The following is a 72,089-nucleotide window of genomic DNA, read 5'->3' as shown; positions in this document are numbered from 1 at the left end:
TCCCGGTAAGACATGGTCGTGGCAATGTACCTTGATATTTAAAGCCTTGATAGACCCCATTCCTCCTTCCGGGATCTCATCATCAGTAAAGGTGATGTAGTTGTCAGCAGCTATGTGTCCTACGATTCGGTCCAATTTATGCGTTGAGATATCATCGGGGACAAAAGTTTGGTTAAGTACTTTCAGCAAGGCGTTCCTGTGTATTTCTGAGTTGATCAAAAGTTCCAAGATCGAGATTTTTGCCTGGTATTTGTGAAGCTGGTCCACTACACTGTATTCACTGTGCTTTAGGAATCTTAGGAATTCACGACCCTAAGCTTCGGTCACGGGCTCGTTAATAACTGGTGGAGGTTCTTCATTGAAATTTTTTGGCATTACCACTGTCTTGGCTTTGGCCTTTGCTTTATCTGCTTCAGTGGATGTCTCAGGTGAGTAGCATCTTCCGCTTCTCGTGAAGTGGCCTACCTCACCTACTTCTTCTGGGATTAACTTGCTTTCTTCTCTCATCCTTTCAGTAATTTTTGGTACCTCTGGTATGGACACACTAGCTGCGTAATTCCAAGGAACCTGTCGGGTGTCCTTAAATGAGAAGGGGGGCGGAGTTGTGATCACCACTTTCAGAGTCATTGACGATGAACTCTCACATCTTGGTCTAATGGTGATGACCACTAGTTTTCTCACTCCAGGCATCCTGTCAGAGCCATTCGTCATGCAGACGTCCATTTCTCGGGGTCTTTCTTCAAAAAATTCCACTTCCCCACTGTCCATCATTCTCTGAAGTAATCCTTGAAATTCGTGGCAACTCTGTATGTTGTGATCCTCCTCTTAGTGATATTCGTAGTACGTTTTACGTCCCCCAGGCCTTGGCATGAGACTATCTTTAATCATCCTCGACATGCACAACTGTCCAAACACCCTGCTGAGAGGAGATCAGATTTCTGATACATTTCTTTTCGTCGTTCAGATATCTCTTTCATCTATCATATTGATTCCTTGCCTTCCGTGATTAGGAAGAGGGTGAGCATTTGTAGTTGGTGTTTTGAATTCCAAATCTCCAGCATTGATGAAACTTTGTACAACTCTCTTGAAAGCTGAGCAGTTCTCGATATCATGCCCAGTGATCCCTGCGTGATAATCACAGTAAGCGTTGGCATTATACCAATGCGGGTAAGGTGGCTGTAGCGGCGTTAACTTGTAAGGACGCACTAAATCTACCTTCAAAAGCGAGGCGTAAATTTCTGAGTATGGTACTGGTACTGGTGAGAAAGTTTACCTTGTATTCTCTCTCATTGGCCCCCTGTTCTCATAAGTGTTTGCCTTCTCTACCCTAGGCTGGGTGATTGTAACACTGGCAGCGTAGTTCTTATGGTGAGTGTTCGTATGGTTCACCTCACTTTCTCTTTTCTTAAAATAGGGCTTCTTAGACCCTTCATCTCCTTCAATCTTTCCATTTCTAATGGCATTCTCGATTAGCTCACCATAAATGACCAAGTCAGCAAAATTCTTGGTAGCATTTCCTAAGAGATGCCCTAAATACGGAGCTTTTAGAGTATTCACAAAAATGTCTGTAGCCTCTTTTTCCAACAATGGGGGCTGCACTTGGGATGCCACATCACGCCACCTTTGGGCGTATTGCCTAAAGGTTTCACGTATTGCCTAAAGGTTTCACTTTGTCGTTTCTCCATATTTTGCAGCGTCCACCGGTCAGGTACCAGGTCAGTGACGTGACGATACTGCTCTAAAAAGTCTCGGGACAAATCCCTCCATGATTTAATATGAGACTTGGTTAATTGGTTGTACCATTTGGTCGCCGATCCAGTCAAACTATCCTGAAAGCAATGTATCAGAAGCTTCTCGTTCTCAGTATAGCCAGTCAACCTCCTACAGAACATGGTAAGATGGACAGATGGGCAAGTGGTCCCGTCATACTTTTTGAAATCTGGTGTTTTGAACTTTGAGGGCCATATGAGATCAGGAACCAAGCTTAGCTCCCTCGTGTCCATTCCGTAGAATGGCTCCACCTCTACCGACCTTACCCTTTCCTCCAGACTTTTCAGTTGTTGGGTTATTCCGTTGTCAACCTTTCCTTTTGCTGATATTTCCTAAAAGTCATGAGCTAACTCTTCCATGCCTGACTCAACAGGTCTTACCCTGGCAACCGATGGGTAATTAGCTTAATATACGGGCTCAGTATGATTCTGGGCTGGCGATCTAACAGAAATATGTACTGGGGTAAAACTGGGAGGATGTGAAGGTCCTAGTGTAAACCCCGGTGGATGTTGGGGATCAGATGTAAACACAACAGGATGGGATACTTCTTGTTCAAACCCTGGAGGATGCATGGGATCTTCTTCGGATAACGCTCACTGGTCAACCTTCGTCTTTCCGTTCGTAGCATGTTTCTTAAACATTTCTTCAATCTTTTGCATGATACCGACTTGCGAGTTTTCTATCTCTGCTTCCATCTTACTTAGTCTCTCTCTAATTTCTTCTTGGGCTTGCCTTTGGTCTTGCTCAAGCTGTGTCATTCTTGCCTCCATTTTCTTGATCGTTCTTCGAGTACTGTACGGGTGTGAGGCGAGTGCCAGGATAACTACAATTGGTTGGAAATTATATTTTATTATTTGGTGAATTTTAATAAATGAATGAATTGTTATAATATAATCATTTAGTTTTTTAAATATGAGAAAAACATGTGAAAACGCAAATGCAAATGCAACCCGAAATTGATTCCGAAATAACTTAGTTTATAAAAAAAGGTACTCAACAACACACAATGTCTAAGCACTTAGGCAAAGAGAGTACGTCAATCATGGAAACTACACATAAAATATTATCGTATCCCCTAATCTTTCGAGCTCTATCATCAATCCGATGATGCGTCGTTCTTCTAATGACTCTGGGACCACAAAAATTCTCAGGGCTGCCGCTTCTTCAGATAATTCGAATACTTGGCGAGCAACACTACGGGCCTGACTCATGGCTCTCCCCATTGCTTCATGTTGACTCTGAATAGTATCTTGAGCCTGTCATAGTACGGTTCCAAGCTCTGAATTAGTCAATGGTTAACTTTCTTCTAATTGTTGGATTCGCTGATGTCCTTTCTGTACTGCAACTTCTAGCTCAGTAATCTTGAATTTTAAGGCCTCGTTCTCCTGCATGGCTATATCATGTGTGGATGAGTGGATCAACTTTGTTTCTTCTAACTCTGCTACCCTTTTCTTTAACCTCTCATTTTCTTTTTGAAGACGGGACTCATCGCTACTGTACGAGTTCTGAAAAATCTCAAGCAGCTGTGCTTCGAGCCGTTCAATCTGTGCCCGCCTCTGTGTCAATTCTTGGTTAGCCTCATCTCTTTGCTCTTTTAGTCTTTAGGCGTGCTGCAGGGCTCATTTGTTTCCTTCTTGATATCATCTTGCGCTTCTTTCTACCCCATTGAGTTTTATTTTTAGGGTATTGGCAGTATGATGTAGACTCTGGGCTCTCATATTCTTCTCTAAGTCCTGAAAATCTTGATTTAGCGCATCAAAACTTCCCTGAACCTTCTCTTTGTCTTTGGACATTTGTTTTATCACTCCATCTTTCTTAAACAACTCGAGCTCCCACATTGTCTTCTCATCTGAGAACTTTTTATTTTCTTTTCTCTCTCCATATTTATCAGTTGCATTTCCTCTCTTAACAATTCAGCCTCTATTGGGAGCCTCTTTAATCGCTCCTCCATAGTCAGCTCATCTTCTAAATTTGGCTTCGGCGTGTTGTTATTAATCATTTGCAACCTCCAAACCTCGTAGGCCGGCGTGAATACAAGCTCTATTATCTTGAAGCTCATGCAGTGAGGTTTCTGCCAAGCTGTATAAATCTTTGAAATCCGCTCTCGGTAACCTGGAGTGGAGAAAGAAAACTCTGCCTCCTTCAGGCTGTGGGTAGCGGGTACAAACTGTCGGGTACTGAACTGTCTGAGTGCAATTAGCGGAGTATACCCGATCGCTCCCCATAACCCGTGTAGCATTACAAAACTATCATTGTCGCATCTGAAAAGTATGTCTTCTTTGGGTAACCAGTAAGCCTTCCATACTATCTCAGTATCTTTTATGTTACGGAGAGCATCAACCCATTCCTTCCTCTTGCGATGCTCTGGTATTTGACACTTGCTTAGGAAGTCCACTAGAGGCGAAAAATTCGATTGATGTCTCCGAGCCCAACTTTTCTCGACTATCCAGGAGTGGCTCCACCACCAAACTAGTAACAATGAGGCACATCCGGTGAACTGACCTCCCCGCAATCGTCTACACTGGTTGAGTGACAAGAATGTTTCCGCAAGGATGGTTGGTGCGGGATTCTTTCTGGAAATAGCTTCGACAAAATCAATCAAAGCGATGTCGAAGTGATCCTCATTCCTAGGGAAAATAACCAAGCCATATAATGCAAAGTGATCTCTTCTTCTTTTTGATGGAGTCTGCTCATAAATCAAACTCTTCAGTTGAGGCCAAGAGATTCCCTCATCACGAATATACTCTTCGACCTATTACTTGGTCTTCCCGGTCAACGTGATCATCTTGGTAATGAATCCCTTAGGTCGGATCGCCTTGGTGTAAATAGAATGTCTTCTGATATTCGGGATATTCAGTAAAGCCGTATACTCCTCCAAGGTAGGGGTCATATCTACTTTACCGAATGTGAAACACCTGTAAGCTGGATTCCAACACTCGGCCAGGGCTCGAACAACCACTTCGTCTATTGGAACTCTGAGCAGCTCTACTAGGTCGCCGTATATTTCTCTGAACAATGTCTTCTCATTATCATCCCAAGTGGCCCAAATTCTTGATAACATAGCCCAATGCGTCTGTCTGACTTGGATAATTACCTTCTCTGGTAAAACTTATTCTTCATTAGTAACAAGGTTATCCCCGAATCGCGTTTTTCTGTATTCATACCAGGTTTGAACATTTATTGTATTCTCAGTCCCATTGGAAAACATTGCTACCTTAAGCTCTTTTTATAATAACTAGATAATCTGGGAATCAATATCGTTTATGAAATGATGCGATATGATAATGATACATGCAATCAAGAAACAAAGCAACAAGTTAGTACATTAGAATAATCGAAAAATAAAGGAATAATTAGCGAAAAATTAAATTATCGAAAGCGAAATAATCAAAGAAAACTGAAAATCCTAACATCATGCGATTTAGTTCTCTTAAGTTAACCACATGGCTTTAAATGGGTTGGTTTACTAAATTATCTATATGTGGGAGGGTTCTAGCAAGGGTTCCCGAGTAATTTCACAACCTGCTAAGGCTGACCCCAATTCTGGCCCATTATAGACTTGCGAATCGGGTTCCACTCAGGGGATCACACCACTAAAAGCGTACCTCAGAACTGATATCCGGATAGGCAACTTAGGGTGCTTTCCAGAGATACTTTGTCAGACCCACACAAGGAAGCCTGATGCTCCTCATGAGGTGTGACGTTTCTCCCTACTTAGATAAATCGGGATTGAGCTCAGGTTTAGAGCTATGCTATGCAACAATCCTAAATATTTCATAGAAGTGTAAACATTAACCAGAGAGAAATCTGTTTTTTTAAATAACATAATGAACAGTAAATTAAATAAGATCGAACTCGTAATTTCTAAAATAGTAAATATAGGGTAACCAAATCGTGGCTCGACTCTCAATTTGTTTTAAAAAAACAAAAGTCCCCAGCGGAGTCGCCAAGCTGTCGACACCATTTTTCGCCTGGGCGGGGAAAGACCGATACCGACTCGGGGGTTTTCAATTTTAAAATCGTTTCGAAATGTGAGGAGTCGCCACCAATCATTTAAGGTGAGATTGAAACACAGTAAAAATCGGGTGATTTTAATAAAACATTTTATTTTAATAAAATACCGAGTTTTAGGGTCTGCAAAAATCCAGAAATCAGGTTTGGGAGTTAGTTACGCGTGGGGAAGGATTAACACCCCCATAAGCGCCCAATAATTGGTACCTAGTTGATTACCCTATATTTAAAATTGAAAATTTTGAGTTTGATCTTTATTTAATTTGAAAATCATTACGGATGCAAAGTTTGAAAAGGATATTCGTTTATTGAGACCGATAGCATTCGCCCCCGAGCGTAAATGCGGGAGATCAACTATTGTGTCTAATAACCGAACATTGCCTCTTTTTTAGAAAAATATGATGTGGTTTTGAAAAGGATGTCGACTTATTTAAAGAATTACCAGTAGTCACCCCCTGAGCACGATCGCGTGGGATATATTATTAACTCCTTAATAAGTGAACAGTGCCTTAAGTTTTAAAAACAATGCAATCAAATTTTTTTTATTAATCCTAATTATACAAAAAATAAATTAGGGTATTTTCTAGCCTACGGTATCAAATTATGAAAATTAAAGAACATAGGGGCTCAAACCTAAAAATAAAGGCTCTAATATTAATCCTATTTGATTTTAATTAATTATTGAATCGAATAACCGAGATGGTCCCTCGAGCGCTTACGCGAGGGCCAACTCGAATTATCCCCTAGATTTAAAGACTAGTTTGAAATCTAAGCTAAAATGGAGGCTCTATTTAACCTATTTGATTATATCAATATAAAATTATGATCAAAGTTTGGGGACGAAAATGTCAAGATCTCAAAGTTTGGATTTCTAAAAGATCTAAACGGCTAATGTCCTAAATTAATAATTTCTAAAGTTAGGGGGCTAATTAAAATATAATTATTACCTAAATTGTTATACTGAAAATTTTTAGAACCTTTTAATTATTAATTAATTTTTAATTGAACAATCGATTCGAGCAATCGGGCGTATAATGCGAAAACTCAATTCGAATTGCTCACTAATTAAACTAGAGTGTCATCCTAATTTCTAATTTTGATTCGTATATTAATTCAAATTAAGAAATAAAATTACAAAAAAAAATAAATAAATACTAAAATTGAATAAAAATAAAATTACAAATAATAAAAGAAATTAACATATTCAAGTATCTAAATATAACAAACTTTAAATATAAGGACTAAATTACAAAAGAATCAAAAGAAAGTAATTAAATAAACCCAAGAAACATAGGCGTTAAGATCATAATAAACCCAAGAAACCTATATTAGACTAAAAGGAAATCCATCAAAATGTTATGCTAAATATGTAAAGTAACGAAAACATAAAATAACATAGTCCAGGATTAAAATGTAACACGCTCAAAATTTAATGGCAAAAACTGAAACTTTTAAAAAGAAATCATAAAACATGGGCTAAAATGCATTAACAGAAAAAATAAAAGGATTTACTTCGCAGATAACCCTCCTAGGCGCTGAAACGAGCATTCCCCTCCTAATGAAACGACACCGTTTTAATAATCTTATATGTTTAATTTTAGGCTAAAAATTTTAACCCTAAGTCATTTGTAACTTCCCTTGCTGCGTCGTTTCTCCCTGTTCTATCCAACCCTCATCTCCCTGCTGCCTCTCCCCTCTATATTCACAACCGAAACCCTTACCAGAACCCAAAAAGGACGAAGCTCGAAGGATCTCCACTCCGATGGCTTCAACTCCGGCGGTCGACTCCTCGGCTAGGTAATTTCTAGACTCTTTTCTATTTATTTCTTCGTTATTTGCTGGTTAGTTGGACTGAGTAGATTCGAAATAGATACTTATTTATTTTCATTCATTGTTTCGAATGCATATTAGCGTTACCATACTTGAAAAAAGAAGAAGACAAAAACAAGTTATTTTTACCCTATTCAACCATGCAAAGCTTCATTTTTTAGAGATTGTTCCAGTATTTCTTCGGAAGAAACAACAGTGTATAATATGCCTTATATTCGAACAACAAAATATAATTTGCATCCGGGTTAGAAATGGACAAATCAAAGAAAAAACATTCAAATAAATGATAAAAATAAATAAAAAAAGTAAGTGATTGATACCCTTTGAAGTCTGTTATTGCATGTAAATGGAATCTACAGTATTTTGTTTGCAAGGATTTGCCGACCCCTTCATTGTACACTGATTTGGGTTTTATAACCCCTTACATATGTAAAAATTAATTAAAAAAAATGCTATTGGTGTTGTGCTGGAGCAGGGCATGGGCGAATGTTATGGGGTTGCTTAGTGGTCTGCATAAGCATGGGCACCTGATAGATTGAACATGGCAGCATGTATGGTGCTTTAATTAAAATATGGAAGTACTTGGCAACCTCACGGAATTTGGTTGTCTTTGAAGACTAGGAGCTGGATATAATACTAATAAACACGTCATCATGAATTAGATTTCTAATACTGCAATCCAGCTCATGGCCCCAATTATAATATTGTTCCCATAATGTTGTTGCCACCAATGATGGCGCCACTTGGTGCTCCTTTGTCTGGTCAAGTAAATGGCCTTTCATAACTTCTTACACTGGCCCCACCAACCATAAATCCTGGAACTGCATCAAATAATAGAGATGGGTTTTAATTTAAAATATGGTGCTCATAGATTTGTAAAGCAACCCAAATCCAGTTAATGAATTTCTCAGGCAGCCCCAAAGCATGAAAAATGGAACCCACAAACTCCCAATTAAGAGAATCAAAATCTTTCTACATATCAATTTTTAAGGCAATCCTCAGGGAAATATTCTTCGAGTATAACCCCTTACAATCTCTTGAGCAAGTAAAGTGTTATCTGCTATACTCCGCCCCTTCACAAAAACAGTTTGATTCATTGAGATCATACCAGGAAATACAACAGACAATCGACTCACTAAAATTCTTGTAACAATCTTATAAATCACAAAGCAACAAGATATAAGCCGAAAATCCTTAGCCATACCCGGGTTAGGAACCTTAGGCATAAGAACTACAACCATTGCATTAAAAGTATGGAGAATGGAACAATCAACAAAACAAAACATGATGGCAACCCTAAAATCATCACCCACTATAGGCCAAGTTCGTTTGAAAAAATAGGAGTTATAATCATCCGGTCTAGGAGACTTGTCATTCCCCTGCCCCCAAATGGCCTCATTAATCTCAACATCAGAAATATCCCCGCATAAAGCATCAGCAACACCCACAGGCAAGGAATAATGAAGAAGGTCTTCAATCATCCTAGCATCTCAGCCCTGCACGTCCTGATTAACCACACCCAACTAATTTCTAAAGAAATCAACTACCTCATTAGACATGCCATCAAAAGAATCAAGTCTAGTACCATAATTATCATAGAAAACCCGAATAGTGTTATATTTCCTTTTACTAGCCACTATAGAGTAAAAAAACGAGTCCCTTGATCTCCATCTCTAATCCAATTCATCTTTGTTTTTTGCTTATAGAAAAGTAACTCTACATCTTCAAGAATTTTGAAGTTACGCTGTAGTTGTAACTCAGCATCAATACTACTACCAACAAAATCTGAATCCAAATTAGCCAACTGAATCCTAGCTAGCTCCTCCCTCTTTTGCTTAACCTGACTTGAAATATACTAAATCGAGCCCTATTAAGCTCCTTAAGACATCTCTTCAATCTTTTAACTTTTAAAACATCACTTGAGCTAGATTACTTACAGTCGGGGCCTGCCAAGACTCCTTAACAACATAAATAAACTCAGGATGCATCACCTATAAATTAAAGAATTTAAACGGCTTAGATCTGGCCACATGAGATTCTTTGTGCAACCAGACTAAAGCAAGGTAATGATCCGAGTCTCATGGGGCTTGAAACTCTACAACTAAATCAAGAACTGCTCTAATACAATTCGAATTCACAAGAACACAATCCAATTTACGAGCCAAATAAGTCTCTTGTTGCTAGTTTGACCAAGTAAAAAGAGGACCAGTAAATGGATGATCAAAAAGACATAGATCCTTCATACAAATTTGAAAATCTTGTTGCTATCCTCCACCTTTTTAACTTTATCAATATGTTCATTCTTCTTCATCTTTATTTGTTGGACCAATTTTTCCACTCCAAGAGAATCACCTCTTTGCTTTCTACCATAACTATTAGTAGGCATCACCACCAAACTATCAGGATCAATTTGAATTAAGAACCTTAAACTTATTATTCGATCCACCTAAAGCAGCTTAACCGCCATCTTTAGCAGGCCTGCCTCTCCCTCTCCTATGAGGATGATTACTTCCCTGTTGAGGATTCGAAGTGACCACCTCAACAAAATAATGACCAACCACCCCACCAGAACAACTTACATCCCACTAGAGCATGCCACTACATCAGAAGCATCCACTACAATAGAACTTGGAACAGTAGAAATAAATTCAATACTTAGCACATCTTGCACAACCTCACAACCACTATCAGGAGCACCCGAATTGACCTCTTTCACAACATCCTTAACCCTCAAGACTTGTTCAACCTTTTTCCCTGAGGACAATAGTTCCCTATATAGCTAAGTTGTTAACTTCCTAAAAAGGCTACTTTTAAAGCCTTTTTCACTTAAGTTATTGTTTGTTTAAAAGCTCATTTTAGTCATTTTAGGATCATGTAGTTGCATATAGTTGCATTTGTGGTGGTTGTGCTATTTTATTTCTTAATGGTGTTGTTTGAGGGAAAGGTGCAGTTTGTCTATGGTGTGCAGGGAATAGCAAGAAAAAGGATTCTTTGGGAAGTACTGCCGCGACATCACACGTTGCTAAAGCAGATTGAAATGCCTTGGCATTTATGGCGCAGAAAAAGACAAAAAGAAGATATTTCTGCATAAGGACAGCTGGCACTGGACAGCTGTCTCTGCACGTGAAGGACTGCTGTAACCGTCTGCCAGAGCTGCCAAAGGACCACTGCCACTTGGAGGATAAGGTTCATGCACAACATGTGATTCTAGGGGTATGAGGGGTATTTTGCACCCAACAACCTCATCATTACCCCTAGATATTTTTATTATATATGACACCTCATGGGAGAGAAGAAAAAAAGGACAGAGAGCACACGCATAGAGCAGAAAAAATCACATTTTTATTTCTTCTTCCTTGGGATATTCCTCCATTGATAAAGCTCCAAGGAGTGGCAAGCTAGGCGCCGGAAGGAGCCAGCGAGCTAGGTGGTTCGTGGTGGCCGAGAGGAGACCTCTGGTGGCGCGTCGAAGGCTTCTTCTCACTTCCCTTTTGCTGCTATTTTTCTATTAATTTGTGGGTTGTTGGAACGAATATTTTCATGACTTTGTGTTTTGATATTTCGAACCCCACCATGAACTAACTTATTTGGTGGTGGTTGGTTGAACGATTGTTTAAACTTTATTTTTTAGGGTATATTTAAGTTTATTTTTGGGTTCTTTATTTGCTTTGCTTATGAATGCTTCACCATCTAGGCTTGTAAGAGGCATGGAAATGTCCATCTCTTAGATGAAGGTTAGGTATTTGGAAGAATCCTAAGCTAAAAATACTTGTAAGTATTCGGAAGAAACGCAAGATAAGATCCTCATAAGCAATGGGTTATGGTATTTTCAAGGGGCTTTGAACCGGCCTAGGAATATTATAACTTAATCCCTTAGATCTCGGAAGAGACTAGGATAGGATTTCAATGACTAAAAAGGGTGTCTTTATCAATAGGGTAGGCTGTCCAACATCGTTGAGTGAGAGCAGATGCCTTGGCATCCTATTCTGTTAGGTTCTTTTGAACACCTTAGGAAAGCCCTGTCGAGTAACTAAAGACAAGATAGCTTAAATATACTTGAGAAATAAGTTTAGAAACCTTAGACCAATCCTTACCATTCATTTCATTAGAAGCTTGTCACGTGAGGATTATTTTCTTCTTATTTTATTTATCTTTTTATTTACTGTCTTTACCATTTCTCATTGCCTCAACATTTCACCATACTCAACATTAAACATCCATCATTGCCACTGTATTTCCATTTGCTACACCATCACACCATCAATCCGCATCCACCAGCATACACATATCCATTGCCGTGACATTTGTATATATCAAGACTAACTATACTTAGATAGAATATTGCATTGCTTTGGTCAGACTTTTGTGATTTCACCCAATCCATGTGGAGATGATACTCACTCATCATTATATTACTTGAGCGATTGTGTATACTTGCACATTATTTGCTATTATTTTATAGTACTCACAACACGCGAACAAGTTTTTGGCGCCGTTGCCGGGGATTGGTAGCCTGAAGTTATTTAGTTTTGCCAGAACATTTTATTTTGTTTTGCATTTTTATTTTTGTATAGTTTACTTGATATTTTTGTTTTATTTTTCAGGTTTATTTAGTGTATGCCTAGAAGAAATTCTGAAGAGCCTTTGGAACCGATAGAACCTTAGATTGAAAGACTCTTTAGAAGAAGAAGACGTGCTCAAGGAAATATGTATCAGATTAGAAACCAAGGCATTGGTCAAGATGACGGAAATCAGAATGCCGCGGCATTAAACAATGCTGAACCTGCTATCAGGCCTCGTGTTATTTGAGATCATTTAAATCCGATGCTGGATGATCTGAATCCTGGGATTGTGGCACCTTAAATTCAAGCTGCATATTTCGAGCTGAAACCAGTCATATTCAACATGTTGAATTCCATTGGGCATTTTGGGGGTATGCCAACTGAAGATGACAGGCAGCACATTCGTAATTTTCTGTAAGTTTGTGATTCTTTCCGCCAAGAAGGAGTGCATGAGGATTTTCTGAAATTAAAGCTTTTTCCGTATTCATTGCGTGACCGAGAAAGGGCTTGGTTGAGTGGTGTACCAGCCGTTTCGATGGAATCATGGGCCGATCTTTGCAAGAGTTTCTTATTGAGGTACAACCCACCAAACATGAATACGCAGCCAAGGAATGAAATATCATCTTTTCGCCAGGGCGACAACGAATCCATGTATGAGTGTTGGGATCGTTACAAGAGTTTGCTTCGAAAGTGTTCAAATCATGGTTTTCATGATTGGACTCAAGTAGTCATGTTCTATAATGGAGTCAATGCACCCACGAGGATATTACTGGATGCCTCGGCAAATGGGACATTGCTGGACAAATCACCTACGGAGGCGTTTGCTATCTTGGACAGAATTGCTAACAATGATTATCAATTTCCTTCCTCAAGACATGGGAGTGGGAGGAGAGCACCTGGAGCATTCGAGTTAGAAGCCAAAGATTCGGTGTTCGCTCAACTCTCCGCTATTACTAATATGTTGAAGAACTTACAATGTTCCACTGATGTGAAGGAAGTGAAAACAACTAGTCTGGCATGTCTGTTATGCCAAGGCAATTATCACGAGAGCGAATGCCCAACCAACCATGAGTCCATCAACTTTGTAGGCAATTACAATCGAGGCAGCAACAATCCTTACTCAAACACTTATAATGCTGGATGGCGTCAGCATCCTAATTTTTCATGGGGAAATCAAGGAGCCCACAATGCTAATCAACCTACTAGGCAGCAGAATCACAATGAGCCTCAAGGTTACCAAAATGCTATGCCATGGCATAATGCTAACAAAAGAGCTTCATCTTCAGCGAGCATAAGTTCCTTAGAAGCTACAATTCAAAAATTCATATCTACTACGAAGACAATGCTGCAAGACCATTCTACTTCAATTAAGAATCAAGGAGCTTTACTTCATAGTCAAGGCGCCTTACTTCAAAGCCATAGCTCGTCTCTGAGATCTTTGGAAGGTCAAGTTGGTCAGATTGCTATGGCATTGCAAGAGCGTCAGCAAGGACGTTTGCCAAGTGATACTGAAGTCACTAAAGGGCCTGGAAAAGAACATTGCAATGTGTTAACTCTTAGGAGTGGAACACAAATCAATCGACAAGTCAAGGATAGTGGGCCACAACAAGATGATTCTAATCCCACTACTGAAGCTAGATTACAAGATGATAGAGTTTCTGAGAAGGACAAGGAGGAGGATTCTGCCAAGGTACTAGATTCTGATGCCAAGGCAAAAGAAAATTCTATTCCTACAGCTAAGGAAGCTAGACCTCCCCCACCCTTCCCGCAAAGATTAAAGAAGCAAAATGATGAAGTTCAGTTCAAGAAGTTCGTAGACATTATTGATCAGCTCCATATCAATATACCTCTCTTGGAAGCTGTTGAACAGATGCCGATGTATGCCAAATTTCTGAAGGACATCTGTACCAAGAAAAGGAAAGTAGAGACTGTTGCCACGGCAACAGAATTTTGTTCTTCATTGAGTAAGTTGCCGCCAAAGAGAAATGATCCGGGCAGCTTCATTATTCCTTGTTAAATTGGAGCTAATTTCGTTGGAAAGGCTTTATGTGATCTTGGTTCAAGTGTCAACTTAATGCTGAAATCGATATTCTTGAAGCTTGGCATAGGAGATGCAAGACCCACCTCAGTTATTTTACAACTTACCGACAAATCCCATGTTAAACCTGAAGGGAGAGTCGAGGATGTCATAGTAAGGGTGGACAAGTTTGTGTTTCCAGTCGACTTCTTAATTCTGGACTGCGAAGTTGATGCCAAGGCACCAATAATTCTGGGAAGACCTTTCCTAGCCACTGGACGTATCTTGATAGACTGTGAAAAAGGTGAACTCACCATGAGAGTGGCTGATCAGTGTGTGACTGTCAATGTTTTTAGAACGCTCAAATATGTTGATGACACTGAAGAATGCCAAGGCATTTCTTAATTGAACTCAGTGATTGAAGAAGAGACTGAACATCTTTGCCAGAACAACTTCATTCAGCTAGCAGAAAATGAATATTGGGTGGATGATGAAAGCTTAGTGGAGTCTGACGACTTTCCAATTTTGGAGGAGCAATCTAGCTTAGTACAAGTTAGATCAGGTATGAATTTTGAACCTCTGAATTTTGATGAATTCATTTCTCCTAAGCCTTCATTATTGCATGCACCCAATCTAGAGCTTAAGACTTCGCCAGGGCATCTTAAATATGTTTACTTAGGTAGCGATGAGACTTTACCGGTGATTATTTCCGCTAACCTTACTGCTAACCAAGAGCAAAGTTTGTTAAGTGTTTTGATGCAGCATAAGAAAGCAATTGGTTGGACTATGGCCGATTTGAAAGGCATTAGTCTCACGATCTGCATGCACAAGATTCTGCTAGAAGATTGCCACGGCAATTCAATTTAACCACAAAGAAGACTCAACCCTGTTATGAAGCAAGTGGTGATGAAAGAAATACTGAAATGGCTTGATGCTGGAGTGATCTACCCTATCTCCAATAGCTCATGGGTGAGCCCTATCCAATTTGTTCCGAAGAAAGGAGGCATGACGGTGGTTACGAATGAGGATAATGAGTTATTACCCACTCGTACTGTGACTGGATGGAGGATATGTATGGACTATAGAAAACTCAACAAAGCTACGAAGAAGGACCACTTTCCTCTACCTTTCATCGACCAAATGTTGGATCGATTGGCCGACAAAGCATTCTATTTCTTTTTGGATGGGTACTCGGGGTACAATCAAATTGCCATCGCACCAGATCCCTATGGCACTTTTGCCTTTAGGAGGATACCTTTTGGACTCTGTAATGCCCCGGCAACGTTTCAGTGCTGTATGCAAGCTATATTTTCAGATATGGTTGAGGATTTTCTGGAGATCTTCATGGACGATTTTTCTGTTTGTGGGGATGATTTTGAACGATGCCTCGGTAATTTAGCAAAAGTTCTCAAGAGATGCGAGCAGGCTGAGTTGGTCTTAAACTGGGGAAAATGTCACTTCATGGTGACTGAAGGTATTGTATTAGGCCACAAAATTTCACACAAGGGTATTGAGGTGGACAAGGCAAAGATTGAAGTGATTGAAAAATTGCCACCACCAACTTCGGTCAAGGAAATAAGAAGTTTTCTTGGATATGCTGGATTCTATAGAAGGTTTATCAAAGATTTCTCCAAGATTTCTAAACCCTTGTGCACATTGCTTCAACAAAACCAACCCTTTGTGTTTGACGAATTATGCCTCGGCGCGTTTACTGAGCTAAAGTGACAACTGATCTCGGCACCCATTGTAGTCCCTCCCGACTGGACATCACCATTTGAGCTGATGTGTGATACAAGCGATTATGCCGTAGGAGCTATTTTGAGGCAACACCGAGGTAAAATCTTTCATGTTATTTATTACTCTAGCCGCGCTTTAAATGAAGCACAATTGAACTACACCACCACTGAGAAAGAATTACTTGCCGTAGTATTTGCTTTTGATAAATTTAGACCTTACCTAATAGGCACTAAAGTTATTGTTCACACTCATCATTCGGCTATAAAATACTTAGTGAACAAAAAGAATGCCAAGCCTAGACTTATTAGGTGGATCTTACTTTTGCAAGAATTTGACTTAGAGGTGGTAGATAGAAAATGAACTAAAAATCAAGTTGTTGATCACTTATCTAGGCTAGAGAACAATTCTGAATGCCATGACACTGTAGATATCCAAGAGGAATTTCCTGATGAGAAAATTTTATATGCCGCGGCAATCCCGTGGTACGCTGACCTTGTTAATTTTCTTGTTAGTGGAATTGTGCCTTTTGATTTGAATAGTCAGGCTAAAAAGAAGTTCAAGCACGATGCAAGGCACTATTTTTGGGATGAGCCATATCTGTTCAAACATTGTGTCGATTAGCTCATTAGACGATGTGTACCTGAAGAGGAGCAAAGTGATATTTTGTACCATTGTCATTCGGCCCCAAGTGGAGGCCATTTTGGTGGAGCAAGGACTGCTGCTAAGGTCCTGCAATCAGGCTTTTACTGGCCAACTTTGTTTAGAGATGCCCAAGCATTTTACAAAGGATGTGATCGATGCCAACGGACTAGAAACATCTCCAGACGACATGAGATGCCGCTGTAAAATATTTTGGAGATAGAGCTGTTTGATGTGTGGGGCATTGATTTCATGGGACCATTCCCATCTTCTGAAGGAAAATTATATATATTGCTTGCTGTGGATTATGTGTCAAAGTGGGTGGAAGCAATAGTAACTTCAAAGAATGACTCCAAGACCGTACTCAAGTTTTTGCACAAGTATATTTTCACTTGGTTTGGAGTACCTCGTGCTATCATCAGTGATGAAGGAACCCATTTTGATAACAAGTTGATTGCCAAGGCATTGCTGAGATATGGAGTTCGATACAAGATTGCCACGGCATATCATCCGCGGACAAATGGCCAAGCTGAGATATCTAATCGAGAGATCAAGCAGATTTTAGAGAAAGTGGTGAACCCAAAGCGAAAGGATTGGTCGCCAAAGTTGGATGAAGCACTTTGGGCGTATAGAACAGTATTCAAAACTCCTTTGGGGATGTCACCCTTCAAGTTAGTGTATGGTAAAGCTTGTCATCACCCGGTTGAGCTTGAACATAAAGCTTATTGGGCTATCAAGCGATTGAATTTCGATGCTCAACTAGCTGGGGAGAAAAGATTATTAGAACTTAATGAAATGAAAGAGTTTAGAGAACAAGCATATGAGAATGCTCGGATATACAAGGAGAAAACCAAGAAATGGCATGACCAAAAACTGATGCCACGGTATTTTCATGTGGGGCAACAAGTCTTGCTTTACAACTCCAGACTTAAACTCTTTCCTGGGAAGCTAAAATCTCGATGGTCAGGGCCACTTGAACTCCAGACAATGGGAAGATCTTCAAGGTCAATGGCCAGCATCTGAAAGCCTACAATGGATTTCCACCACCGCACAACAAGGACGTGTTACGGCTACACGATACCGAAGCTTGCTCAGAGGAGAACCAAAATTCGATGCCTCGGCATTGAATTTGTGTCTGTGCATAAATAAAATTTAACATTCAAGTTTTTTTTCTTTAGTTTTATTTTATTTTATTTTGTAATTAATTTTTGATCTGATTTGTAGGGACCACATTGCTGCAAACCGTACAAGGAGCGGTTACCAAAGGGAGGAAAGGACAAAGCATTAATTGGAGATATGTTCTTTTGATTTGTTTCTTTTTATTTAATTTAATTTCTGACATTTCTTTTTCTCTTTCCACAGACTTGTCCTATCACCCCTTTTCCCTCCCAAATTTTTAACTTTTTCTTTTCTCTTTCTTTATTCATTTTTTCTTTTTCATGTTAACTTTTACTTTTTATCTCTCTTTTACTCATCTTCTTCCCTTATTCTCTCCATAGCCGAAATACATCCAAGTTTTTAAAGCTTTCAAAAGCTTCTTCCTTTTTCATTTTTCTTACTTCAAAAACACTGAAAAATGGTGCGCTCAAGACCAGCTCCAACCGACACGACCGCTTGGCAACAGTTTGAGAACGATGAGGCCAAGGCTCGGTTCCAAAACTTCAAGAACCGAAAACTCTTTTTTGAGTTGGGATTTATTTTTACCGAGGAAACCAATGGTGGTTTTGGACCTGATGTTATGGACATCGTGACGCCGTTCAAGTGGCAGAAGTTTGCCCGTCATCCTGGTTCGGTGAACGCCTCATTAGTTAAGGATTTCTATGCGAACATTTCCAAGCCCAATCAACACTCCATCTTCGTTCGAGGTAAGCAAATCCGTTTTACATCCACTGCTATTAATCGTTATTTTCATTTACAGGAGATAGTAAACGGCCATGCCATGTTCGAAGAGGAAGCCGATAGCAACACATACGATGAGGTCTTGGAGGACCTTTGTTTTGAAAACACTTAGTGGAATTGATGACAAACGAGTAGATACTCAGTCAACCGAGAACGTCTTCAGCCGCGCGCAAAGTTATGGAATCACTTTCTCAAGCATAAACTAATGCCCACTTCCCACAACACTACGGTATCACTTTCACGCTTATTGCTTTTACATTCTATGATAGTATCCCGTCCGATCGATGTGGGTCATATTATTGTTTAGCAAGTTCATGACTGTTTGGGTAAAAAGGCAAGTGCTTTGGTGTTTCCTAATTTAATTACCGCTTTATGTCGTAAGAAAAAGGTTGAGGAAAATGATTTTGATGAAATTTTACCTGGATTATCGGGCATCACTAGGGCTAGACTTCCACTATTGTTGGGACTTGAAAATCCCAAGTCTAAAGACCCTGTTCATGAGCAATCTGCAGGTACTACAGAATAGAATGCCGAGGCAAGGTTACTTGCTCTCGAGAAAGCTGTGACGCAGACTCAAGCTCAACTGCATGCTTTACACGGTGACATCCGTAATTTCTTTGGATACGTGAAGCATAGAGATGCTATGGTGGAATCGTTGTTTCAAGAAATTATTCCCCACGGTCAACGGAATTTCCCTGGTTTCCCAGACAAAATTCTGCCGGCATTCAATGCCGAGGCATCTCCAGAGCCTGAGCACGATGCACCCGATCCTCCTGCTGCTGACCCTACTCTTGATACACACTGGTCCGAGACTCCTGAATATCCGCCCACTGTCCCTGTCAAAGAAACACCCAGCCCCGTCCCAGCACCCAATCCTTCTCATGCACAACATAGTGGTCGCCGCACCAAGACCACGGCTGGACGCATTGCGCACTATTACTCCACTTCTTCCGAGTCCAGCCCAACACCTATCCGAAAGCACACCCGATGAGGAGCTGCTAGCACCTCCAAAGCACCACCACCACGTAAACATTGAGGTACCTCTCTTGCATCCATTTTCATTTAGTTGCATTTCATTGCATAACATATAGTTTATAGTTAGTTTAGTTCTCTTTAAAGCATTGAGGACAATACTTCCCTTAAGTTTGGGGGAGGTATTGTTCTTGGTAGGTCATATGCATGATAGCATTAGCATAGTATTATGCCATGGCATCAGTAAATGGTAGGACAGTTAGATGAAATGTTTTGAGGATACCCGATGATGATAATTTTGTTAGGTTAGAATCTGAATGTAAATGACTGTTGAGAATGATAGAACTCACTCTAGGGCTTGATGCTTTGTGAAAAATATTTACACGATTTGTATGTTTTCTATACTTAGAAAATTTAGGAAATTTTTATGAAGGAACTTTAGTTAGTCTTGGCATTGAAATATAGTATGGTGTTTAAAAGAAAAATAAAAAACAAACTCCCTTAGAAATGAAACTGTGAATAAATGCTTAAGCATAGCTGTAGAGGGACACTCCTCTTTGCCGTGGCATTTCCTGGAACTTTCTTTAATAAATGGAAGCCTTATGCATATGAGTGAATGAAAGAAGTCACGGGATGACTCTACTTAACTAGCTCGGGGATGGAAGGTATGCTCCCTTTCATCTAGAGTGTGGGAGAGTAGGTATGATGAGCTGACTCCCTTCGTAACAGTTTAAAAAAAATATTCAAAGAGAAGGGAGTAACAATGTGCTTAATGATAAGTAAATGCCTTGACAAAAACTAGGGGACTTGATTAGAAATTGTCTAAATTCGCTAAGTATAGATTGGATACAATCACGCACACACACTACCACAAAGGATTTTGACCTAGGGAAAAGTACTTGAATTCTTGATAAGTCTAGCATGTTGAAGCCTATCGTTCTGAGGGTTGAAATTCAATTTTGTCCTACTGTCTTACTATCGAACTTTGCCATGACATTATGCTTATGTAACTGCTATCCATTGCTTGAGGACAAGCAATAGCTTAAGTTTGGGGGTGTGTTAACTTCCTAAAAAGGCTACTTTTAAAGCCTTTTTCACTTAAGTTATTGTTTGTTTAAAAGCTCATTTTAGTCATTTTAGGATCATGTAGTTGCATATAGTTGCATTTGTGGTGGTTGTGCTATTTTATTTCTTAATGGTGCTATTTGAGGGAAAGGTGTAGTTTGTCTATGGTGTGCAGGGAATAGCAAGAAAAAGGATTCTTTGGGAAGTACTGCCGCGGCATCACACATTGCTAAAGCAGATTGAAATGCCTTGGCATTTATGGCGCAGAAAAAGACAAAAAGATATTTCTGCATAATAACAGCTGGCACTGGACAGCTGTCTCTGCACGTGAAGGACTGCTGTAACCGCCTGCCAGAGCTGCCAAAGGACCACTGCCACTTAGAGGATAAGGTTCATGCACAACATGTGATTCTAGGGGTATGAGGGGTATTTTGCACCCAACAACCTCATCATTACCCCTAGATATTTTTATTATATATGACACCTCATGGGAGAGAAGAAAAAAAGGACAGAGAGCACACGCATAGAGCAGAAAAAATCACATTTTTTATTTCTTCTTCCTTGGGATATTCCTCCATTGATAAAGCTCCAAGGAGTGGCAAGCTAGGCGCCGGAAGGAGCTAGCGAGCTAGGTGGCTCGTGGTGGCCGAGAGGAGACCTCCGGTGGCGCGTCGAAGGCTTCTTCTCACTTCCCTTTTGCTGCTATTTTTCTATTAATTTATGGGTTGTTGGAACGAATATTTTCATGACTTTGTGTTTGGATATTTCGAACCCCACCATGAACTAACTTATTTGGTGGTGGTTGGTTGAACGATTGTTTAAACTTTATTTTTTAGGGTATATTTAAGTTTATTTTGTGTTCTTTATTTTTTTTGTTTATGAATGCTTCACCATCTAGGCTTGTAAGAGGCATGGAAATGTCCATCTCTTAGATGAAGGTTAGGTATTTGGAAGAATCCTAAGCTAAAAATACTTGTAAGTATTCGAAAGAAACGCAAGATAAGATCCTCATAAGCAATGGGTTATGGTATTTTCAAGGGGCTTTGAACCGGCCTAGGAATATTATAACTTAATCCCTTAGAACTCGGAAGAGACTAGGATAGGATTTCAACGACTAAAAAGGGTGTCTTTATCAATAGGGTAGGCTGTCCAACATCGTTGAGTGAGAGCAGATGCCTTGGCATCCTATTCTGTTAGGTTCTTTTGAACACCTTAGGAAAGCCCTGTCGAGTAAGTAAAGACAAGATAGCTTAAATATACTTGAGAAATAAGTTTAGCAACCTTAGACCAATCCTTACCATTCATTTCATTGGAAGCTTGTCACGTGAGGATTATTTTCTTCTTATTTTATTTATCTTTTTATTTACTGTCTTTACCATTTCTCATTGCCTCAACATTTCACCATACTCAACATTAAACATCCATCATTGCCACTGCATTTCCATTTGCTACACCATCACACCATCAATCCGCATCCACCAGCATACACATATCCATTGCCGTGACATTTGTATATATCAAGACTAACTATACTTAGATAGAATATTGCATTGCTTTGGTTAGACTTTTGTGATTTCACCCAATCTCTGTGGAGACGATACTCACTCATCATTATATTACTTGAGCGATTGTGTATACTTGCACATTATTTGCATATATTTTATAGTACTCACAACACGCGAACATAAGTCAACCACATCAATACATGAAAGAGACATCCAAGGCACAATAACCTTAATTTGAACTATTGATCCATCACACAAAAGCACATCAACATGATCCAAGATCTTAAAACCTGCAGAAACCTCAATACAAACGCAAACATATTCAAGTCACTCTTTAGTAGCCGTGATCGAGTCCATATGAAGAGGCCTACCTAAGGCACTTGCAATGTAACTAAGTCATTTATTCGAAAATAACTCCAAAGGAACGTTATACAATTGAATCCATACTAGCATTCGAACCAAATCAAAATGTAACTCCTTCAAATTTGGCTCACACTTCCTAAGGAAAATTGGTTTATGTTGAACATGCCAAAGACCATTCTCTAATACCTAATCTCGAGCAGTTAAATTAACAAATGAAAAAAACAAACAAATTTGACCAAGCTAAACTGACCTTAACTGGAGAAGACTTACCCCTGAGGAGATCCAAAATTCAGAGCCAAGCCAATGAATTGCCCAACCAACGCATATCTCCACTCTGAAATCCCTTTCTCAAACACAGATCGCGATGGCTTCACCACAACAAAACCCTCAACCTCCGATGGAGGAAAAAAATCAAGCTCCTACTCATTCTCCACCGCAAACAGCTTCCTCCAATCATCAGCTACCTTACCAGACATAACCCAACAAAACCCCCCCCCCAATAAAATCACATCAGAAATCAACAGAAAAAATGCAAAGAAAGAAGAAGAAATGGCATCGCCTTCAATCGCAATTAACCCAACTAACATGCACTGAGAGAGAAGACTTAACATGCGCCATTAGCCATATGTGGGATTGTTTTTAGTTTATATTATTTTAATTAAAATTTATTTTTAATTTAAAATAAATATTTTGGTTATAATATTACATATGATGTGTCAACATGTTATTAATTAAAAATATATATTTTAAAATAATGAAAAAAAAATAATTTAGGTACCTCATGCGATAAAAAAATAGTTTAGACACTTAAAATAAAAAACAACATAATTTGAGGGCTAAATTTTCATTTAAGTCTTTTTTAGTTATTATCTTATTAGTTGACAATAGTTTCGTGCACTCACGAAAATGTACAAGGAAGTGGTAATACAAATTTCATGCATCTTCTTTTTAAAGAAATATTATTTTACTATTTAATTAAATATGTTTATTCAAAAGAAAAAATATAAAACAAATTTTTTTATTTAAATATAAAATTAAATATTATTTTTTATTTATTTAAATGAATATAAAATAATATTTTTTAATCATTTTACAATTATTTGATAATCAACATTACACTTAGGGTCCGTTTGGTTCACTGAAAACGTTTTCCGGAAAATAAAATATGGAAAATGTTTTACAGAAATGTAAATCATTTTCCAGAAAACATTTTCCAGTGTTTGGATGGTACATTGTAAAATGTTTTACACTGTTTGGTTAATTTTTCTGAAAACAGTTTTCAGAATATGTTTTTAATAAAGAAGCATACATATTCGATATGTAGTTTATGAGGCTTACATGATCCATTCTTTCTACTTGTTAGTTCTTTAGACTTGTACAAGTTTATTCTTTTATTTGAGAGAGAAAAGCTTAGACATGATTTATTCTAGAGATGATATCATTTGGATTAATACATCAGGCTCGAGCCGAACATACAATGAAGTTGATTGCAAGGTTCTAGTATAATTAAAATGATTACATCTTTGCTTCAGCTACCATGATTTTGAAGTTTTTGCCTTCAAAATCTATGGAAAATGATAAGCAACAGTGTGCAAATTCTCCAGAACAATGATCTAGGGAAACAATAAAAGACACATGCATTTAACACCAAAGAGATATCCTTTATTAGAGACAACAAATATTAAAGAATGACTATTTGTACACTATGTTTAAAGCAGCAAAACACACAGAAATCAATGGTATATCATCATTCCAGTTTTCATTGGCATACAAACCATTTAATCGATTACATCATACGCATGATGCGCTGTTAAGGAAATGTGCCAATGCCTTGCCTGTCATTGTCATACATGAGTAATGCTTCGGCCACATTATTAGCTGAGAATCCCATTTCTCGCAGTAGGATGTAGCCGGTGACAAATTCCCGAACCAAAGGAAGAAAATAAGCAACATAACGACATAAGAGAAAGAAGATTCTTTAATGAACATTTTGAAAATGCCAGATGAATATCCAGAAGAATTGTTGAAACTACTCAAGCTAAAGCAATTGGACTGTCGCTAGGTTCTAATAACAAGTAAACTCATTAGGCTTTGCTAATACATTGGTGCGACAATATATGTCCACATACCTTGGTTGGATTGTCGCCATAATTTGCAACCGCAACCATCACTGCATCACGGCTGAGTCCAGAGGTAATGTATTTGCTCACCACATGGTCTGAATTTGCACCCTGCACATTCAAATCATTATTCTTTTTCATACAAGATAAACCCTTAAAGCTCAACAAATATGAACTAATTCCATCAAAACAACATCATTAAAGACAACCCATCGCACATACAAGTTAAAATGTCAATGAAATACATAAAAGAAGGTCTAAAAACTGTAGTTGGAATGTGAATAACAGCGTACCATTGAAGAAGTGGTTTCGGTTGGCTTTGAAGCAAAGTTTTCCAAGCCAAGCTTGCTCCAATTCATACTTTCTTCATCGAATTAAAACTTATTCATCGAATTAAAACCCCAAAAGCAACCGACTGGAAGCTTACCGGAGGAGTAATACGATACTCTAGTTTCAAAGCAACTCTAATGCCCAATCCAGCTGCCACAAAACATAATTAGGAAAAATGAAAAAAATAATTAAAAAAAAATAACTTTTTAGGAGATATAGTTTATAGGATGTTGAAGGAGCAAAAGTCTAGTGGAAAGAAGAGGCTCGGGTTGCAGTAGGGAGAACGCCGTGATCGGCGGATTGACCACCGACCCTTGGGTATAATGGAGCTCCGTACATCTTGGGGAAAGGGGAACCAGATGCACTTCTTGATGAAAGGGGAGGAGCACTGCCAGCAAGAAACAAGGAAGGTAGAGCATTTCTTATCGATGTACTTCCAGATGAAAAAGGAGAAGATGAAAAGAGAGATACCTGAGAAGACGACCGCCCGCCTCGTCGGTGAGAATGAGGCCACTGAGTCGATCGATTTTCCGATGTGGAGCAAGGGACAAGAGAACAAAACTTCTTCTCGCTGTGGAGCAAAGGACTGGAGAAAGATAGAAAACAACTTATCCTTTTCCAAACGGTAAGTGATTTTACCGTGTTTTCCTCTCCCTTTTCCATTGACCGTAAAATAAAATCCGTTGAGTTTAGTGTTTTACGGGAACCAAACACAGAAAAACAAGGAAACCCCAACCAAACAGACCCTTATATTAATGTTATGTTTCAACGCAAAACTTCAAACATAACAATTTTTAATTATTGAAATTATTTAATTTGTATAAATACTAAAATTCAAATCTTAATAATGACATCTTTTATTATAATAATCCCGAGAAAATATTCTATTTGTCGGATTAAATTAAATTTAGAATCGAGTTTGAAGTTTTTCTTTTTTTTAAAGTTTTCATATAAATTAAAATTTTATCAAACCGACCGGAAAATTCAAAATCGACCCGTTAGATCATATTATAGGGCTTAGAGAGGGTTTATTTATGTTTTTTGACGCATATATTTCTCTCTTCCGTCCCACACTTTCCTTTTTTCAGTCCTCGACATCAATTTCCCGCCCACATCCTCTTCCATTAATTCCCAAGATCTGGTCTTCTCTCGCTTTGGGTTTCGTTTAACAAATATGGTGTCGCCGAAGCAACTCCTCGCCATTATCGAGTCCTCTCTGCTCAGTCCTTCTCCTCCGTTGCCGGCGCAGCGAATCGAGCTCCTTCACGCCATTCGCAGCTCCCTTTCATCTCTCAAATATCTCCTTTCCTATCCGGTATTTTCCTTCTCTTTCCTTTTTTTAATAATTTGTGCAAAAGCTTTTTCTTTTGGTTGCTACTATTTTTTATTTCTATATTAATACTTTAAAATTTTGCGGGTTTTGTAGCCTCCGAAACCCTCCGACCGGGCGCAGGTTCAGTCCAAAGAAGTTAGACTTACGGATTCTTCGTCAATCTCGCTTGACGATCAAGATGTTCAAATTGTCAGTTGAATTTCGCTTTAATGCTTTGTCATATATTTTCTATGTTTTTTCATTTTTTTCTTGAGAAAAAGAGGCGTCGATCTTATTTTTTGTTGATATTTTATTAGAAATTGCCTTAAAAGTTCGGTGTAATACTTTAAGTCATTGTAGTTTAATTTGGTTCCTGGATGGAAAGGGACTTACTATTTGCAGCATAAGTGTTTGTTTATTTTCGTTAGTCCGTTTGCCAACCTTGAAATGGTTCCATTGGGTTCAGTTTTAGGAATTTCTTCACCGTGGAAAAATATTGCCTTGATATGACGCCATTGTTAGAACTATGTTGATTATGCAATTTTTTCTTATCATCTGCAACACTATTATCTTTTTACTTGGCGCTGCATTTGATTATAGGCATTGAAATTGAGTGATGACCTACATCTAAACGAGATAGATTGCATTCAATTGCTTGTTTCTGCCAACCAAGAGGTAAATCTGTCCTTTTTATCTGTGCAAATGTTTAATATCTCCGTGGTTTCCGTACACTAATGTTTGTCTTTGGGTTTTTATTTTTTCTTATGAAAATTTCCAGTGGGGCTTAATGGGCCGAGGACCACAAGAGATTTTACGCCTTGCAGCAGGACTTTGGTATTCTGAGAGGCGAGATATAATGATGGCTCTCTATACACTTTTGAGGGTAATTCCCTCTCAAATGCCATTTAACATTTGCTTCATTTGGTTGCAACTTTGTTTTCTCATCTTTTGTTGTTGTTGTTCTGAGAACTATTAATTGCTTTTTTGTAGGCTGTTGTGCTTGATCAGGGCCTTGAAGCTGGTCTTGTGGCTGATATTCAGAAGTATCTAGAAGATCTTATCAATGCTGGACTTAGACAACGATTGATTTCTCTAATAAAGGTGTGGAAATTTGTAAAACTGTTGCTTTTGTAGTTTGCCTTCTAAGAATGGGTCAGTTATTTTGCATTAATCCTTATTTTTCTCTGAGTCATATGTAAATTCAACTTCTTGATTGTTAAATATTGTCCAATTGTGTGAGAATTTACAGCTTATTATTGCAAGTGTTTGTATTCTGTCGTTGGACAGTCTGAATGGTTCAACATTTGTTATGATCATTATTTCTGTATTTTGTGTTGGTCTTCATTTGATTAGTCCATTACAATTTTCTTGATATGATGGAACAGTTGTTTGAATATATATGTTTATAAATATGTGGTTTATTTGAGAGTCATATGGCTTAATGGTAAATCTATAAGTTCTTTCCCTTCATTTTTATTGGTAAACTATACTTGAATTACTTCTTATAGAGCTGAGGAACTATATGGAACATGCCCAGTGATGGAGATAACTTCGAGTATGATCTGCTCTCTGGTGGATTTGATGGACTGATCTCCTATGCTAAATAATGTACCTATTTCTATGAGCATTTACTCAGTACATTATATTGGAAAATTTTCTAGGTGGAGTTAGTTGTAAACTAGTTTTAGTGAACCTTATAGTGTTTTACGAAGTAGTTGTAAGTGGTATCAGGTTATAGGTCATGATATTTTATTTTTGAGAACATCCATCATTTCCAAAGATGCTATTTGTTTAATTTTGTCTTGTTTATCTTTGGTGAACCCTAGCTGATTGATTTTAGCCTAGGTTAATAATTTTTCCCTTGCTGGTGTTAAATATTAGTTTTCCTCTAATATTTTTCTGTATGGTCTTGTAAATTGAATTGATTTCCTTCTACTTTAGGAACTTAATTGGGAAGAACCTGCTGGTCTTGGTGGACTTCTCTCTGAACGTTATCTTCTTGATTCTAGAGGTGCTCTTGTTGAGCGACGAGCAGTGGTCTGTAGGGAACGGCTTATACTTGGGCATTGCCTTGTCCTTTCTATTCTAGTTGTGCGGACAAGTAAGCAGACGATTCAATGGACTTATTCTTTACCTTTGTCCAAAAAGCTATAATGTACTTTTTTTCATGAAAGAACTGGATAATCCTGCAAAGGTGGGTTGATTGTGAAATTTAGCAGTAACTCAGTTTATTTTTTGATAGAAAATTAGGCCTCATTAAAAACCCCGTTTTTCACCCTCCATGTTGTGCAAGTAACATGAAGGACGAAAAAGGTGAAAAGAGTGCCTAAAATATATTAGATGAAACAAATAAAACAACAAAAGCAGACCAAAGCGTCTGCAAACACAACCCAAAAATACATAAAACTTAAACACAACAGCTAAGCATAAGAAATAAAACTCCTACACCTCAACCCAAACAGACATACGCCATAACATCACCTTATCCCATCTTTAGCTAGTTTGTCAGCTTCCCAATTTGCAGCCCTCAAAATATGCTTGAAAATGATCTCCTTCCCTGACAAAAGGGAGACAATATCCTTCACCAATACTTGAAACATAGGATTGCATAACCCCGGATTCAAGATCCACTTCAGAGCATTGCTTGAATCTGATTCAAGAATAGTCCTCTGAAAAATAACAGAGTTTAAATCATCCAGAAGACATAACCCTCTCTTAATCGCCAATAATTCAGCCAAGATAGGAGGACCACCCCTAATGCTCTCAGAAAACCAATGAAGCAACGCCCCTTTACTGTCCCGGATCAGACCACCAATACCTCCCTTATCCCAGCCCTTAGCCATCGCTCCATCAACATTAAGCTTTAAAAAACCATCCGGAGGAGGAACCCAGCAAATTGATATAGGAATACCATTTCCTTGTCTACCCACTAAATCAGCAAGTTTTAAATCGCCCACAAGTGAATCTAAAGGGATATTCACATCCTTGTGCTTAGCAACAAACCAGGAAGCTATTCTAAAACGAACAATAAAGAACAGTCTCACCACATCTAACTTTGCTTTCTGAAAAACTACCTCGTTTCTACATTTCCACACTGACCACATCAACACCCTTGGAATAAATTTCCATATCAAAGACTTCGGAAGTAAATCATCCCACAAATTAAAAAAGCCGATGATATTTCTAGGGATCACGAAAGACAAATTCCAACAATTCAAGAATCTAGACCACAGACTCTAGGCGACCTCACAATGCAAGAATAGATGCGAGACTGATTCCATTTCTTGACCACACAATGAACATAAAGAATCGACTATCCCTGCCACACCACGCTTCAGTAACTCCACCTTAACCGCCACTCGCTGATGAGCAACTTGCCAAATAAATGACTGCACCCGAGGAGGAGCTATCCCAACCCAAATATGCCTCTCCCATATCTCCTCCTGCTGATTACCATCTTGATCGAGGAAAAAATTCATGCAAGATTTAGCTGAAAAACAACCTTCTCCATTCCCTGACCAAATCCAACAATCATCTACACGTGGCGTAATAGGAAAATTGTTCAATAAGGACAGCAACTGTAGCAGCTATTCAACCTCCCAATCCGCCAAATTCCTCCTCATTTAAATGTCCCACACCCAGCCAGCGCCATTATTGACCCTAAACTCCATTACTTTCCCCAACTTGTTGTTCGAGAGAACATAGAGTCTAGGAAACCTTATTTTCAAAGGTACATCACCCAGCCAAACATCATTCCAGAACTGCACAGAGTTCCCCTTCCTTGTCTTTAGACGCATATTCTTCCTAATACAATCCCCAAATCCATCAACTGTAAAGAAATTCTTCACCACACCTCTCCAAATCCATGATGCACGGGCTGGCCACGAATTCCCCAACATTATACAATTCGGTTCCATGTCATACACACCACATACCACCCTCTTCCACCAAGACTCTTTCTCAGATGCAAACTTCCAAACCCATTTCCCCAATAAGGCCTTGTTCAAACGAGATAAGTTCGGGACCCCTAGACCCCCATCCTTTTTGGTTTACTAACTGAATTCCACTTTAACCAGTGGATACATTTTTTATCCGCCGCTCCCCCCCACAGAAATGAAGCCATTATGGAATTCAATTTCTTTAACACAGAAGCTGGAATTTTGAAAATTGAAAGAAAATAAACGGGGAGCGAGCACAGAACTGATTTAACCAACATCACCCTTCCAGCAAGAGACAGGGAATTAGACATCCAACCACTTAACTTAACATGGAACCTCTTAACAATTGGATCCCACATGGCAGCCGAATTCCTCTTGTACCCCAAGGGTAATCCTAAATAATCAGATGGAAGACAACCTACCGAACATCCAATGTCATTAGCCCAAGAAGCTACCACCCTATCCTCAACATTGATGCCATAAATTCTGCTCTTAGCTAGGTTTAGCTTCAACCCCACCATTAACTCATATATTAATAACACTCTTCTAACATTCCTCAAATCACGAGAAGAGCCTTTACTGAAAATAATAAGATCATCCGCAAATTGCAAATGCGAAAGTTTAAATGCCCTATCATGGGCACCTAAATCAAAACCTGAAAACAGTCCCATGTCAACTGCGTTAGTTAGCAGTAGATGCAGTAACTCGCCGGCTAAATTAAACAACAGTGGCGATAACGAACAACCCTGTCTCAAACCCCTCGCTGGGTGAAATTTCTCTGTAGGAGACCCATTTACAAGAACCGAAATGGAAGCTGAATACATACATTGATACATCCATGACCTCCACTTATCACCAAACCCCATTTTACTCATAATCTTCACCAAAATGTCCCAATCAACCGAATCATAGGCTCTCTTAAAGTCCACTTTGAAGACTGCTCCCTCCAACCCTTTCTTTCTCCAAAAGTCGATGCATTCGTTTGCAATAAACGAGCAGTCCAAAATATTCTTTCCCGGAATGAAAGCGAATTGAGACGGACTTATTATGTCATTAATACACAAACTCAATCTTCTAGCCAAAACCTTTGATAGAATTTTATATAGCTGCTGCAGTTACTTTTATTCCAGTCTGCCGGCCGAAAAAAAAGCACTACCAGATATTGTTTCAAACATGCAAAGAGGGGACTTGTAGATGCCCTTAGATATGATTTGAGTATCCCTGTCATGATAAGGATTTGAAGAGCAGAGATGATTTATCAAGGATCTTATGTGTATTGATCTTATTGAGCATATTCTTCATTTCTTCTTAATATAACAGACAATGATGCATCATGATTCATAGATCCTACATAGTGGGAAATGCTTAGTTTATTGTGGTTAGTTTATGCATGTTTTTTGCATTAATGATCAAATTTAGCCCCATTCATTAATAAAAAACTGATAAAAGCACTTGCAAAAAAGGAGAAGAACCATTAAGCAGGTTGAAATATCTAGATTCGACATGCTTCGCTTTCATTTCCTGTGAAATTTTAGAACATATACTATCACTGAAAATGTAGTTAATCTCAAAAAATCACATTTAGCAGCCACTTTTTTGTCACTTCACAGTTAAGAAGCAACAGAATTTGAAACTGAAAGTACAAGATCTTGAAGTTAGGTTTTCATACAAGAGAATCTTGCAGTTACTTTTAATCTCAATGGTTGCTTGAGGTTCTATGTTTTGTTTAGTGGCTCTTTTCCTATAGCAGTCTACATTATGAAGCTGATTGGTGTGGTTTCTATGAATCAATGTGGTAATCTGAACTTTTCGTTTTGCATTTTGAAAGAAAAGGGGTAAATTAATGGAAAAAGGGAAAATATCTTATCTCTTAACCAATGGGTATACAAAAAATACAGGAAAAAACTAGCCCTATAAACAGAAACTCTTCTAAGGCCTAGATTCTAATCATAGGATATAGTCTGTGTCGATGTTTCATCTTCTGCATGCAGCCTTTCATTTGACATTTACCAAGTTTAGCAAATCTGCACAGCCTATCTGTTTGATTTTTTATGACTATCAATTAATTATAGACTTTTTAATTATGCAGGTCCGAAAGATGTGAAGGATGTTTTTTCTGCTTTAAAAGATAGTGCTGCTGAACTTAGTGAGAGCAGTGACACTTTAAAGCGTCAGGCATGCCATTTTTTCTACAATTTTATGTGCAAAAGATTTTCCTTTTGTGTTTCTTGTTGTCTCACAAAGATGTGCAGACAGATGGTATATGCATATTGCTTCTGTATGCGGCTAGACACTTATTATTTTTCATTTCTGTGCAGATTACACATAGTCTTCTTTTTTCTCTAGTCATTGCTTTTGTATCAGATGCTCTTAGTGCATTATCTGATAAATCATCCCTCCTCTCTCATGATGCTTCTTTTAGAAAGGAATTCCAAGAAATTGTAAGATGAATTACAGTCTCTATGTTTTATTCCTTGTGGAATTTAGTTTTTGCGGTGGAGTTACTGAAACATTTGGTGAAACTCTTGAACGTTTTAGGTGATGGCTGTGGTAAATGACCCAAATGCTGAGGGCTTTGTTAGTGGCGTAAGGCTTGGTTGGGTTGTACATTTGATGTTAATACACGATGAGATTGGCCTTGGTGAGGCAACTTCAACTGCGTCCTCAAATGAATTAGGTTACATAAATTTGTGCTTGGAATCGGTATTTGCCAACAATGTGTTCCACTTTTTGTTGGAAAAGGTTCTTCGAAGTGCTGCATATAAGGTGGATAAAGTCATTTTGGAAAGATGTTTCTCTATTTTTTGGCTCTTGCTTTTATTAATTTGGAGCACCTTCACCATCCCCCTCTATATAATGGATTTTCATATTGATTTTTCCTTTTTTTTAATTGCGTGATCATTTTGATAGAGCAAGTGATTTTAGTTTTGGTGATGTTGAGATATGCTTTATATTTTGTTGCTTAGAGCATATCCTTAAGGTAGTTGACCTTGTTGTTTTTTACTTTTACAGAATGATGATGAGGATATGGCATACATGTATAATGCTTATCTGCACAAACTAATTACTTGCCTTCTATCTCACCCAGTTGCCCGAGATAAGGTTAGTTTGAGTTCTTAAATTTCCTGATCTCATTGACAACTTGTATGTTGAAAGAAATTTGAATAGAATATAAATGATATCTGTCCGATCCTGTTGTCAGCCTATTTTGATATCAAATAAAGGCAACTTCGATATCTGTTTCAATATGGCATCTTTATTCCTTTCCTTTTTCTGTACTAGTTTAGGGTAGAGGTAGGCGGCTTTTATGCTTGCTTGATATATCATCAGTGTGCTTTTTATGAGTTTTGTTATACCTAATTCTTATGACACTATGATTCTTGAGTTTTGTTCTTGTCCTGATGTCTTCAAGGAGATATTTGGAAAAATCAGCTTGGAGAATAATGCTTAATACTTACGAAGTCTAGGTGACATAATTGATTGTTGTAGAACTTTTTTACACTGTTGCCACTTTTGTTTCAATATTTCTTCTAGTTCTGTAATACATTTATTTTATATTTATTTGCTTTTTACATTGAAAGATTCATTTTTATTCTAATCATTGTCAGCTTGGCCTTTGAATTTCAACACTTTACTGTAGGTAAAAGAATCAAAGGAGAAGGCTATGATCACACTTAATACGTATCGCATGGCTGGAGATTTCGTGCATGATAGCAGTTTGCAAGTTGAACAAGCAGCGGAAGGCGTTCCTTTACCTTTTGTGTCTCTCTTGGAGTTTGTTAGTGAAATTTATCAGGTTGGTTCATTAGTTTATGTATGACCTATTCATTTCAAAAGCAAAAAAGTTTGTATGTATACTTGGGATGCATAAATATTCAGTATAATGTTGATGCTTATATACTCAAAATGAAAACAATTGTGTTCTTTATTTGAAAAAAAAGCAATTGATTTTTTTTCTTTTGGTTAATCTGATTTTAAAATCTTAATTAGATTAAGCTTCTACTTTCCTTTGTTTTTGATATCAAATGAATGGACATGCTTGTTTTTGTTGAGTCATTTCTTTCTGTGTAAACAACTTATTTTTTATTTTATTTTTGAGACATACATTACATCAGAATCTAGAAATGATGCCTAACGTCCCCTTTTTCTGGTAGAAATATTCTGTTAATATTGTTGAGAAAGTGTTTCTCCTTTGACATGTTGCTTCATGTTTTCGTTTTTCTTTGTTAATTATTTTGGCCCACTTTTAACATTTGGTGAATCTTTCAGAATGAACCAGAGCTCTTGTCTGGCAATGATGTCTTGTGGACATTTGTGAATTTTGCTGGAGAGGATCACACTAATTTTCAAACTCTCGTGGCTTTCTTAAACATGCTGAGTACCCTGGTATTCAATTGCATTATTTGCTTTGGAAAGCATCAACTGCTATATTCATGGGGTTTATTGCACTATGGTTTTTCTTGATTGGATTTCCTTTGCAGGCATCTAGTCAAGAAGGTGCTTCAAGGGTTTATGAGTTACTCCAGGGTAAAGCATTCCGCTCTATTGGGTGGAGTACATTATTTAACTGCCTTTCAATTTATGATGAGAAGTTTAAACAGTCTCTTCAAACTGCTGGGGCCATTTTACCTGAGTTCCAGGAGGGGGATGCTAAAGCTCTTGTTGCATATTTGAATGTTCTGCAGAAGGTTGTGATCTCTTCTTTTAACAATCTTCACAGTGTTGATTAATGTTCATTTGTTCATTCTTCCGGAACTTTGGTTGTCTGTTCCCCGCCCCCATATTTTGCGTAGTTGCTGCCACTCTGTTCGTCGATTTTCTTTTACATCATTGCTTGTCCTAGCCTTCCCCTTTTCACCCCTGTCATGCTCTCTTAACTCAAGGACCTCCCTTTAGGATATTTGCAAATAATTGACCATCAAGAAATTAAAACATATGTTAAAAAGAATTGCTCTTGGGTCAAGGTTTTTGACATCATCTATGATTTCTCTTGTGGCAATTTATTAAATTACTTGACTTAGAAATTTTCACTGGTTTCTTTTAAGATTTTCTTGAATGATCAATGAGGAGAAAGTACAAATGACATATACAATCAAAATTCTTTGGTTCGGTTTATGCATTTTTTTGGACATTGTTCTGTTGTATATACGAATTTGTAGGATGTTTTGGTTGCTTGCTAAAAGTATATATTTCAAATTTTGTTTTAGTACTCTTGAGATCTATAATGCATGTAAACTTCAGAAGTGGTTTGCCCCTTGACTTCGATTTCCCAACCTTTTCTATGGAAGAAAATGCAGAACTCATTATCATAGTTATTTGTTTAATTTTTTAATCTCCATCTTCATCAAATTACAAAACAAGGTGAATGGATGCATGAAGCAAAAACTGCTTAGGTCAAGTATAAACTTTTTTTTTGGGGTGTTAATATTGAAGAATCAAAATTATGAAATCGAATATCTTTGTTGTGCATTTCCATTTTCAGAGGTTTGTAGCTTCATAGTCACAAAGTTGTGGTATACATTTTTTAACATGCATATCTTTTTACCTTAATGAGCTTGAAATCATAAACTCGTATGCATGTTTTTGTATTTGCTAATTCTAAGGTATATTTCTTTGCCCTTTTATAGACTAAATTGTACATTATCTATTTTCTGTCTTTCTCGTTCATGGAATAATTGTATTTACTCTTAATCTGTCTTCGGTTACAGGTTGTGCAAAATGGCAATCCTATTGAAAGAAAAAACTGGTTTCCGGATGTTGAACCATTATTTAAGCTCCTTAGTTACGAGAATGTGCCAACATATCTTAAGGTTAACTATTCTCTTTCTTTATCCCTTGTCTTTTCTGTCCCAGTCTTCTGCTGTAGCTGGACATTTTCAGGAGTGTTTATAATAATTATATGCTTTCACAGGGTGCATTGCGGAACACAATTGCTACTTTTGTCCGTGTCTCTCCAGTCCTCAAAGATACTATTTGGACTTATCTAGAGCAGTATGATCTGCCAGTTGTTGTCGGGTCACATATTAGTAGCCAACCAATGGCAGCTCAGGTTAATTTTTCAATTTGGTATAAATGGTTGATGTGAAGGTGTAAAGTATTAGTTAGCTTTCATGCTTTGTTTAGGTTATTGATAACTTGTATCAGATATGAGATCTATGACTTAGTTTAATGTTTTAAAAAATCAATATTAGAATGGTATGAGCCTGACAAAATTTCCAGAGACAACTGAATGTTATACATGAAGTGTGGTTCAACAATTTACCGGTAAAATAAGAATGATACTATGACCTTGAGTTTTGGCAAGAAAATTCTGTTGTGCATATTCAATAATATAGTGTTCATGTTGAGTTTTGTATTCACAGGTTTATGATATGCAATTTGAATTGAATGAGATAGAAGCAAGGAGAGAACAATATCCTTCAACTATATCTTTCCTTAATCTGTTAAATGCTCTTATTGCTGAAGAAAAAGATGTAAGCGACAGAGGACTTAGGTACTGACCATTTCATTGCATTTCCTGTTTCAATTTTCTTTCTGCAGCCATTCTGACGGTGTGTTTTTTGCAGATTTTTTGGCATCTTCAGGTTTGTATACGATCATGTTTTTGGGCCATTCCTTCAAAGGGCTTATGCTGATCCTTCTGAGAAATGGCAACTGGTTGTTGCTTGTCTTCAGCATTTTCATATGTAAGTACCTCTTATAGTTATTATAGTTTGAATCTGGAAACTTGGTGATGTTTTGGGTCCTTTAATGCAAATAAATGCCCATTCAGATCACAACTTTTTTTTCTTTTGCATTACTTGTAATGTGTAACTTGCAGGATTCTTAGCATGTATGATATTCAAGAACAAGATGTCGATAGTGTTATTGACAGATCACAACTTTCAGCAGTAACACAACCATCTTCAGTTCAGAACCAGCTTCCACTATTAGAGTTGCTGAAGGTATGTTGCATGACTTTTGCTTGTTTCTGTCTTCCTATATGGCGATAAACCATTTTGTAGCCGGTTTCAGCAAGTTTACCTGTGAACTTACTAACTTTTGGTGCACAATTGTTTACCATTGGTGTAAAACACTTGATGTTTCCTGATGCATGCATTAATTATTTTACGGTCATCTAATTATTTCTGCTTACGAAATCATGCTGTTGAACAATGTTATTATAATCATCCCTTGTTGATTTGACTCTGTGAACTGTTTCCTGGTAAGGAACCATTTTATGGTTTGTGCTTCTAACATTAATATTGAAAACAACCTGCATTAGAAGTTAGTTGTCCAAGAACTTGAGCTTTCTTTAAGCTTGTTTTTGAATTGTTTTTTTCCTATTCCTTTGGAGACTCACAATGTTGATAAATACAAGTTAAATGCTATGGGATTGATCATTGATATAAATTTTTTGCTCCAAGTTTTCAAAATATTTTCCTCAAGTTTAAAATTTGCATGTATTATGCACAAACTATTTCTAATATTTTTTATTGGTAAGTTTGGTGGGAATGCTTTTCGTGCCACATTGCCTAACATTTTCCCGATTTTCTATGATATGATTTTTTTTCAAACCTTTGATGTTAAATAGTTAACCGCTTGTTGACCTAAGCATCCTCGTGGAAAAAAATAATGTTCTCTTTGCAGGATTTCATGAGTGGTAAAACTGTTTTCCGAAATATCATGAGTATCCTTATGCCAGGGGTGAATTCAATCATTGCTGAAAGAAATACTCAAGTATATGGCCCACTTTTAGAGAAGGCTGTGCAGCTCTCATTGGAAATTATAATCCTTGTATTGGAGAAGGATGTACTGTTAGCTGATTTTTGGCGTCCTCTATACCAGGTAATTCAGCTGTGCTGCATCTTTAAATTTTGCTTCTCTATAATGTAGGATAGAGTTGGTAGAATATTGTTAAGGTCCTAAAACAGTAGTTTAGATGTGAAATTCTTTTTTGACGTTTTAAGAGGCTAGGATGCTAAGCAAAATGGTTCTAATCTTAATTCCACATATTTGTTGATGAGCCATTGTAATGCACACACTTTGTACTGGAAACACTGAGGTGCTTTGCATGATGCAAGAGTGCATGTTTTCTAAAGGAAACATGCAAATAAGTTTTCTAAAGTCAATTGCTTTGCAGGATGCAAGAGTGCATGTTTTCTAAAGGAAACATGCAAATAAGTTTTCTAAAGTCAATTGTTTGCATGCTCATTTGAACTTGCACTAGCCTGTGAAAGTACTTGGAGAAGGTTTTGAAGAGCATAATTGTGAAAATAATGACCGTCCTTACTGGGGGAAAACCCTAGCCAAATGTTACTGTCTTCCATATATTTCAATTCGACTGATGAACATCCCTATTCATGTTGAAGTGAATTCTAAGCTAATTTTTGAACCTTAAATAGTCAATTTTTCATAGCATGTACTGAATTTATGATGTCAACAGATATTTCCTGATAAAAGCTTCCATATTTTAGTTATGTGTGCGTGGCTATATCAGATAGAAGAAATGATATTAATTTTTGCTTGTTTCGCTTGCAGCCTTTTGATGTTATACTCTCTCAAGATCATAATCAAATTGTTGCTTTACTGGAGTATGTCAGATATGATTTTCAACCACAAATTCAACAATCCTCTATCAAAATCATGAGCATTCTAAGGTTGCCTCTATTGGACTACATTTCTTTTATCTCTCTTTCTTTGGAATCTGATTTACTTTTTAATTCTACATTGGTGAAGTTCCCGCATGGTTGGTCTAGTTCAGCTACTTCTGAAATCTGATGTTGCTACTTCATTGGTTGAGGACTATGCAGCCTGTCTTGAGTTACAATTGCAAGAATGTCAGGTTATAGAGAACAGTGGTGATGATCCTGGAATTCTAATAATGCAGGTTAATCTGTTTTTTTTGTGCATGTATTTTTATGTTTCCCTCTTTTTAGTTCAAATGCATTGAGCAATGTCTATTGTCTTGAACTTTGAAGTAATTTTTGTGACCTTTTCAGCTCCTGATTGATAATGTTAGTCGGCCCGCACCAAATATTGCACATTTACTGCTGAAGTTTGATCTTGATACCTCTATTGAGCAGACAGTTTTGCAGCCAAAATTCCATTACAGGTCATGTTGCGAGTTTTTCGAATACATTCATGTTTATTTATGTCAATGTTTTCTCTGACCCATATAGAATGTACTCATTGTTATTTTACAGCTGTTTGAAGGTTATTCTTGAAATCATGGAGAACCTTTCAAAGCCAGATGTAAATGCATTGCTTCATGAATTTGGTTTTCAGGTTAGAGTTACTCTATCATGCATATTAAATTTCTTAAACAGAAAGTTGCATTCAAATTAGTTCTATTCTCTTCCCCCAAATTTCTAATCATATGAGATTATTTCCTAGAAAAAAATTAATTATTCGCTGCTGCAGCTTCTTTATGAGTTGTGTGTGGACCCATTAACATGTGGACCTACCATGGATCTTTTGAGTAACAAAAAATATCATTTCTTCGTAAAGGTATATCATGCTTTTCTGATTTAAGGATTTAAGAATCATATTTAATCTCTTTCTTTTCTTATGTGGTTTGCTTGTTTCAAGGAACAAAATCTTATGCATTTTATGTGGCAGCATCTTGATTCTGTAGGTGTTGCTTCACTTCCTAAACGAAATAACAACCAGGCACTTCGTATCAGTTCTCTACATCAGGTTGCTTTTTTACTGGTTGTGATTTTGTTTTGCCTTAACGTTCTTACATCATTTTGGCCAAGTAATATGGTTCACATGGTTCTGTACTAAATAATGCTAATTTCTTTTTTGTTGTGAGACACTACCGAGGCAGATCTGATGGTGCTTTATTTTCTGGGTTAATTTTTTTTGGCAACGTACCTGATGATTGGAAGTTGCGACTGTGTTCTTATAATTCTATATTCTGAGTTAGACACTTCTTCACGTAATTAGTCCTTGATAATACTCATTCCAGCAAGCCATGTTATGTTTTTTTTTTGATAAGAATTTCAGGCCTCATTAAAAACCCCCTTCTTGATTAATGGAGCTTGTAGGGAAGCTCCTTAATCAGCGGAAGGAGAAAAAGAGTGCCTTAGGATTTTATTGAAACAGAAAATTACATAAAATCCACACAAAATACAACCAAGAAAACACCCCAACAGAACCAAATAAGCTGAAAACACCCATAAAACATCCAAACTAAAAACACAGAAACAGCGAAAACAACATTAGTAACCCCCTAACAAAACACAGAAAAAGAAGAAACAACTCTAAACAACCATCAACAACTTAACTAACTCAGCCTATGCCTTCTTTAGCTAAGGCATCAGCCTCTAAATTGGTTGTCCTATTAACCCATCTAACAACACCTTCAAAGGCCTTAAGCCTATGAACAATATCTTTAATCAAGAAAGCATATACAACAGGACATAATTCCACCCCCTTTATCCAATCCACAGCGACCTTACTATCACTCTCTATAATCAGACGGTCCTTGATCCTCTCTCGATGGGATGCAAAGAAAGACAACCCCATAAGAATAGCCTTTAACTCCATCAACGTAGGAGGTCCCGGACCAGCAGTTTCCTTGAAATAGGCTATAGTAGAACCTGATGAATCTTTTAAAACACCTCCTAGTCCGCTTTTCTTCCAATCCCATGTAGTGGCAGCATCAACATTTAATTTAACAAAACCTAACGGAGGAGGAGACCAAGGCAGAGAGGAAGTAATCTTACTCGAGTTTATAGAAACTAAGTCCCCAAGAGAAGGATCGGAAATGAGTGAGTCCTTAGGAATAGGAACTTCTTTATACTTTGCTAAGAACCAAGAAGCAAGCCTAAATCTAGCTAAAAAGAAGAATTCTGCCTTGTCAAACTTTCCCCCTTCAAACACCACGAAATTCCTCATTTTCCAAGTGGTCCAAAGAACGACCCCTGGAATAAAAGGCCACATCAAAGAGTTTGACTTTAATCCATCCCAAGCTAGAAAGAAACTTTTAGCATCCGCAGGTAAAACAGAACAAATCCTCCAAAAACTTAAAAACTTATTCCAAAGGGACCACACCACCGAACAAGAGAAAAAAAAATGAGAGGGAGACTCATCCGACAACTTGCATAGGGGACATAATACATCTTCAATTCCCTGAACACCTCTTTTGACAAGTTCAGTCCTAACAGCCAGCTTCCCATGAGCGATCTGCCAAAGAAAACACTCTACTCTTGGAGGCAGTAGGCCTCTCCAAATAAACTTCTTCCAGAAAAGTACCTCATCCAATCCCAAAGTCTCCGATGAACATAGATTAACAGCTGATTTAACAGTAAAAACCCCATCTCCAGTCCCTTTCCAAAGCACACGATCAGGAAAATTCGAAGAGAGCGAAAAATTCGAAATGATAGCCAGCAAGTCAGACCATTGTTCAAGTTCCCAGTCATGAAGAGTTCTTCTAAATTTAACATCCCAAGTCCAAACGGAACAGATATACTCACCGAATTCAGATAATTTCCCAAACTGATTTAAGGAAATAGTAAATAGTCTTGGGAAAATGACAACAAGTGGATAATCCACAGCCCAAATATCTTGCCAAAACCGAATATTTTTACCATCACCAACATGAAAACTACGCATGCTTCTAAAGTTAGTGCCAAAGAAGTCTTCTTTAAAATAATTATTAAGCAATGATCTCCAAATCCAGGATACTTTAGGAGGAACCTTACTGTCAAGAGTTAAAACTGAAGAATCGAGTCTATATTTGGCACAAACAACTTCCCTCCAAACTGCGTCCCTATCATTGGCAAACCTCGAAGTCCATTTCCCTAAAAGCGCTCTATTCATCAAGTTGAGATTAAGAACTCCTAAGCCCCCTTCACTCTTCGGCTTGCAAACATTGGACCAGCTAACCTAGTGGATTTTTCTAATGCCAGTTCCCCCTCCCCATAGGAAATTTGACTTGATAGAGTTAAGGGTTTTTAGAACCGAAGCTGGAATTTTAAAAATAGAAAGGTAATATGTAGGAAGCGAACAAAGAACCGCCTTGATTAACACTAGCCTCCCTGCTAAAGAGAGAGATGCAACCCTCCACCCGGTTAGCTTGTTAAAAAAATTATTAATGACTGGTTCCCAAATAGCTGTAGAATTCCTAGTAGCCCCAAGGGGAAGCCCTAGATATTCGGAAGGAAATCTTCCAATTGAACATCCAATAGAATTAGCCCATTCCAGCAGTTCCCCCTCATTAACATTAACCCCAAACAATTTGCTCTTCTTCAAATTCAGTTGTAGACCAGAAACCACTTGAAATACTCTAAGCACCCTTTTGACATTCTGAATTTGCATTTTCGAAGAACCAGAAAATATAATCAAATCGTCCGCAAACTGTAAATGAGACACATATGCAGACCCCTGTTCTCTGCCAATCACCATTCCAAAAAATAAACCTTGAGACACAGACCTTCGTATCAATAGATTAAGTAGCTCCCCTACTAAGTTAAACAGCAAAGGAGACAGAGAGCAACCCTGTCGAAGGCCTTTAGTCATTAAGAATTCCTCAGAAGGTACTCCATTTACAAGAACCGAAACAGAAGTTGTGGTTACACACTGCTTAATCCAGCCCCTCCATCTGGAACCGAAGCCCATTTTCTCCATTATTTTAAATAAAATAGACCACTCAACAGAGTCGTAGGCTTTCTTGAAATCAACCTTGAATACACAGCCCTTGAGACCATGTTTTCTCCAATAATCCACTCCTTCATTAGCAATTAAAGAACAGTCCAGAATATGTCTACCTGGTATGAAGGCGAACTGTGTTGGACTAATGATGTCTGAAATGCAACCCCTCAATCTCCTCGACAAACACTTAGAAATGATCTTATACAACCCACCAACTAGGCTAATTGGCCTAAAGTCATCTAGACCGCCAATGTTAGCGACCTTTGGAATGAGAGTGATAAAAGTGTGATTAACCCCATGTTCCCAGTCTTTCCCCAAATAAAAATCATGAAAAAATTTCATAATATCAACCTTGAGGACAGGCCAAAACCTTTTGAAGAAGCCCATATTTAAACCATCTGGTCCCGGCGCTTTATTACTATCACAAGATTGTAAAGTCTCCCAAACTTCCTCCTCTGTAAATTCCTTCTCTAAACATAGATTCTGTTCAACTGAAATACTAGGAAAATTCAACCTTATCTCAACCTTAAAGAAGTGGTCTCTAATAGTGGTCTTAATGACGGAAGGTTCTTGAATAACATTACCCCGGATATTCAGCGCATTCAAAGCATTCCTCCTTATCCTAATCGAAGCACAATTATGGAAGAATCTAGTATTTCTATCTCCATCTTCTATCCATTTTGATCTGGACTTTTGGAACCAGATTTGCTCCTCTATTTTATAGAGTCTCCACAATTCTGTTCTTGCTGAAAATAACTCTGCTGCTATTCCACTGTCGACACCATCGTGCACCTGTTTAAAATCCGATTCTAGACTGTGGATCCTCGATTCTAAGGCTGAGATACGTGCCCCTGGAAATTGGTCCCTCCTGCCCGTCCAATTCTTGATATCAGTTTTTGTATTTCTCAGAATACTATAAATTCCAGCCTTCCCCTGCTGATTCTTCCTTTCTTGAATAGAAGAAATGACCAAGTCCTCAAACCCTTCTTCTTCCATGAGATAGTTAAAAAGTCTAAAAGGCTTTTTACCCCAATTAACACCTCCATTCTCCAACAGTATAGCGTTATGGTCTGAAAGAGATCTAGGCAGTAAGGTTTGCACCAAATCAGGAAATGCAGCCAGAAATTGTCCATCAACCAAAAACCGGTCCAATCTAACATGAGTAGGGGTATCTTGATTATTGCACCAAGTAAACCTTCCTCCATTTAATGGTAAATCAATTAAGCCAGTTTGCAACAAGAAAAAATTGAATATCCTCATTGAATTCCTGTTCTGAGTTCTTCCGATCTTCTCTCCCTCATGCATATAAACATTAAAGTCCCCGCCTACACAAATAGGAGCCCTCTGACCATTAATGAACATGCTTAACTCTTCAAAAATACTATCTTTCTCCTCCTCAATTGAGGGACCATAAACATTGATGAAAATGCAACTGAAATTATTGACACGGAATTTTTCGGATAAGACAATGAATCTTCTATGAATAGACTGATTTTCCAATTCGAAAATTTTATCATCCCAACAACTCAGTAAACCCCCTGATGAGCCAACCGATGGAGAATCAAGGACACCTTTAAAATAACTAAACTCCTTTCTTCTAAGCAGTAATCTAGGAATATTCTCCATTTTCGTTTCTTGCAGCCAAAGAAAATGTGGGTGATTTTTATCAATTAACCTCTGAACAACCCTCTGCTTTTATTTTCTCCTCAAACCTCTAACGTTCCATGAAGCAATGATAAAATTAATCTTCATCGTTAATTAATCCACAATCTACACCCCCATGGAGATCACCTTGATTGACCTTATTCAAAGCTTTCTCTAAACTGATAATCTTATCCAGAAAAGCCATCTTCCCTTGCTTAAAGGACACCCCCAATAACTTGCTGATTTCCCAAGTTGCTAAGGCTTCCTCCACCAAAATAGAAAAATCTGAAGAAGAAGCAGTTGAGATTGCCACCTGATCATAAGCTTCCCTTAGCAAGCTTCTTTTAGCTCTTCTAAAGTCAGAGCCCAAAATGAATTTTAATCTATCACTTTCAGACAATTCTCTATTAACCTCCTCTCCCACAGTCTGTTGAACAACTTTTGAAGGCTGCACAATCCCCTCATTACTGGTTCGTTCCTCCTCTCTTAGAGGACTAACATTCAAAACACTTCCATGCCAAAATTTCCTGCTGCTCGACCTCAAATAAACCCTCTTATAGCTACTAGCTTTTCTTCTCTCTAACAGAACACTTTTTGATGACAATGGTCTTTTATTCCTGTACCGCAATCTCTCCCTTGAAAAGCTTTCTGCCATATTAACACTTGGCTCTAACAACATTAACTACTGCCCAACTTGTCTATCTCCAGCCTGGAGACCCTTATCTGAAGCTGACTCATTACCCTCTACTTCATTAGAAATTCCATTGTTAACATTTTTGTGCTTGAGGATCATTTTGCCAAACTTGTCTATATTAATTGTTGGCCCAGCTGGACTTATTTTTGAGCCGACAAGCTTAGAAATTCTCGCTTCACCATTATCCGCTTGCATCGGAGTTCCTTCTACTAGCTTACCAAGAAACAAACCATCATCTTCCTGTTCCCCCTCAATTTCTTCTTCTAATGGCACATTTCTTTTTTCTGCACTCAATTCGGACAGATTCTGAACCTTATTCTGAATTACTGACCTAGCCCAATTCAACTTCACAGCAGGTCCAGCTGGGATAATTTTAGAAACAGGAGAGTAAGACTCCCAATTAGAATCAGAATGGGCCGGAAGACTCTGTTCCACAACCTCTCGCAGCCCAAGGCCCGCATATTCCCCCTAGGATTTAATTCAAATTCAAATTTATCTGACACCCCATTAGCATTGGGCAGGGAGTCAGACTTCTTTTCCAGATACTGTTCCCCACCTTTTTCTGACAACCCCCTGTCTTGGCTATTTTGAAGCCACGTGTCAACCTTTGACCAAAATCCTTCTGCTGAGTTCTCACCATTGTCTTCTTCCTTTTCTGTATTTCCACCATCTTCCCCCTTTGACTTATCGTCACTGCAGCTGTCATGTGAACACATCTGCCTCATGTCTCCTAAAGCTTCAGATCTATGTTTATAGCTGGATCCCACATTAATTTTAACTTTAAACGATCTTCCATAAGATCCTACCATAACAGATTCTTGTATATCAAAAGGGCTTGCAACCCTTAACAGCATTCTGGCCGATGAGAGGTCGTCTCTATTCCTTGTTTCCTCCATTATACTAACAACCTTTCCCCACTTACCTCCAAGCTTTTCCAGAAAAGGTACGTTCCAACTAAGAAGCGGTAAACCAACCAACTCGACCAAGCAATAGGCCAAAGGGACTCCATCTTCACTCAACAAAGGATCAACCCAATCGAACCAACAGTGGAATTTCTCTCTAAGATTTGACCACGCCTTTAAAAACTCTTCATTTGTATGGAACATAATTATACTGGCATTCCTAACATAACCCCACCTTACTATCTTAACCTGGAAACCCTCCTTTGCCAAAGCTCTCACCACCATATCAGGCTGAAGGGGATCTTTAATAACCCCTGTTAAGGAATTTTTCACCCAACAAAAATCTTCTGATGGGATGTGCATATCCCATACATTTCTCACTCCATTTGCTGTTTTCTTGCCTCCCCTATTCACCATTCGATGTTGATCCATACTCCTACTGTTAGTCACACTCACAACCTCCTTGTACGTTCTGCCATCTCTCAAACTTGTTGATTTCTCCAAAACAGCCTGCTTACTGCCATTAGCCGCTTTATCTGGCTTATATCCTTCCATCTGAGTGTCTTTAACTGCTGCTGCTCTTATCCAGCCCCTCTTGTTCTTTGCAACCCTCACTGTGACTCTCTTCCCATCAATCAGCGTTCCGTTGACATTCTGAACAGCTCTTCTGCAACCTTCCTCCATCGCATATTGCACCAAAGCAAACGTGAATGACTTATAATTCGGTTTACTAATAAAATTTGGAATATAAACCCTCACTATTCTTCCATAATGGTTGAAAATCTCTCTTAATTCACCTCTAGTAACTCTCATACTAAGATTTCCAATAAAAACAGTCCATTCCTCACCGGATAATGAACGACCAAAAGCACTCGCTCTCTCTCTCTCTCTATTTTTCTCACTCATTTTTGTTAACCTGTCCCAGATATAGAAAAGGTAAGAAATTGCATATGCCCTTGTAAAGCCAAGAAGATAAAGGAACAGCCATGTTATGTTTTACTCCCAACAAAATAAAATAAGTCTCTCTCTCTCACTCTATTTGGCTTAAAGTACCCTAGTCTTGTGCCAGACCCTTTTTAAGCCCATTTATTAAACATTTTTGTATTTACCGTTTTTCTCTGAAGTTTGGTTATGGATCTCTGTGCAGAAATATATTATGAAACCGGTTGCTTGGTATTATTTTTCATTGATTAATTGTCATCATGGTGCATGCTTCATCCACAATAGATTCAGAACAAAGTTCTATTATTTGAGAATGTCTTGTTAGTTTTTCAGTTGCTGCTATCGTGGAATGAATTATGGAAATTGCGTAGGATGGATGAAAGTATTTGGCTCCAGAAGTCAAGAATGAAATGGATAAAGGATGGTGACAGAAATACGAGGTTCTTCCACTTATGTGCCCTTAATAGGAACAGAATTAATTCCATTTCGGCATTGAAGGTGGCTGGTGAGGAAATTTCAGATCCAGATCAGATTAGGGCCTATATAGGTCTTGGATTTTTTCAAGAAAAATTATAATTCAAAAGCAACGTTGGAGGTTGATGAAATTAATCTTAATTTTGCGAAATTGTCAGCTGAGCAAAAGGCTCGTCTTGAGGTTAAATTTTCAGAATAGGAAGTGTGGGAAACAATTTTTTATTCAGACAGTGCTAAAGCCCCTGGTTCGGATGGTCATACGATGGGTTTTTTAAGAAATTCTGGCCTACCCCTAAGGTACATATTATGAAATTTGTGGATGATTTTTACTGTGGAAGGACATGGGTGCATGGGGTCAATCACGCTTTCATAACACTGATCCCAAAGAAACTAAATCCTAAAGGTATTGAAGACTTCAGACCAATAAGCCTTGTTGGCAGCTTATATAAAATAATTTCCAAAGTTTTATCGAAAAGCTTGTTTTAGTTATTAAAGGCATAGTAAGCCCTTCACAGTTTGCCTTTATTCCTGGTAGACAGCTACTAGAATGTGCATTTCTTGCCAATGAAGGCATAGATTTTTGGAGGAAACAAGGGAGGAAAGGGGTCGTTTTCAAAGTTGATTTTCGTAGAGCATATGATTCGGTGGAATGGCCGATTCTCTTGAGATTATTAAAAGTCATGGGTTTTGGTGAGAAATGGATTTCATGGATAGAGTATTGTATATCTTCAGCTTTAATATCGGTTTTAGTGAATGGATCTCCAACAGAAGAATTTTCGATGGGTAAAGGGTTGAGACAAGGCTATAGTTTATCCCCTCATTTGTTTAATATAGTTGGGGAACTTCTAAATTTAATGCTGATTAAAGCTGTTGATCTTGGACTTTTTGAAGGGCTCGTTATTGGTAGGCCTGATAATCCTTTCCATTTGACTCATTTACAGTTCGCAAATGATCTCATCTTATTCTGTCGAGATTCTCCTACTCATATTCTAAATATTAGGAGAGTGTTGAGGGTTTTCAGTCTAATGTCAGGGCTTCATCTAAATCATTCTAAGAGTAATTTGTATGGCATTAATATGGAAGATGACATCTTAAAAGAATGGGCATATGAAGCAAACTGTGGGGTGGGATCTTTTCCTACGGTGTATCTTGGTTTACCTTAGGTGCAAAGAAAAATTAGAGTTACTGTGGGATCCGATAATTCAGAGTTTTTGTGGGATCCAATAATCCAGAAGTTTAACAACAAATTAGCGGGATGGAAAGCTTCTTCGTTGTCAATGGCTGGAAGATTGGTGTTGGTGAAGTCTGTGTTGTCCTCCTTGCTGATTGTTTTCCTCTCTATTTTCAAAATTCCGTTCAAGGTAAGTCAGAAGTTGAATTCTTTGATGGCTAAATTTCTTTGGGGAGAAGGAACAACAAAGAAACGTATTCATTGGGTGAATTGGAAGATGGTGTGTCAACCCTATGAAGAGGGAGGCTTGGGAGTCTTGGATTTGAATTTGGTTAATAGAGTGTTGCTTGGTAAATGGGTGTGGAAATTTGCAAATGAAAAAAACACTCGGTGGAAAAAGTTACTTTGCTGCAAACATAATGTTAGTAATTTGTCTCTATCAATAAGCAAGGCAGTTTCTCCTCTAGATTCATGGATTTGGAGAGGTATTGTGAACAACTATTTGAAAAATGACGAGATAGGGGAGTGTTTGAGGTCTAATTCGAAGATCCAAGTGGGGAATGGTATGTCGATATCCTTCTGGAATGATGTTTGAGTTAATGATTCAACCTTAAAAAATCAATTCCCCAGGATTTTTGCTTTATCTACCAATAAATGGGGGAAAGTAGCTGATTTTGGTTGCTTCAAAAATAATGGTCGGGTTTGGATTATTCAGTTAAGGAGGAATTTATGCGACTGGGAATTGGATTAGTGGGTTGCTTTTATGTCTTTGATTGATAATATAGTTTTGTCTAATTTAGTGGATGACTTTCTTGCATGGTTAGGGAAGGGTGATGGTTTGTTCTCGGCTAAGTCTTGTAGGCTAACTCTATCTTGTATATCTGGAGGTAATTTCGAGTGGAACAAGTGGCTGTGGTCTGGTTTGGCTCCTCCTAGAGGTGAAACCTTTCTTTGGTAGATCTCTCATAAAAAACTGGCCATTAGAGTGGAGTTGAAGAAAAGGGGGTTCCCTTGGAAGATGTTCTTTGCCCTTTATGTCATAAGCATGAAGAAACCATTCAACACCTTTTCATTACATGCTCTGTTGCAGGGGAGCTGTGGAATAGATTCCTAAGGTTATGGGATATCTCTTCAGTTCTGCCTCAAGACCCCTCTTCCCTGCTTTGTTCTTGGTCTTACCTAAGAGCTTATTCTTAAATTTGGAAGTTTATCCCGGGAATTGTTTTTTGGTCATTATGGAAGGCTAGGAATTCGGTGGTGTTTGAAAATTAGAATTTCGACAGTTCTTTCTTCTTCATTTCCAGATTTAGGCTGGCTAAATGGTTTTTAGCTGAGTTCCCTCATGTTCTTATTCAGGCTGATTTACTAGTTGGGGATCCCTCGCTTGCAGACAGGATTCCTAATCAATCCTTTAAGATAAAGAAGGTTCACTGCTGGCTTCCTTCTCTAGCTGATTTTTTTAAATTCAATGTGAATGGGGCGGTAAGAAGTGATGGGCTGCAGGGTGGAATTGGAGGAATTTTGAAAGATTCAAATTGCACTAGTTTAGCCACTTTCTCTAATGGTGTAGGTCCAGGTCCTCCTCCTTTGGCTGAGTTGAAAGCCATTAAAAAAGGCATTGATTCTTTCCTTTTTTCTTATTGGGCATTGAAGGGAAGACTTATCATAGAGAGTGATTACAAATCTGCAGTTGACTGGATTTTGTTGCCGTTTTCTGCCCCTACGTTTTTCAGTTCTTTGGTTGGGGAAATTGGGGCCTTAGTTTCTGCTAGGGAGATTATTGTTAGACTGATTCCTAGGAGCTGTAATTGGGAGTCAGATAACTTAGCTAAGGAGGGGATTGGATGAATGTTTTAAGCTTTATTGATGTACTGTTTGGGTTTATTATTTTTGGTTGTTTAAAGTGTAAGGTGTACTTTTATGTAATTATTGAATTATCTATAAATTGAGGTACCCTTTTCCTCCTTCCTCTAGTTGCCTCTTCACAAGAGCCAACTAAGAGGGGGGCTTTTAATGAGGCCTCCTATTTCTATAAAAAAAAGAATATCTTGTCAGCTATATTGTACTATCTTCCTTAACTTTTGCTCCTTGTGTTCTGCAGAGAGCGTGGCTGTTGAAACTTTTAGCTATTGAGTTACATGCTGCATATGTGAGTAGTCCTCATCATAGAGAGGCTTGTCAGAGTATCCTTGCTCATCTTTTAGGGCATGATGTTGTTGAAACTGGCACTGATGTAATATCTCAGGCCTTAATTCTTCAAAACAACAAGGAACATACTGCAACTAGAACTATCAGTAAGACCAAGAAGGTATTACTAGTTACTTGTATCTAGTATAATTTGGAATAAACAAATTTCCTCATATGGCTGATGATCTGCTGAAAATGTGGATGGTTATCAAAAAGTTACCTTAGTTCCAGTTTCTGGAAGTTCTTTTCACGTCTGTTGCTTCTAATGTATCTTTTCCACTTCTCTAATTTTCCCCAATTATATAGTTTTTTTGAGTCAGATTGGTGGTTCCATTGCCTTTTCAACTACTGGTTTGTGGCTGTATTGACAGTTGCAAGCAACTTTGACAAGAATTTTGAGAACCTTTTGAGAGTGAGAGATATGTTTTATGCTTGTTATATACATGCTGAGGCATGTTGAATTCTTCCCTTATTTGCTTTTCATTATTGGCGGGTTTCTTAGTTCCTTTTAGTGTATATAATCCTTATGATTATTGTTTCTGAGCGTATATAACACTAGTCTTGTACTTTACATGGAATGAATTTTCTGCTGTGTATTAATAGCATAATATCCTTTATGAAGATTATGAAGTTGGTCCAATAGCTCAACTTTTCACTTCACAATTTGGGATCTATTTCAGGTGTTAGAATTGCTTGAAGTAGTCCAATTCAGATCTCCAGACACATCTATGAAGCTTTCTCAACTTATTTCTAATTCGAAATATCATTTGCTTGTAAGATCCTCTCTGCTGATTGTAGCTCTTCAATTGTACCTTTCATCTAGACTTGCTTATTTCAGCTTTTATAGGTAGAGGACATACTAGGAAATCCAACAACTTCTGGAAAGGGTGGCATCTATTACTACTCTGAACGCGGTGATCGTCTAATTGATCTTGGTTCACTTCGTGATAAACTTTGGCAGGTATGTTCCTTTATCATTTTTTTAAAAGCCTCGGAGTTGAGTGTTTTTGTTCCTTTATTGTTATATATAAAGAGTTGAGTTCGATCTGATTTTGTGATTTCAGAAGTTCAACTCTGTTTATCCTCAGTTGAGTAACTTTGGCAGCGAAGCTGAGCTGAATGATTTTCGGGATACAATTCAGCAGTTGTTGAGATGGGGATGGAGATACAACAAAAACCTTGAGGAACAGGCTGCTCAACTTCATATGTTAACTGGCTGGTCACATATTGTAGAGGTCTGACAATTCTTTAGCTGGTTTGTCAAGCACATTTTTTGACTTCAATTTTCTCATGTCCTATGTCTGTACTATGTGCCATGGCAGGTTTCTGTATCAAGAAGAATCTCATCGCGTGAACATCGATCAGAAATTTTGTATCAGTATATATCATAACTAGCACACTTCTTTCTTGTTCTTGACTTGCTGTGTTGCTTATATCTCTTTTGATTGTCAGGATTCTTGATGCATGTCTAAGTGCTTCTGCCTCTCCTGACTGCTCATTGAAAATGGCATTCATATTGAGCCAGGTGACCAACTGAACTTAAATAATAACTTACTGCTTGGCTTTCCTTTTTATGGCAATGGTTATAATAACTTTCCTTCTGCATGAAATGTTGCTAGGTTGCTCTTACATGCATGGTGAAACTATGTGATGATAGATTCTTATGTCCTGGTGGTTTTACTTCAGATAATATCACATGTCTTGATATTATCACCGTGAAACAATTGTCGAATGGTGCTTGTCACTCACTACTGTTTAAGCTGATCATGGCAATGTTGAGAAATGAATCATCAGAGGCATTGAGGAGGCGGTATGGTTCTCATTACCAATCTGTTGCTTTTCTTTACTTCTTGTTAGGTTGTTATCTGACTTTCTATTTGTATTGTCTTCAGTCAATATGCATTGCTTCTGAGTTATTTCCAGTACTGTCAGCATATGCTTGCTCCTAATGTGCCAACATCAGTTCTTCAGCAGTTGCTGCTTGATGAGCAAGATGGTGAGGAGTTGGATCTTCAGAAGGTATGTACTCTCTAAAAGCTTTTTCTAATCATTTCTCCTCTATGTTGCCATTTTAATAAATGTTAATTGAAGAAATACTTCATTACCAATGATCCACATTTTGCAGATTGACAAAGAACAGGCAGAACTAGCTCGTGCCAACTTTTCCATCTTAAGAAAGGAGGCTCAAGCCATCTTGGACTTGGTGGGTGCTTCCCCCTCCTTCAACCCTTCTTTTTCTTTATTTGGTTTTCATTATGGAGCTCTGGTGACTTGGGAATTAAGATTACTTATCTTATCTAACAATTTAATTGAAATATGGGTTTGTCTGCATTGGAATGCTCTAAATATGTTTTTTGTTTATCTGTACAGCTCCTTTGAATTCATATACGCTTATATAGCAAAATCTTGTCAGCAGATCTCTCTAGCTTTTGAATTCTATCAACCTGAAAAACTAGTCATGTATTTTTTATATACTGTGTATAATATGCTTCTTTGACGGAAAATCAGCATGAGCACTGATTTTGTTATTGTACAGATTTATTTTGTTCTCTTTACTAATATTATTTACCAAGTTTCTATAATTTTTCCTGAAGGAGAATTTCGCTGTTGTATAGAATGTCATTCTTATACCAGTTTATATGGGGGCATGTTATATATTTATATTTTAGTGTTTTCTTTTCTCATTCTGGTTTCATATCTATTCATTTCAAACTGCAGGTAATAAAGGATGCAACTCATGGCAGTGAGGCTGGAAAGACAATATCACTTTATGTTCTGGATGCAGTTGTTTGTATCGATCATGAAAGATATTTCTTAAGTCAACTTCAAAGTAGAGGATTTTTGAGGTCTTGCTTAACGAGTATCAGTAATTTTTCTTCTACGGTATGTGTATCCTTCATATACTAGATGCTGAATTATTTACAATATATTATGTTTGATTACAAGAAAAATGTAGAACAAGTAGGAGTTTGAATATAGAAATATCGAGGGAAAATCAAAATAGATGGAAACAGTTGGGAAGGAACAAAGAAAATTGGGACCAAACTGGAAGAACAAGGGTAGAAAACTAAAAAGAACCAAGTAAATCTCACTAATCAATATCAATAACTCAAATATTCATCATCAAGAACCTACCCAAAACTAAAGTTATAAGTAATTATAACTAAATTCAAAACCCTATTAAAACAAAATACCAAATACAACACAAACTGTAATGCTTGGAAAAGAAATAGAAGAATACTAATTAATATAAACCAATCTAATTATATGTAAATATTCTTAAGATATGATCATATAAGCCTTAAATAATGTAATCCCTCCACTAGCATATTTGCCATTATGCCATCATAAGATGTTCTGAAATTAAATTTACTAGTTGGGTAAATCTTGTTATATTGGTGATTAAGTTGGAAATAAAGATGTATCTAGGTATTAGCTGGCTAAAAAAGCCTTACACATGCTTCCATGTTGCCATTTACCCTGTTATTCCCCCGGAGCTAGGACCACAAATATGTTTCAACTATTGTAATGCTCTCCATCTTGTTGCTTGTGATAATTTTGACCTTCACAAAGGTTTTTGACATATTAACACTTGCCCATGCGTTAATTATTTGTATGCGAATATAAATTTATCCAAACTTTTTCCCGATTGCTACCCCTTCCGCTTCCTCACACCCCCACCCAACTGCACCACCACCAAAAAAGAAGAAAACCCGAAGAAGAAGAATTACCTGAGATCTTTAACACCTCTATCAGCCCCTCTACAGAATTTGGTTCATATCATTGCTCATGAACTGTATAATTACTGTTTCAGGATGGTGGTCATTCACTTGAGTCATTTCAACGGACTTGTACTCTTGAAGCTGAACTCGCATTGCTTCTGAGAATTTGTCACAATTATGGCAAATCTGGGGCTCAGGTTTTATTTTCCATGGGTGCTTTGGAGCATATTGCTTCGTGCAGGGCAGTTAACTTACAGGTGAAAACCGTGAAATGGCAATATTTGTGTTCATTATCATATTTATTTTGCAATGGTTTTGATTTGATAGATATTAACTATCCACCAGGGAAGTTTAAGGAGGGTTGATGTGAAGCTAAGGAGAGATGTGCCTGTGGACATTGACAAACAGCGGATGATTGTAACTCCCATGTTAAGACTGGTGTTTTCTTTGACATCGTTGGTTGATTCATCTGAGTTTTTTGAGGTCAGTTGGTTCTCTTATTTTTACATAAGTAGATAAGAGGACGCAGTATGACTGATTATGGGGAAAAACTCTTGGAAAGTTAAACTGACTCATACTGGACATGTACCCATATTTGGCTGTTCAACTGAAATTTGAGCCACAAAGCTGATAACCATAATAAATAGCACCATCCCACTAGCTACATAGCAATTTTTTATGGCTCTAATTGACAGCTGAGCTCAAGCTTGGCATTCTATTTATTGAAGGCTTCATTTGCTTGTTACTTTTTGTATTTACATTATTCTTTCACAAACCTCCTAAAGTAAAAAATGCACATGGATACAAAGGTGTTGAGTAGTTTTGAAGGAATAAAGTTTAACTATCATGGACAATAGGAGCCATGATTTTGCTTCTATAGTGAATCATCATGCTGGAATTGGTGTTACTTTATTTACTTTGTTCTTTTTAACCAAATATTGTTCTGCTTTAGGAGGAAGCAGAAACCATGTGGTAAAAGTAATAACCAAAGCATACTGAACCTAATTAAACACATGCTTATTTACAGTTCTTGCCATTGCTATTAACATAATCATGTTTAGTGCTCAAGTTGATTTCAATCTTGAGCTTAGGAGTTGAGCTCAAGCTTCTAAACTTTTAATTATGCTAAGCCACTCTTCTTGCTGCTGTCATATTTATGATTATCTTTAATAATTATTGGTGTTATTTTTTAAAATTGTTTTCTTAAGTTAAAGCTCAAGAAATGAGTCCAAGCTCCTTAATATTATGATTGAGTCTAACTGATATAGTTTCTTTATGACTCCCTTGTTTGACTTCTGCAATGACTTATGTTAATATGAACTTAAGCATCTTAAACATGCAGCATAGCAAAACATTGCTACTAAGGATTTAGCTACTAAGGATTTAGCTGGATTTCCTTGTTTTGAATCATGTTCTCTCATTTCTTCAGATTATTTTAGAATTTCTCTAATTGAGGTAGGCTTGTTGCAAGCCATTGTAATGGACATCCTTATCTGAAAGTCCTAGTTCTGATTAACTACTTTTTCAGAGCATGCCAACTGATTTCATCTCTTTATTTGAAATACTCTGTTGGGCTTACCAATGTTGTGCTTTAGAAGTAGAGGTATCAAATTTCTTCAGTTTTTGGAGAAATAACATCTGTTTTTTTTATATACTTAATAATTCTTGATTGTCATCTCTTTCAACCACGATTGAATAAAGCTTGTTTGGACAAGTCATCTTAAACTGCTATTTATTTTCTTTCTATATGCTCGTATCAGTCCTTTTCTGCTCTTCCTGCTCATAATTCATCATCTTCTGTTTTTGTGTCTGATGTGACTTTCCTCATATTCCATTGTACTTTGTTTTATAGGCAAAAAATAAAGTAGTTCGTGAAGTCATAGATTTTGTTAAAGGACATCATTTGCTTTTTGATCAAGTTCTTCAGGAAGATGCTTCTGGAGCTGATGAATTGATGATGGAGCAGATCAATCTTGTTGTTGGTATACTTAGCAAAGTAAGAACCTTAGGTTTGTCCTGTTGTAATGCCGCCTGGCTCTAAATTGACTCTAGAATTGCACTGAAGCAGTGCATTATCTGCTTGATCAATGCTTTTTGAACGCTTTGAAGGAAAGGAATAGTGTTGTAAAAGATTCAAAATTACTACCTACCTTCTCTTTGAGTGGTTCTCATCTTAATGCCATATTGATTATCTTTCTTATCTTTCTCGTTGGCTGGTCGTTTTCTTTTGTATTGATCAAATAAAGTTTTGATTTGATGATACTTGTTTTATTTTTTAAAATTATAGGTTTGGCCTTATGAAGAAAGTGGTGAGTATGGTTTTGTTCAAGGGCTTTTTAGCATGATGCATATTCTTTTCTCTCATGATTCAGAGAGTCCCCTTGTTTCACACTCAAATCGATCTCCTGAGGTATGTTAATGTCTCTTCTGGTGATAGCTGCAAATGCTACACATGTATTATTTATCCTTTTTTTCCCCAAATGATTAGAATCTGAGGAAGTCTGAACCCAATCTTTTTTTTGTTGTATCACATTTTTATGCCCTTTTTTCTTTCTTTCCACTGGATGACAGAATCAGAGAAAATCAGAACTCAATGCTTTTAAATTGTGCTTTAGCCTGAGTTCTTATCTCTACTTTTTGGTCACAAAGAAATCCCTTAGGTTGCAGGTATGTGTTCAAACGTGTTGAATTTGTAAATTCTTTCCTATATTTGTATCTTTAGTTTGTAGTATACTCTGAATATGCATATCATCCGTCAACTTGTTGCAGGTTTCAGATGATTCTCCTGTTATTCTGAAGCAGCCAACACTTAGTTTACTTTGTTCTCTTCTGAATGCTGTGACAAATTCTCTAGAAAGAGCAGCTGAGGAAAAATCATTACTTTTGAATAAGGTAATGTTGGATTGAATAAACATTTTGAAATATCACAATATTTTCTGCTTTTTCTGTGTTTTATGTCCTTTGTTCACCTGTATGTCATTTCTACACGTGCATTGCTTCTTTTTGCCCCATTGGAAGTATAAACTTTTGTGTAGACTTGTGTTCTAACTAGATTTTCTGAGTTTGCAGATTCGAGACATAAATGAACTATCTAGACTGGAAGTGGATGAAGTTATAAATATGTGTGTGAGGCAAGATTTGGTTTCAGCATCTGATGACATACAAAAAAGGTCTATTTGGTTTGGCTTTACTTTGCTTTGCCTTTTCTGTTTTGTATCTTCCTTAGTCACTCTTTTTGTAATATAAAGTTAAAAATTAAAGAAATTTCTCACTTTAGAACGAATTATACTTATGGGCTCGAAATACATGTATTTGTGGTGGTAAAATGGAGTTCTGGTGCATCCTTCATGTATTTACGATGCGGCTTTCATGTTTTACAGGCGGTATATTGCAATGGTTGAAATGTGCCAAGTAGCTGGTAATAGGGATCAGCTAATTTCTCTATTGATTCCTCTTGCGGAGCACGTATTGAATGTGATACTAATCCATTTTCAGGATAGGTGCTTTCTTTTGCCCTCTAGTCTTGAAATAATCCTTTATCTTTGTGCTTTGATTATTTGTGTTTTTCGTACATGATTCTCTTCATTCTATAATTTTCAAAAATTGGTGAACCCACATCTCAGTCCTCTAGTTTTGAAATATATTTATGTTGTCGCACGGATTTGGTGCTTAAGATTGATAAGCCATACGGGATGAGATGCTTAAGACTGTTGCATGCAAGAATATTTAATCTGGTTGGATGAGGTGGAAAAGTTGTGTTGAAGTTCTATTTTTGTAGGATATGCTTGAAGTGTAGAAGAAAATTTAATGTTTGTAGCTGGCTCTCGTTTATGACAGTGCTTGATCAGCAGTTCTAGTAACTAATATGTTTTAGAACAAAGTGATCTAGGTTAGAATGTTACTATAGTTGTAAATAGTTTGTCAATGCCATCCACATACCACCCGCCTCCCTTTTTAGGTTTGATTTTAGCACGATTTGCCCCCATTGGCCGGTTGATTTCCAAATGTGAGGTGCAGTAGATTGATGTTATGTTTATTTCCATCTTTTTATGTTTACAAGTAGTTTTACGTTGAATTCCTTGCTTTAATGGCAGCTCTGGTACATTCGATACTAATGAAAGTATGAAAACCATTACGTACGGTGACAAGCCTGATTCAAGACAAGAAATTTCTTTGTTGTGCGGAAAGCTAGTTCCACTCTTAGAACGACTTGAGTTATTAAGTGAGGTATGCCGCTTCCCTGATCACTGTTTAGACCTTTGTCTTTCGTTGTATGATCCTTCCTTTTACTACCATGCACAATTGTATTAGTCCATTTGGAATGAATGCAGTGTTAAAGAATTCTTTTGGTTGCGGTTTTTGGTCGAAATTTTGATGAGATTGAAACTCGATCAATCCGAGTTTAGCTTGTTAGAAACTAGAAATACATTGATAACAGACACTTGGTCTAAGAAGTCTTTTTCAACTGCTTCATGTCATCTGGTTTTTGGTTGTGGTTTCGTATTTTTACGGTTGTTTCCGTCATCTCAGGATAAAGTAGGTCAGAATCTGAAGGTCTTCCGTAGATCGGTGGCTTCTCTAAAAGAAATGGCGATCCAAAAATGTGCTGTATGATGATTTAATGAGAAAACGGTAATTGAAATTATTTTCATATTAATTGCCAGCCATTTCTGTTTGTAAATTAAGAATCCATCTTATGCAACAATTCATGGATCTGACTTTTAATCAAGTTTTTGTGTGTAATACAACCAGAGTAGGCAAAACACCTGGTTGTAAAATCGTTCTGATGAGCGTTTTTGGTTTCATTATGTGTGCTATGGATTGGCCAAATCCCATTCTCTGCTCGCTGTATTTGCCCAAAGTTTCTTTCTCCTTTTTAAATATTAATTTAAATTCCAATTAATAATTAATTTTATATTAATTTTAGTGGGTAACTTGGTGGTTGAGTTTATTAAATAAGTAAAAATGTGTTTTTGAGTAAAAAGTTTTATAGAGTTAAGTTTCTTGGGGGTTTATATATATTTAAATGTTCACATCAAGAAAAATGCTAAATCTTTAGAATTATAAAAAAATATATTTTGGTGAGATGTAACTTTTTAAAGAATTTTCATAAATTTCAAAGTTTAAGATGTAAAGATGATTTAATAGAAACGTTGCGAGAGTATTTTGGGATATATTGAATTTTATAATATATGTATTAGGATACACTGAATTTTGAAATTTCAAATGCAAAGGTAGATTTTATAATGCAAAGATGATTTATGAGGGATGTTATGAGATTTTATTTATATATGAGTTAGGAAAATGAAAGGTTGATATTATCAGTAGGCAATAAGAAGATATTCAGTGAAAAAAACCAATAAGTTAATATCAGTCTTTGATTTTCTCTCGTCCAATGATTTTAAAAGTTATAAAACTAAAAGTTTTACACTAAGTATAAGTGGATCTTAAAATCTTGGGATATATGAGATTTTTGTTTATATTCTTTATGATTTTTATATTTATAATGGATTATTTATTTATTCCGTTTGTGTAGAGATAGAAAAAATCAAATTATCTTAAATCTCATTTTTTATTTATAGAGAAATCGTCTCAGTGACCAAAAATGCCTTATAATATACGATTTTAACCAACTTTTTTTGGATTTGCCAAAATGACCAACAAAATCGCAACGCGAAATAAAAATCGCAACGCGATCCCCAGAATCGCAAATCAGTTTCCAAAATCGCAACGCGATTCTTGACAATCGCAATGCGATAGTACAAATTCGCATTGCGATTTTCCAGAATCGCAACGCGAATATGAAAATCGCAACGCGAACACATAAATCGCAACGCGTATCCGTAAATCGCAACGTGTATCCGTAAATCGCAACGCGTATCCGTAAATCGCAATGCGTATCCGTATATCGCAACGCGTATCCGTAAATCGCAACGACAATACGTAAAATCGCAACGCGTATCCGTAAATCGCAACGCGATTTTTAAAGCGTCATTATAATCGCTACGCGTATTTTATTTTCAAATTACAAAAACGAATATTAAGACAAAATCCCGTAATCGCAACTCATAACCTAAAACCTAAAATCACAACTCAGTCCCATCTCCATCTCTCACTCTCTACGGCGAAATCCGTCCCCATCTCCAAAGATTTCCGTCCCCATCTCCGGCGAAATCCCTCACAACCATTCACGGTCAGAAATCCCTCACAATATTCAGAAATGGAAAATCAACCTCCGAGGGTTAGTTTTTTTAATTATTTTTATTTTGAAATTTTTGCATTATTGTAGGTTTTTCATATTGAAACTGATGATAAGTTTACTGGTCATTTCAATAATAGATTAACCATTTCACTTAGATTTCATTTCGCGTTACGATTCTCTCGTTGCGATTTTCATTTCGCGTTGCTATTCTCTCGTTGCGATTTTCAAGTTAGTATTTGTCTTTGTCTTTGTTCTATCTTTTGGTTGAAGTAATGCAATCAATTCAAGTTTCAATTTGCAGAAGAGTCGCAACGAGATAAATGAAAATCGCAACGTGAAAATGACTATCTGCAACGAGAAAAATGAAAATCGCAACGAGAGAATCGCAACGCGAAATGAAAATCGCAACGAGAGAATCGCAACGCGAAACCAAAATCGCATTGCGATTTTCATTTCGCGTTGCGATTCTCTCGTTGCGATTTTCATTTCGCGTTGCGATTCTCTCGTTGCAATTTTCATTTCTCTCGTTGCGACAGTCATTCTCTCGTTGCGATTTTCATTTCAACCAAAAGACAAAACAGTGTTGCAAATTTTAGTTTCAAGAATAAACTACTACTTTTTATGTTTATTGTTTTTGGTATATCTTCACAGTGTAGTTATTGGTATATCTAACTTGGTATGTTTATTGTTTTTGTAGAAAATTTTTTCGGCTTCATTGACATTAAGGAATAAAGTTAGCCTAGCCACTACAATTGCTTCGAAGCTTTCACCTGCACAAAGACAATTGTTTGAGGAAACCTGCTTCGGGCCATGGCTGAGAGTACAGCATCCGGGTGGAGATGCTAATTTGACCCATTTGTGGCTTCAGACCATGACATCAAATCTACCCGACAGTATACAACGTGGTGAGGAAGAGATATGGTTTCATTTTCCACCAGCGTATACTTGTTTTGGGCGGAAGGAGTTCTGCTTAATCACTGGTCTACGATTCGGACACGATGATGTAGGCCGGTACACTCGTCATATCGTCCGCCCATCATGGTTATCCCGAGTTTTTCCGGATGAGTCAATGGAGAAGCCGAACCTACACGTCGACGACCTGAAGAAATTGTTTAATAAGAAAGCTGGTTTCACTCGGATGGATGACGTCGATGTTGTCCGAGTATGCCTTCTACTACTTGTGTATGCCGGCTTTTTAGGCAGAGAGGCCAGACAACCTATTCCTCGGGAGCTAATAATATTGGTAGAGGACCTGAATGCATGGAATCTGTTTCCGTGGGGTTCGTATATATGGAAAGCTACCTGGACTAAGTTGTCTACTGCCTTTGATGACCGCAAAAGTTTGCGTGGCGATGGGTCGAAATACACTTTGTCAGGCTTTGTTTGGGCCTTTAAGGTAAGAATTTCTATATAATGTTTCTAAAATTATAATTAATTATTTAACAATTACTAATTTTGTTATTATATTGTTTGTAGATTTGGATATTCGAGGCTTTCCCCAGCATGCGTACATATGCAATAAAAACGTCAAATGATATTCCCAGGGCTATTTCCTGGAAGAGGAAAATTATGTTGGATTGGGAAGACTTAATACCATATGCGACAATAAATAATGTAAGTTAACACAAATACTTTCATATAATATATAAACAAGTTATTAATAGTAGACGTTTAACTTTGTTTGAGTTTTTATATTGTTAGGAGGCCAACATTCCATTACAAAGACTGACACCCACGGAGGAAGAGCTTGCCACTGATTGGTGGCAAGCTAGTCAGAGTTTTTTTGATGGCACGGATGATGAGCAGCATCCACTTCCTCCAATTCGAGAGCCATCACCTCACCCAGAGCCATCACCCGATCGACCCGACTATACACCTCTAGAACGAGAGCCATCACCTATCCCGTCACATCATCGAGCCTCTTCTCCACCATCACCTCATGATAGGCGACCGGTAAAGAGGCCACGACATTTATCTCCTTGTTCTCCACCTCCACGGGATGAGTTACGTGATGAGGTCAATGCCTTGCGTGAGGAGATCGATACTCTACGCGATAACGATGGTGCATGGCGTGTGGAGGTGTCAACTTTACGTGGTGAGGTTGCCGCTCTACGTGAGATGATAGTATCGTTGCAGAATGAGGTTCATACTCTACGCAACGAGGTAAGTTTAAGATTTTCCATATTTAACTTAATGATAAATTTACTCGTAATTTCACTTAGATTAGCCATTTCACTTAGATTGCTTAGTAAATTTATTCGGTTGCTGCCAATTCTGCTAAACTGTGTATTCTTTAACACTGTGAAATAGTATTTGTCTTTGTTTTGTCTTTTGGTTGAAAGTAAATTTGTTCGGTTGCTGCCAATTCTGCTAAACTGTGTATTCTTTAACACTGTGAAATAGTATTTGTCTTTGTTTTGTCTTTTGGTTGAAAGTAAATTTGTTCGGTTGCTGCCAATTCTGCTAAACTGTGTATTCTTTAACACTGTGAAATAGTATTTGTCTTTGTTTTGTCTTTTGGTTGAAAGTAAATTTGTTCGGTTGCTGCCAATTCTGCTAAACTAATACCCTGAAGTCAGTATTTGTCTTTGTTTTGTCTATTGGTTGAAGTAATGCAATCCATTCAAGTTTCAATTTGCAGAAGAAGAAATAGTTTACTTTCGCAACACGAAACTTAAAATCGCAACGCGAAATGAAAATCGCAACGACAGAATCGCAACGCGAAACCAAAATCACAACGACAAAATCGCAACGCGAAATGAAAATCGCATTGCGATTTTCATTTCGCGTTGCGATTCTCTCGTTGCGATTTTCATTTCGCTTTGCGATTCTGTCGTTGCGATTTTCATTTCGCGTTGCGATTTTGGTTTCGCGTTGCGATTTTGGTTTCTCGTTGCGATTCTCATTTTGCGTTGCGATTTTAAGTTTCGTGTTGCGAAAGTAAACTATTTCTTCTTCTGCAAATTGAAACTTGAATGGATTGCATTACTTCAACCAATAGACAAAACAAAGACAAATACTAACTTCAGGGTATTAGTTTGAAACATATTTTTCTTTGTTATCTGATGCATTTTGTGAACTATGATAGAATAATGACTTGGGTGAATACAATGCAAGTTTGAAACATATTTGTCTTTGTTTTCACTGTTTAAATATCATGTCTGTTTATTTACTGATTTTTGTATTTAATTATTTAGCGGCCCGATAGAGTGGATGCTTTACGTCGGGTTATGCTTGCACGACGGAGTTCACGCATCAGACAGCGTGCACGTGCTATTAAGTCTCCGTACACCCCAATAGTGCGAAGACACCGCAAGAAGAAGCCCGACTCGCCTGTCATCCCTCAAGAGTCCACTCCTATCGTTGAAGAGGCCCCCCCTATCATTCCTCGAGAGTCCCCTCCCACCGTTCAAGAGGCCACTGTCATCATTGAAGAGGTCCCTCCCACCATTCAAGAGCCCGATTCACATGGCGTCATATGTAGGCTTCTTGAGAAACCCTCTGACGTGCCGGACATGATGGATTCAAGTTGGCTCTCGTATGAGTTACCGGCCAGTACCATACCGGTATCTGAAGAGGAGAGGAAACAACTACCGGACACAATTCTGGATAACACCCTTTGGGCTAAGACCGCAGTTGATTTTTATCTACATGAGCGGAGCCAGGGGTGTTTCACTGACATATGCAAGCTCACCGATGATATCTATTTGTTGCTTGATCGGTCTTGGTGGGGCGTATTATTAGGGGTCGAAGACAATGGCTATTTCGATGGGGGTAAGTCTTATATTTTTCTTATATTTCAATTTGATTAATTTTTTTTTAAATTTATGTAAGTCACTAATATATGTCTTTTTTTGTAAAACAGCATATCGATGCGTGGGTGACACGTCTTCTAATAATAAGAAAACTTAAGAAAAATAAAAATATACGATATACAATTATGCCGACTTCTTTTAACGCCGTTCACTTGAAGAATGCACGAGATGAATCATTTGATTTGGGCAATGGACAAGCTAAACTTTATCCTGCATGGTGGGAGGTCGATAAGGTTAGTATTTATTTTAGATTGAGTTTAAAGGTTTTATGAAATAAGTGCGCAAATGAATGAATTATTACTTATGATTGCAGGTGTTTATCCCTGTTTTGGAACGTAAACATTGGATTCTCGTCGAGCTTCAGCTCCCATCCCTTAAGACAATAGTGTATGACAGCATGATAAATTACATATCATTGGCTGATTTAAGAGATATTATTAAGGGATGGAGCTCTCATTTGGCTAAATTCTTGGATGCGATCAATTATTGGACTCGTTCTGGAAACAAGAAGCCAAAGAAGCTCAATATTACAGTTATTAGAGACGAGACCGCGCCACAACAAACGGGAGGAGCCAGAGGAGATTGTGGTCCTCTCGTATGCTTGGCGTTGGAGCGTTTGACGACGGGAAGCAACAAGTATCTACCTCCCACCGATAGAGATAGAGCTGCAGTAGGCTTGTGGTTTCGGCATTATATGGCTAAATCGATATATACGAGACGCTGCCTACCTGCATCCGCGTTATAAAAATGTCCATAAACAATTGGTAAGTTTATAGACTTTTGGTTTGAAAATGTTTGGTTAAGTACCTAGAATAGAATAATTTGCTGTTTGTAGGTTTTAGATGTGTAGAAAGTGTTGTTTGAGCAAATGTTTGGTTTCTGCAGGTTAATCTCAGAAGTGAACTGCGTGAAAATGATGTATGGCTGCAAAAGTTGATTCAATAGTTTAATTGATTGTTTTTTGATTGTTTAATTGATTTGTAAAAGTTGATTCAATAGTAGATGATTGGAAATAAGAATTATTGCTTATTTTTTGATTATTTAATTGATTTGTAAAAGATGATTTGTAAAAGTTGATTTGTGTAATTGATGCGAACATAATTCTTATTTGTGCTTGTTTAATTGATTGAAATGTAATGGTTGATTTTGTTGATTTCAATCTGCATTATGTTGAAATGAAAATCGCAATACGAAATGAAAATCGCAATGAGAGAATCGCAATGCGAAATGAAAATCGCAATGCGGAAATGAAAATCGCAACGAGATAATCGCAATGCGATTTTCATTTCGCATTGCGATTTTCATTTCCGCATTGCGATTCTCTCGTTGCGATTTTCATTTCGCATTGCGATTTTCATTTCCGCATTGCGATTCTCTCGTTGCGATTTTCATTTCGCATTGCGATTTTCATTTCGCATTGCGATTTTCATTTCCGCATTGCGATTTTCTTGTTGGGATTTTCATTTCGCATTGCGATTCTCTCGTTGCGATTGTAATTTCCGTGTTGCGATAGTCAAATGCATGCCTAATAAGTGATAACAACTGAATAACAAGAGTTGGTTAAGTCAAAATGGTTGGCCTGACCTATTAATTCAACTGAAAATGTTAAAAGTTCACACATAAAATCCACATAATACAACGTTTGCATTTAAAAATCACCTAAGTTAACAGTCCCAAAAGGTTAAGCCAATTGTGATTGGGATTTTAAAGATGATTGCCTTTTGCTTGACACCATATGAGCTTTGGATTTTGATGAGGATCCATATTTTGGTAGAGGAAAAGATGATTTTGATGGCACTGGTGATCCACATGTCAACCTTGTATGACCACTTTCCTTGCACCGACTACATGTCGATCTCTTCTTCTCTTCACCCTTAGACGGTATACGATCGTGACTTTTTGGTCGGCCAGGTAGCCTTCTGTCCATGGCTGGTGGCAAAACTGTTTGTAAGTCATCTGGTATGTCCCACTCAGAAGGATGTGGAATAGGGTAGACAATCTCGGCATAAGTCTGTCGATAAACTTCTGTAGTGTAGCAATCCATAGCGTATGCGCTTGAATCATCTTGGTTTAAATGAAGAGCAACTTTTATAACATGGCCACACGGATAACCAGATGTTTGCCATTTCATACAACTACACGTCTTTGCATTTAGATCGACTAGCCCATTTAAGTTATTATCCAGTACTTGAAACAAAGTGTTTGAACATGGTTCAACTCTCCATGACGTTGACTTCACAACACGTTTCGTTATCTTTTTTTCAGTCCATGGTGTAACACGATGTTCCAATGTTCCTGTAAATTTAAATAAACAATACTTAGTAAAATATAAATATGATAAGTTACGAATTCAAAGAAATAATACCTGCATGGTTTCTTTTCTTGTAGTACCACTGTTGAATAGAGGCTCGAAAAAACTCCATTAACATAGCAATGGGTAATTTCCGGGAATGACGACTTAGAGCGTTGATTGATTCTGCACTATTAGACGTCATGAAACCATATCTTGCTCCAAGTTGATGTACTCTTGACCATCTTTCAAACCCGACATCTTCTAGTGTTTGAGCACACTGAGGCAAAACACGTCTTAAACAATTTATATGCTTATTGAAATCCACTTCCCGATAAGCTTTTACAGCCTTCCAGTATGTCCATTTGTGCTTTTTTATACCAGCAGACCTTGATTTTAGATTTCTATACAAATGAACACCACAAAGTCCATGAAAAGCATCTGGGAAACACCTTCTAACAGCGTTGTCAATTGAGTTTGCCCTATCGGATATGATTGTCAGATTGTTAATAGGACCTATGCAATCCCTAAGATGCCCCATAAACCATGTCCATGAATCAGAGGTTTCAGATTTGCCAACCCCGTAAGCTATTGGCAATATCCCATTGTTAGCATCCATGGCTACTGCTAATAAGTTTACTCCAAGGTATCGACCTTTCAAATGTGCTCCGTCAACTATAATAACTGGGCGCATGCAAGTAATAAACGAACGAATCTACAAAATAATATACACAAGAAATATAATCATTTAAATGTGAAATGCATGTAACTAACAAAAATGAGTCAACAAAATTATATTGATTTACTAACCGTAGCACCAATGGCGATAAACAGCAACTCAAAGTGTCCATCTCTATCTGTTTTGATATGAGTTACCGACCCAGGATTTTTCAGCTTTAAATTGTGACAATAAGCCGGCAGTTGGGCAAACGATGCTTCTGGCGACCCCCTCAACAATTCCAAGGCATAACATTTGGCTCTCCAAGCTTGAGAATATGATATACTAATCTTGAACCGAGCATTCATGTCAGTCATAATTTCATGTCCCCGATATACCCTGCCATTCAAAAACATTAACTCAGCCAGAAAACCACCCAACACCTTTTTGTTTGCCTGTCTATGGTGAGGAAAAACTTGGGTTCTTGAACATGTATGTTTATCAATAAAAGTCCTAACTTGAAACATTTCGCAATCTTTTATTCTCTTTGCAATCATACGCCACGTACAGTTTTTGTCAATCATACACCTTGTTTCGAAACGATCTTTGCTTGATTTGTTAACTTTTAGTTGATAGCCATCTTCCACACATTTCGTATACAAAGCTATCTTCAAGTCTTCCTTTGTATCAAAACAATCATCTTTCTTGATACGAATAACTTTTGTGTAACAATCAACTGCTTTCTTTACCAACTCTTCTTCCGGTATCTGAAGTAATTCTGGCATATTCCAGTTATACGCCCGTGGCATTTTCTTTTCTTCGGGACTTTTTCTTCTTCTTTTCTTCTTCAGGATTATATGAATTACAGAATGGATGTTTAACATGTTCATTCACAGTCGTAACTTCCTCCTCATTATCATCAACAATACATTCTTCGACAACGGCTGTTTCATCATCAAAATTCGGGTATTGACCAATATCAAAATCATTACACGCAGGGTCTGTTTCTTCTTCTGAAACATCATCAAAATCCGTGTATTGACCAATATCAAAGTCCGGATATTGACCAAGACCAAATTTCGAATACTGACTAGTACTCACAATTTTTTCTGTTGGCTCATCATCGTCTAACTGGTCAATACGAAAACCGGAATTTGGTGCTGAAAGTTGATTGGGATTTGGATTAGAGAAAGGTTGTGGGTTTTGAGAAAAACTTAGTTGATTACTACCCGCTACTGACCCAACAATACTACTTCTAGGTTCAACAACATACAATGTAACATCATCTTGTGAAACACTAATGTAAGCAATGAATCGTTCAACATCTTCATTGTCGGTTAACAAATAAATTTTACCATTTCTCTGATAAGATAGCCTAAATCCACTTAGGGGCTCTAAATTCAATTTATTTGAAACACGTAGCATTAGAGTTTCATAAGTTAACTTTTGTAAAGAAAATTTTAGTTGAAGATTCATGGGTAAAGGCATATATTGTAAAACACCATGAACATTATCCCATGACCCTCCAAAACACAAATCTATCCAAACATGATCAACATTAGATGATTTCATGGTTGTAAATTAATTTACTAAACAGACGAGCTGCGAAACTAAAACCTGTTGCCGGATTGGGAAGGATGTCGTTGGATATAGGAACGGATGTCGCCGGAGAGAGTGATAGATGGAGATGGAATGAGTTGCGATTTAGGGATTTAGTTTATGATTTGCTGCTGTTGCGTAGTTATATACCCAAAATTTCAGTGTTGTGATTTACAGATTCTCGTTGCGATTTACGGATTATCGTTGCGATTTACAGATTCTCGTTGCGATTTACGGATTATCGTTGCGATTTACGGATACGCGTTGCGATATACGGATACGCATTGCGATTTACGGATACGCGTTGCTATTTACGGATACACGTTGCGGTTTACGGATACGCGTTGCGATTTATGTGTTCGCGTTGCGATTTTCATATTCGCGTTGCGATTCTTGAAAATCGCAATGCGAATTTGTACTATCGCATTGCGATTTTCAAGAATCGCGTTGCGATTTTGGAAACTGATTTGCGATTCTGGGGATCGCGTTGCGATTTTTATTTCGCGTTGCGATTTTGTTGGTCATTTTGGCAAATCCAAAAAAAGTTGGTTAAAATCGTATATTATAAGGCATTTTTGGTCACTGAGGCGATTTTCTCTTATTTATATCTTATTTACATGTTCTATTTTTTATTTAACTTTTAACAAGACTTGATACACGTATATAAAATTTTCACTTTTACAAATATAATACTTATGCTCTTTGAACTTATATTTATCAAACTTATATAATTGGTATCAATATTTTCTCTTTATATATATAATATGTGTTTCTTTTAATGAATTTAATATTTATATATGTCAAATGTTATTGATTTCACGTCCATATTTATTAAATCAACATAAAATGTTTAAAAATGTAATATTGATTTAATGTCATGATTTATTATAATTTAATTCAAAATTAATTCATTCGTTATTTAATATGAATCATTTCATAGAATGTTTGCCAAATATAAATATTAAATTAAAAAAAATACATGTGTATTTCTGAAAATAAAAAATAAAAAATGTAATATTTAATAAATTATAAACATTAAATTAATTAGAAAAACAAAAATATCATAACCCTAAAAAGTTGACTAACTCGGGTTGCAAATGGTGTTTTAAGCCTGCACCATACCCATATAAACGGCAGGTTCTGATTTGTTTCTACAATAAATTGACCACAATACCCCCAATTTCCAGACGGCAGTTGACGTCTCATGTAACCATTATGAAAAGGGCGCTTGGGTAATTCAGTTTAGCCTCATCTAGTAGAAGAACCGAAAGGCACATTCTCTTTGAAGCTGGAAAAAGAAAACAAAACTCTCTTAGGAATGGCAAACTCTCTATGTGGTTGTTCCTTCAAATTTTCGATTAAACAATTAAACCGACTGTCGCAGCTGTCTTTCGGTTAGACCCAGAATTGGGCTTCGACTTAAGAAAATGGGTTAGAGTCGCCACCTATCATTTTAAAAACGTTTAGGTAGATCGGACACCATCTTACCTGATCTTCATTTTACCAGAAATTTGTCGGGTTCGGGAGTCGGTTACGGTCAAGGAAGGATTAGCACCCTTAAACCACCCTTTCGGTACCAATTAATTTGTCGGCTGTCTTTAATTAAGAAAATTGTAATTTTAAATTAAAAGGTAAATTTTGATCATAAGATTACTACTGATTGATTTAAAAGAGAACCCTTAAAAAAAATCGAGAAACACGTTAGAGGAGAAAGACAATGAAAGTAAATAGATAAAACAAAGAAAACACATAAACAACGTGAATAAACAAAATGAGAAAAAATAAGAAAATAAAAGAAGTAAAAATAAACAAGGAAAATGAATAAAACAAAAAAATCTAATAATAATATAACAAATAAATAAATGAAACAACAATAAAAATAAATAAGGAAAAAATATAAAGAAAAATAGAAAATAAATAAAGACAAAGGAAAAAATAAAAATATAAAATTACAGAAAATAAAGAAAACAACGAAAATAAAAAATAAAAAAGGTAAAATATAAGTTAAAAGTAAAATAGTAATGATAATAGTCATAATAATAATTATAAAAATAAAAATATACATATATACGTTAATGGTAAAAAATAAATAGTAATAATAATAGTTATATATATATAATAACTTTAAACAAGGTATATAAAAAATATTGAAATAAAAATAATTAATATATATATATACATATTAATAATAGGTATATAAAAAACGTAAATGTAACAAAATATAAAATAATAAAAATAATAATATAAGGGTCAAATTGAATTAAAAAGCAAGTTAGATGACCAAATTAGGAGGAAATTGGATTTAAAATCGAATCAGGGGGCATAATGAAAGAATTAAAACAAAGGGGACTAAAACTGGGATTAACCCATTTATGTTTGAAAACACGCGGGTCGTTCTTGGCGGGTCGGGTCAAGGCGCGGATCCTGAGCGGGTATATGGGTCGCGTATAAAAGCCATTTTGTTGTTTTAATTTCTCATTTTCTCTTCTTCACGCACGTGGCCCCCTATTTTTCTGTTTTCTCTGATTTGTTCTTGAGATTCAAGAACAGGCCGCCGTGGTTCTTCAAGAACCCAATATCCAGCCACCGCGTGCCGCCTCGCCAACTACCTTCATCGGCGGTGAAAATGAAAAAGCTTTTATTTTTTTTTGAAAGATCTTTGCACCCTCGTTCCGAAAATCAACATGGTTTTTTAAAAATCACATCGGGGAAGTGTGAATCTGAAAAAGAAGATTCGAACGTTCTTCCCCTCCGGTCATCGGCGCTTGAAAAGAAGAAAAATAAAAACCTACACAACGGGTCTCATGCAAAATAAAGAACGAAAAAGGTATGATTCTTTACCTTGTAGTTCCCTTCGAAAACAAAAATAATGCTCCAAGTTTTGCTTTGTAATTTTTGCCTTTTATTTCGTATCAATCCTCTGTATAATGAGTTCGATTACAAGCATATTTATAGTCTAAAGAACTATTCTTAGCCCCTAATTTTTAGAATTTTATTTGGATTCTAACACTGCTTGGTTGGTTGTGGTTGAATCCCTTCGACTCATGTTGTTGGTGGTGAGAACGGTCGACGTAAAGATC

The 72,089-nt window shown here is 37.3% G+C and overlaps 2 protein-coding genes across 3 annotated transcripts; one reads left to right on the top strand and one right to left on the bottom strand.

Moving 5' to 3' along the window:
- Positions 1–3,571: 3,571 nt before the first annotated feature.
- LOC120177537 lies at positions 3,572–4,831 on the bottom strand. Its single transcript, XM_039183652.1, has 2 exons — positions 4,530–4,831; positions 3,572–4,397 (listed from the first exon to the last, which is right to left on the bottom strand). Exons 1-2 carry the CDS (start codon positions 4,829–4,831, stop codon positions 3,572–3,574), a joined length of 1,128 nt encoding a protein of 375 aa, XP_039039583.1.
- A 21,057-nt stretch (positions 4,832–25,888) lies between these two features.
- Positions 25,889–59,179, top strand: LOC120177655 (nuclear pore complex protein NUP205-like). Of its 2 annotated transcripts, none has more exons than XM_039183728.1 (45): positions 25,889–26,135; positions 26,247–26,342; positions 26,733–26,807; positions 26,911–27,015; positions 27,123–27,233; positions 28,074–28,233; positions 32,160–32,245; positions 32,389–32,511; positions 32,609–32,836; positions 33,083–33,172; positions 33,711–33,866; positions 34,340–34,456; positions 34,552–34,758; positions 35,779–35,880; positions 35,982–36,119; positions 36,433–36,563; positions 36,637–36,756; positions 36,891–37,014; positions 37,700–37,897; positions 38,591–38,709; positions 38,789–38,939; positions 39,052–39,164; positions 39,256–39,337; positions 39,473–39,559; positions 39,671–39,748; positions 50,638–50,841; positions 51,404–51,496; positions 51,571–51,684; positions 51,788–51,958; positions 52,046–52,101; positions 52,176–52,248; positions 52,343–52,533; positions 52,616–52,742; positions 52,849–52,926; positions 53,442–53,606; positions 54,538–54,702; positions 54,791–54,928; positions 56,298–56,441; positions 56,733–56,855; positions 57,017–57,112; positions 57,215–57,337; positions 57,515–57,615; positions 57,826–57,945; positions 58,540–58,672; positions 58,976–59,179. In XM_039183728.1, the coding sequence occupies exons 1-45, from the start codon at positions 25,995–25,997 to the stop codon at positions 59,057–59,059; spliced, it is 5,637 nt and encodes a 1,878-aa protein (XP_039039659.1). In that variant the 5' UTR covers positions 25,889–25,994; the 3' UTR covers positions 59,060–59,179. The 2 variants fall into 2 exon arrangements, with proteins under 2 accessions (XP_039039659.1, XP_039039658.1); XM_039183727.1 differs by having other exon boundaries at positions 50,638–50,844.
- Positions 59,180–72,089: the final 12,910 nt, after the last annotated feature.

This window comes from Hibiscus syriacus, unplaced genomic scaffold (genome assembly GCF_006381635.1).
Source record: "Hibiscus syriacus cultivar Baekdansim isolate YM2019G1 unplaced genomic scaffold, ASM638163v2 tig00112293_pilon, whole genome shotgun sequence".
Taxonomy (NCBI): Eukaryota; Viridiplantae; Streptophyta; class Magnoliopsida; order Malvales; family Malvaceae; genus Hibiscus; species Hibiscus syriacus.
This window is presented reverse-complemented; position numbering and strand designations above follow the sequence as displayed.

Bases quoted from the DNA above. Each gene is read 5' to 3' on its own strand.
- LOC120177537 (XM_039183652.1), bottom strand. From the start codon at position 4,831: ATGTTATCAAGAATTTGGGCCACTTGGGATGATAATGAGAAGACATTG. The intron at 4,398-4,529 runs GTAATAGGTCGA...TATTTTCCCTAG, and splicing joins ACGTTGACCGGGAAGACCAA to GAATGAGGATCACTTCGACA.
- LOC120177655 (XM_039183727.1), top strand. From the start codon at position 25,995: ATGGTGTCGCCGAAGCAACTCCTCGCCATTATCGAGTCCTCTCTGCTC. The intron at 34,759-35,778 runs GTTGTGATCTCT...CTTCGGTTACAG, and splicing joins ATTTGAATGTTCTGCAGAAG to GTTGTGCAAAATGGCAATCC. The intron at 52,102-52,175 runs GTATATATCATA...TTTGATTGTCAG, and splicing joins CGATCAGAAATTTTGTATCA to GATTCTTGATGCATGTCTAA.